At 36.9% G+C, this 72089-nt stretch overlaps 1 pseudogene; it reads right to left on the minus strand.

Moving 5' to 3' along the window:
* Positions 1-7194: 7194 nt before the first annotated feature.
* On the minus strand, positions 7195-42639 carry LOC128063914 (60S ribosomal protein L13a-like; annotated as a pseudogene).
* Between the last annotated feature and the right edge of the window lie 29450 nt (positions 42640-72089).

Here is a 72089-nt window from a genome sequence, read left to right on the forward strand (position 1 = left end):
TAAAGTTGCAGGATATAAAATAAACACACAGAAATCCCTTGCATTCCTATACACTAATAATGAGAAAAGAGAAAAAGAAATTAAGGAAACAATTCCATTCACCATTGCAGCGAAAAGAATAAAATACTTAGGAATATATCTACCTAAAGAAACAAAACACCTATATATAGAAAACTATAAAACACTGGTGAAAGAAATCAGAGGACACTAATAGATGCAGAAATATACCGTGTTCATGGAAGAATCAATGTAGTGAAAATGAGTATACTACCCAAAGCAATCTATAGATTCATACAACTCCTATCATGCTACCAATGATATTTTTCACAGAGCTAAAACAAATAATTTCACAATTTGTATGGAAATATAAAAGACCTCGAATAGCCAAAGTAATCTTGAAAAAGAAGAATGGAATGGAACTGGAGGAATCAACCTGCCTGACTTCGGGCTCTACTACAAAGCCACAGTCATCAAGACAGTATGGTGCTGGTACAAAGAAAGAAATACAGATCAACAGAACAAAATAGAAATCCCAGAGATAAATCCACACACCTACGGACACCTTATCTTTGACAAAGAAGGCAAGAAAATACAATGGAGAAAAGACAATCTCTTTAACAAGTGGTGCTGGGGAAACTGGTCAACCGCTTATAAAAGAATGAAACTAGAACACTTTCTAACACCATACACAAAAGTAAACTCAAAATGGATTAAAAATCTAAACATAAGACCAGAAATTATAAAACTTCTAGAGGAGAACATAAAACACTCTCCCACATAAACCACAGCAGGATCCTCTATGACCCACCTCCCAGAATATTGGAAATAAAAGCAAAAATAAACAAAGGGGACCTAATTAAAATTAAAAGCTTCTGCACAACACAGGAAACTATAAGCAAGCTGAAAAGATAGCCTTCAGAATGGGAGAAAATAATAGCAAATGAAGCAACTGACAAAGAATTAATCTCAAAAATATACAAGCAACTCCTGCAGCTCAATTCCAGAAAAATAAATGACCCAATCAAAACATGGGCCAACGAACTAAACAGACATTTCTCCAAAGAAGACATACAGAAGACAAAGACATGAAAAGATGCTCAACATCACTCATTATCAGAGAAGTGCAAATGAGGTACCATTTTACACCAGTCAGAATGGCTGTGATCCAAAAGTCTACAAGCAATAAATGCTGGAGAGGGTGTGGAGAAAGGGAACCCTCTTACACTGTTGGTGGGAATGCTAACTAGTACAGCCACTGTGGAGAACAGTGTGGAGATTCCTTAAAAAACTGGAAATAGAACTGCCTTATGACCCAGCAATCCCACTGCTGGGCATACACACCGAGGAAACCAGAAGTGAAAGAGACACATGTACCCCAATGTTCATCGCAGCACTGTTTATAATAGCCAGGACATGGAAACAACCTAGATGTCCATCAGCAGACGAATGGATAAGAAAGCTGTGATACATATACACAATGGAGTATTACTCAGCCATTAAAAAGAATACATTTGAATCCGTTCTAATGAGGTGGATGAAACTGGAGCCGATTATACAGAGTGAAGTAAGCCAGAAAGAAAAATACCATTACAGTATACTAATGCATATATATGGAATTTAGAAAGATAGTAATGATAACCCTGTATGTGAGACATCAAAAGAGACACAGATGTATAGAACAGTCTTTTGGACCCTGTGGGAGAGGGCAAGGGTGGGATGATTTGGGAGAATGGCATTGAAATATGTATAATATCATATGTGAAACAAATTGCCAGTCTAGGCTCAATGCAGGATACAGGATGCTTGGGGCTGGTGCACTGGGATGACCCAGAGGGATGGGATGGGGAGGGAGGTGGGAGGGGAGTTCAGGATGGGGAACACATGTACACCATGGAGGATTCATGTTGATGTATGGCAAAACCAATACAGTATTGTAAAGTAATTAGCCTCCAATTAAAATAAATAAATTTATATTTTAAAGAAAACAAAATTGTACCTTGATCTTAATCCCCTTCATCTATTTTACCCAACCTCACTACATCTCCATCACTGAGTCTGTTTTTGCTTTGTTTTGTTTGTTCTTTCCTTTTTTTAGACTTTGCATGTAAGTGAAATCATGAAGCCTTTGTCTTTTTTGTCTAATTTCACCTAGCATAATACCAATCCCATAATACTAGGTCCATCCATCTTGTTACAGTTGGCCATCTTTCATTCATTTTTATGGTTGAGTAAAGCATCACTACGAACAAAGCTAGTGGAGGTGATGGAATTCCAGTTGAACTGTTTCAAATCCTGAAAGATGATGCTGTGGAAGTGCTGCACTCAATATGCCAGCAAATTTGGAAAACTCAGCAGTGGCCACAGGACTGGAAAAGGTCAGTTTTCATTCCAATCCCAAAGAAAGGAAATGCCAAAGAATGCTCAAACTACCACACAATTGCACTCATCTCACATGCTAGTAAAGTAATGCTCAAATTTCTCCAAGCCAGGCTTCAGCAATACGTGAACCGTGAACTTCCTGATGTTCAAGCTGGTTTTAGAAAAGGCAGAGGAACCAGAGATCAAATTGCCAACATCCTCTGGATCATGAAAAATGCAAGAGAGTTCCAGAAAAACATATATATCTGCTTTATTGACTATGCCAAAGCCTTTGACTGTGTGGATCACAATAAACTGTGCAAAATTCTGAGAGAGATTGGAATACCAGACCACCTGACCTGCCTCTTGAGAAATCTGTATGCAGGTCAGGAAGCAACGGTTAGAACTGGACATGGAACAACAAACTGGTTCCAAATAGGAAAAGGAGTACGTCAAGGCTGTATATTGTCACCCTGCTTATTTAACTTATATGCAGAGTACATCATGAGAAACGCTGGACTGGAAGAAACACAAGCTGGAATCAAGATTGCCAGGAGAAATATCAATAACCTCAGATATGCAGATGACACCACCCTTATGGCAGAAAGTGAAGAAGAACTAAAGAGCCTCTTGATGAAAGTGAAAGAGGAGAGTGAAAAAGTTGGCTTAAAGCTCAACATTCAGAAAATGAAGATCATGGCATCTGGTCCCATCACTTCATGGGAAATAGATGGGGAAAGAGTGGAAACAGTGTCAGACTTTATTTTGGGGGGCTCCAAAATCACTGCAGATGGTGACTGCAGCCATGAAATTAAAAGACGCTTACTCCTTGGAAAAAAAGTTATGACCAACCTAGATAATATATTCAATAGCAGAGACATTACTTTGCTGACTAAGGTCCATCTGGTCAAGGCTATGGTTTTTCCAGTAGTCATGTATGGATGTGAGAGTTGGACTCTGAAGAAGGCTGAGTGCCAAAGAATTGATGCTTTTGAACTGTGGTGTTGGAGAAGACTCTTGAGAGTCCATTGGGCTGCAAGGAGATCCAACCAGTCCATTCTGAAGGAGACCAGTCCTGGGTGTCCGTTGGAAGGACTGATGCTAAAGCTGAAACTCCAGTACTTTGGCCACCTCATGTGAAGAGTTGACTCATTGGAAAAGACTTTGATGCTGGGAGGGATTGGGGGCAGGAGGAGAAGGGGACAATAGAGGATGAGATGGCTGGATGGCGTCACTGACTCGATGAGCGTGAATCTGAGTGAACTCTGGGAGTTGGCGATGGACAGGGAGGCCTGGTGTGCTGCAATTCACAGGGTCGCAAAGAGTCGGACATGACTGAGTGACTGAACTGAACTGAACATGCCATTATAAATATACCACATCTTTTTTATCAGTTCATCTATTGATGGACACTTAGGTTGTTTTACTATAATATCTTGGCTATTGTGAATAATGCTGTGATAACAGAGGGCTGTATATATTTTTTCAGGTTATTGTTTTTGTTTTCTTTTGGAAAATATCAATCATGCTATTATTATTTGAGCACCTCCCTACTGTTTTCCATAGTGGCTGCACTACTATGTGCTGTGCCTCCTTAGGGTTTGTCACACAGGGCGTGTGGGTCTGACTAGACCACATCTTCACCCCTCCTATTCATCGCAATGTGGTTATTATTCATTATATCTTTAGTTCTAGCAAATGTGTTCTTCTAATCTTCAGGTCACTCTCAAGAGAGTGGAGTTGTAGTTTTGGTGTGTCCACTAAAGGAGGTAAACTTGGTCTTTCTGCTCTACTCTCTTGAGCCAGACTCCACATCTCTTCCTTTTAAAGTTCTTTGAAAATGCCTTTATCCATTCTGCAATAAAAATGATAAGGTATAATCTCTCTTTCCCCTCTCTCTGTAGCTTTTTTTTTAAAAAAAATAACAATAGCTATTTCTCCCTGGAACAATTTTTGTTTTGCAATAAATTTAAAGACATTTCCAAAGTCAGGGAAAAAATGAGGGGAGTGGGAGATTACAAAGTTATAAAATGCAAGTTGTCTTGTTAAAGCATAAAATGATTGCAGTAAATGCCACTCCAGGGGAATAGTGCCTTGCCACTGATTTTTGCTAATGGTAACACCTGACTGACTCCAAGGAGAATGTTGCTTCATGATCACTAGGGCGATACCATTATTCAAAACCTTAGTATGATTTTAACACTAAGGAAATAGTTTTATGGCCAATGATTCTAAGTTCTCTTGGGCAATGAACAACTCTTACAAGATTCAGGAGTATCAGGTAGAAGGATCTTCAGCCTTAAATTCAGGCTATGAATCTTGATTTTTTTTTGTTTTTTTTTTAAGAGCTTAAACAAGCAACTAAACTTTTCTGAGTACTTTGGGGTTTTGGAATTCTCTCTCAGTTACTGACCTAGATAACCTAATAATCATGTATTCATGAAACAATTATTTATTATTTAATTTGTTAATTCATTCAGGAAATATCTGTGTCATGGCTTCCATTATATTAATAAATGTATGGAAGCTCTATGAAAGTTTTACTACTGACTACAAGCTTTAGTTTAGCTGATTGGTCATAACATTTGTTTCAACATATTGACATATAAGTCTTCATTTTCACCCTAGTTGGATTATATACTCTAGGGCTACTGTATGAAGACATTTTGTCCTTTGCCAAGATTATAAATGTATATTTCATTAGAATACTGAGAGTCTGTCTAACAGTTCATAATTTTTTTTTTCATAGCATATTTTCATGTTACTGATTCTGTGATATTAGCACTTTAGTAAAAATTGTGTCACAGTTTCTAATGAAAGCCTCTTATGTTATCTCTCTGACATACTGATATCCATTAATTTTCCAACACTTTCTCTGATATACAAAGTGTAAAGTGCTGAGCAGAGTGCTGGGAGAGCATCGTGGTGTATCTGACATTAGCTCTCATTCTTTCATTCACCAAAGAAGTACTGAGACATGGGTATAGTTTATTCTGATCCTGGATATATAAAGATTAAATAAGTCAAGATCTATATATTCTAGAATCTTGTACTTTAAAAAGGTAAGATGAAATATTAGGCAACTACCACTAATACAAGAGATAACATTGAGTTTCTATCAAAAGGGCAGCTCAAATAGTAACAGAAATTCTTTCAAAATAAAAACCAGTTGCTTCTAAAATTGATATATTTATTTGGCATCCCTCACAGACATTAGTCAAATGTTTCCTACCTAAATAATTAAATGCTTTTATATTCAAAATAAAACACAATATTAATTTGCCCATCTAAATAGGGAACTATCCTGGAATATGTACTGCTGTGCACTGTTGGTTTTGTTTTTGTTTTTCCTTTTAATTTGGATACAACACGGTATGTGGGATCTTAGTTTTTGACCAGGGATGGAACTCTTCCTGTTTGAAGTGGTAGTACAAAGTCTTAACCACTAGACCACCAGGTAAGTCCCATATCCTGGAATATCTAATAATGATATATTCTAATCTAAACTACAAATATTATGTATCAGTTTACAAACTCAGAGAAATAGGTGTAATCACTGTCAATTTAGGACAAATATAGCTTCTTTGCTCATTTGCTACAGTATAACAACCTCAAAATTAATTTAGGTTTCTTTTTATTTTATCAGGGTTAGCACATACTATATAAGGATTGAAATTAAAAAGAGATTGTAATAGAGGAGACTTTATTATTATTTGCTTGGCATTGAAGAAATTTGCAAACCTATCTCCAGTGCACTCCAAATTTATCTGCAAATTCTAGACTCTTATTTATTTTAAATACTGTATTGAAAAATAATTGCTAACATTTGTTGAAGGCTCACATGAAGAGCTCTCTTCTAGGTTTTTCTGATTGTCTGTCTTATTTAATTCTGAGGATCATCACAGGCATTTTTCACAGACAAGAACTCTGAGTCATAAGAAGGTTAAGCTGCCTCTGTGAACCAGAGCCTGGCTAAATTTCACAGTCTGAGATACTTCTTCCCTGGTAGATGAGCCACAAGATAAGTAGTTGTGGAGGAGCTACAAGTCTAAAGTCTTAACCAACAGTAAGCTGTTGTGCATGTGAAACTACTTTGCAGTCAAATCAGCATATTTCACAGTCACTTCTTTTTTGCTTTCTCTGCAGAATCCACACATGGGTCTGCTTAATGTTAAGGTACGCATGGAAATCTGGTTGAATTGCAACTGAAGTGGTACTTTTTCTCCTGCTCAGTATTACTGCTGAAGGAAGAAGTAACTTTCTGTGGACTATAATGCACAATTTTTAATACTGTATTATACTTGTATGCTTCAGAGTTCTTAAGAAATTGACAATGTTCATCTCATCTTTGTCTTGGTACTAGGATAGTGTGTGCAGTAGACTCTAATACAACGGAACTATTAACAGAATGAAACTTGAAGTAAAATATGCCCAAACAACCATTCCTCCTTAATTGAGCCATATAATATATTATATATCAGTCTAGTTTAAAGCAAAAGTGCAACTATCAAATAGGTTATTTTTAGAGAAACCTTAAGATAAAGGTAGCATGTGACCATATTCAATATTTCTTAGGAATTTGATTGGTAGAAAAATGACTTCATTTGTAGAAATTTTTATGTTTTTATTTATTAAAATTTGATGCCCAGTAATTTCATATTAGTGCTCAATACTGTTCTGAGGTTGGGAAAAGTACCAAATCATTGTTTGGAATCTTAATGGAGTATCTGGATACTAAAAAAGTTTCAAATGTATGAGAGCACAATAATGGACATTCCTCTAAATCCATTTTATATATATATATATTTGAGGAATAAATGATCAATTTTATTGGGGTCAGACTAGAAAACTGTGGGTCTTGAGAACCTCTGTGAATTTGTCAGTTTTCTTCTCTATATTCTTTTCAGCCTGCTTCCATAGCCTCATAAGCTGCTTTTTCTGATAATGGATTGTGGCCTTCTCCTTTCTCTTCTCCTCCAGGATGACTGTTACCACCTGGTACTTCCAACCAACCTCATGAGCTGGGCAGCGTAGGTAGGCAAACTTCTGTGTAGGCTTTAGACACAAAACCTTGAGGTCAGCAGCAACCATCATTTGCTTTTTCTTGTCATAGGGTGGCGGGATCCTAGCAAACATCTTGAGGTGGTCCAGGGCATCCTGGCCTTGCTTGGTCTTGTGGAGCAACATGTCCCCCACGGCTGGGACTCAGAAGTGGTAGGGGCCACGAGAGGTGTTAGTGTTCATTACTTGTGGAGGAAGGCCAGATACTTCAACTTATTTCTGTAGAAACTGCCAAAATGTTGATGCCCTCACAGCACACAAACACAGCCTTCTCACTGATCTGGAAGAACCACGACGGCCGCCAGGTGGTTCAGGAGGCGATCTCAGCCATCTAGCACCAGGACCTGCCCTGCTGCTGTCTTTAGCAGTTGCGTAGGCTGAAACCATTTTTTTAAGTGATTGAAAATATTCTAAAATTGGGGTATGATAAGTTGTAAGAATGTGTTCTGCATGTGACTATCTCCAGCACAAAAGCTGAAATTGTGTGGGTCCAAATAAATTAACTAATATTCAAACTTCATGTATTCCTTTCTGTTTTAAAATGCCACACCTAAACTGTTATCCAAAGCCAAAAAAGACAGTAGTCAAATGAACTGAGAGGAATTATCTGCTTATTTAACTGTTTACACATATAATTTCATGTGTGGAAAAGCTATTTTTGAAAATGTATAGCCATCTTTAACGTTTTTTTTTCATTCGATGGTTACTCATAACTAGCTGAGACTTTCATGAGAATTTCACTTTAGCAATTATGTTTGTGAGGAAATATATTCACCAGGAAAAATGTTATGTTGTTAAAAAACAGTTATTGATAGAGTAGTGCATGCATGTTAAGTCTCTTCAGCCGTGTCTGACTCTGTGCGGCCCTATGGACTGTTGTCCTCCAGGCTCCTCTGTCCATGGGATCACCATGCAGGAACACTGAAGTGGGTTGTTATGCACTCCTCCAGGAGATCTTCCCGACCCAGGCATTGAACCCACATCTCTTATGTCTCCTGCATTGGCAGGAGGGTTATTTACGACTAGCACCACCTGGGAAAGCCCATCCATAGAGCAGATAGGAAGTCAAGTAAGTTGTCAGGTACTGAACAAATTCCCACTCAAACCTGACAGTCTCTAACTCCCTGAACTTGGGTAAAGAAGAAAGGGATTGTAAACCTTGAGTAGATACTAAGATCGAGCACACAGGAATATGCATTATATGATTGAATTCTATATGCTAGACAGCCCCTGTCTCCTCTTAGAAACCTCCCATGCAGAATAATATATTCTATTGTGTCTCTCCTCTTGCATCATTGCCGTCTCAGATATTTGCCCAGTTTATTAGCATGAAAACTGGGATTCAGTCACTTAATTTATCTTACTGCCTTTTTTGTTTAGTCTTGGCTCTGCGTTAGCTCTTGCTCCCGCTAGGTTATTTAACAGGGGAACATGGACTAATCATCAGCATAAGTGATTGCCTTACATAGCCAGGAGATAAAAAGGTTTTAGTCAATACTGATTATTAATTATTTGCAGTTGTCATTTAGCCAGAGTAATTCACTGGGCTTTCAATCCCCCTCTTCTAAATATGCATGTGTCAGTGTAAGTATACTTTGAAACACATACTAGAACTAACATTATCTATGATAAATATACCCTTCCAGTTTTCAGCAAATATTTTTGGGAAGGGAGCATTGATAAAACAGGATGAGTTGATCATACTGGTTATTATTTGTGCAAGTCCCCCATCTGGTTTGATCAGTTTTCATCTCTCTCCTCACATATCTCTCTTCTTCTATTGACAATGATTCTAAAATTTTAAATGTATATTTGTTAAAATTGTGTGAATATATTTTAAATTTACATTAACAGCATTTAAAAGCTTTTTGCTGATTAATATGGTATTAAGATCTATCCTTGATGCTGCTTTGTGAAACTCTAGTACACTTCTCTCTGCAGCATTTTTGTTTAAACAGCTACTCAGTTCAGTTCAGTTCAGCTCAGTCGTGTCCGACTCTTTGCGACCCCATGAACTGCAGCACACCAGGCCTCCCTGTCCATCACCAACACCCAGAGTCCATCCAAACCCATGTCCATTGTGTTGGTGATGCCATCCAACCATCTCACCCTGTGTCATCCCCTTCTCCTCCTGCCCTCAACCTTCCCCAGCATCAGGGCCTTTTCAAATGACTCAAATATTCACATCAGGTGGCCAAAATCGTGGAGTTTCAGCTTCAACATCAACCCTTCCAATGAACACACAGGACTGATCTCCTTTAGGATGGACTGGTTGGATCTCCGTGCAGCCCAATGGACTCTCGGGAGTCTTCTCCAACACCACAGTTCAAAGCATCAATTCTTTGGTGCTCAGCTTTCTTTGTAGTCCAACTCTCACATCCATACATGACCACTGGAAAAACCATAGACTTGACTAGATGGACCTTTATTTGCAAAGTAATGTCTCTGCTTTTGATTATGCTATCTAGGTTGGTCATAACTTTCCTTCCAAGGAGTAAGCGTCTTTTAATTTCATGGCTGCAGTCACCATATGCAGTGATTTTGGAGCCCAAAAAAATAAAGTCTGACACTGTTTCCACTGTTTCCCCATCTACTTCCCATGAAGTGATGGGACCAGATGCCATGATCTTCATTTTCTGAATGTTGAGCTTTAAGCCAAATTTTTCACTCTCCTCTTTCACTTTCATCAAGAGACTCTTTAGTTCTTCTTCACTCTCTGTCATAAGGGTGGTGTCATCTGCATATCTTGAGGTTATTGATAATTGTCCTGGCAATCTTGATTCCAGCTTGTGCTTCCTCCAGCTCAGCATTTCTCATGATGTACTGTGCATATAAGTTAAATAAGCAGGGTGATAATATACAGCCTAAACGTACTACTTTTCCTACTGGGAACCAGTCTGTTTTTCAATGCCCAGTTCTAACTGTTGCTTCCTGACGTACATACAGGTTTCTCAAGAGGCAGGTCAGGTGGTCTGGTATTCCATCTCTTTCAGAATTTTGCACAGTTTATTGTGATCCACACAGTCAAAGGCTTTGGCATAGTCAATAAAGCAAAAACAGATGTTTTCCTGGAACTCTCTTGCTTTTTTGACGATCCAGTGGATGTTGTAAATTTGATCTCTGGTTCCTCTGCCTTTTCTAAAACCAGCTTGAACATCTGGAAATTTACAGTTCATGTATTGCTGAAGCCTGGCTTGCAGAATTTTAAGCATTACTTTACTAGCATGTGAGATGAGTGCAATTGTGCAGTAGTTTGAGCATTCTTTGGCATTGCCTTTCTTTGGGATTGGAATGAAAACTGACCTTTTCCAGTCCTGTGGCCACTACTGAGTTTTCCAAACTTGCTGGCATATTGAGTGTAGCACTTTCACAGTGTCATCTTTCAGGTTTTGAAATAGCTCAACTTGAATTCCATCACTTCCACTAGCTTTGTTCGTAGTGATGCTTCCTAAGGCCCACTTGACTTCACATTCCAGGATGTCTGGCTCTAGGTGAGTGATCACACCATCGTGATTATCTTGGTCGTGAAGATCTTTTTTGTACAGTTCTTCTGTGTATTCTTGCCACCTCTTCTTAATATCTTCTGCTTCTGTTAGGCCCCTACCATTTCTGTCCTTTATTGAGCCCATCTTTGCATGAAATGTTCCCTTGGTATCTTTAATTTTCTTGAAGAGATCTCTGGTCTTTCCCATTCTATTGTTTTCCTCTATTTCTTTGCACTGATTGCTGAGGAAGGCTTTCTTATCTCTCCTTGATATTCTTTGAAATTCTTCATTCAAAGAGGTATATATTTCCTTTTTTCTTTGCTTTTTGCTTCCCTTCTTTTCACAGCTATTTGTAAGACCTTCTCAAACAGCCAGTTTGCTTTTTTGCATTTCATTTCCATGGGGATGGTCTTGATTCCTGTCTCCTGTACAATGTCATGAACTTCCGTCCATAGTTCATCAGGCACTCTGTCTATCAGATCTAGTGTCTTAAATCTATTTCTCATTTCCAGTGTATAGTCCTAAGGCTCAAGTGGTTTTTAACTCTGTTACAAATATTTTAACATCTATGTGCTAGCTATCCAACTTTGGAGAAATTCTTATTTGAAGTTTTGGAGTACTGAAAACTGTTAAGCCTTTGTAATATCTTGATTCCCAGGTCGCTCAGTAGTAAAGAATCCGCCTGCAATGCAAGAGACATGGGTTCAGTCCTTGAGTTGGGAAAATCCCCTGGAGAAGGAAATGGCAACCCACTCCAGTATTTTTGCCCGGGAAATCTCATGGACAGAGGAGCTTGAGGGCTACAGTCCGTGGGGTAGCAAAAGAGTTGGACACAACTTAGTAACTAAACAACAACACTATTTTGATTCAGTCAAGATTGAGAACTAACAGTAGTTAGTTACAATTATACATAAATCCTTGTATCTTAATCCATGGTTTTTTATGTTACAGTGCCTTAACAATCCAATTGAACCAGCTTTCTTTAATATTATTAGCATCCACCAAATGCTTATTTTCTAAACATTAAACTTGGTCATACTTTCTACCCAACCTTATATTAGTTACTCTTTTCTCACCTTGAAACTTTACCTCATTTGCTTCTTTTCTCTTCTTGCCTCCTCAGTGCCTGAGACATAGACTTGGATGCAAGCATTTTTTTTTCCCCAATGTTATCTCAGAAAGGAGGGAATAGAGAGACTGAGAATGATCAGTTGAAGGAAGAAAGTGATTAAAGAATGCATCCTTGAACAGTTTATCATCATGAAAAATGCGACCTTATCCTATTATTGACCCTGTATGAAACCATGTAAAATGTCCCACCTAATCACTTCTTTAGAGGATCAGAATATGAGGCAATTATCCAATAACTCCTGTAGCTTACTGGTTATGGGTTACCTCTAGAGATGTTAGGTAAGTTTCCCTCTTCACACACTGTCAGGCTGTGCCTGTGCCATTAGACAAGCAGTTGTCTGACATTGAAGAAAACATAAAAGTCTCCATTGAGTCTCTTGAGATGAGATACTGGGAGTTTTAAAATGCTGTCCCTCATAGCTGTGGTGGAACTAGATAAGCTAAGGAATGTGTTGTGAAACTCAAGAAGTATCTGCCTTCAACAGGTTTCTCTTCTTCCTATCCTACTCTGCTTTTTCTTTTCTTCCTGCCTAAATAAAAAAATATGATCCAGGTAAATGTGTAGATCAAATAATGGGCAAGATCCAATTACCTGCCACTAATGGGATCATGGTATAATAGGAAAGGCAGAGCAAACCATTTTAATCTGAACTGGTAGTCGAGAATATATGCAAACAGGATCACTGAAAACATTGCATCTGTGTAACCTTGGGAGAATCACAGCGCCTTGAAAGGACTTGCCTCTGAGATGTAACTTCAGTAGTGCTTACGAGAAAACCTATGTCAAAAAACTAGTTGTTTCATCATGCATGCATACATTCTTTTCTTTTTATATGCCTGAAAAAAAATTCCACTCTTGACCTTATGGCTCTATATGTTTCTGCATTCTCATTCTGTAAAATTTAACTTTTTTAAATTTATGTAATTATTTGATTAATGTTTGGCTCCCATAATAGACTAGGACCACTAGAAAAGAGATTGTATCTGTCTTCACTTACCTTTCTTGAATTTCAAGCCCTGACCTAGTGCCTGACACACAGATACATAAACAAAGAAAGCAAAGTTAAAATGAAAGAACCAAGAATTCTATGGTTCAGTCTTCCTTTTACTGTAAATTTGCTCTGTGACCTTCGGAAGGTCACTTGGTATTATAGGTATCAGTGTTCACATTTGGTCACTAGACTTAGTGATCCTCTAACTCAGTCTTCTATGACTCAAATAATGTGAAGGAAAATTTGGCATTTCAATAAATTGATGATAGCCATTCTTTACTGATGCATCTATCTTAGAAAAGAAGTGACCATCTTATGTTTACATGGCAATAGTAAACATAGTAAACATATGTGACCATAACTCACCTCTACATAATTTCAAATCTCTTTCGCTCCTACCCTCCACATATACTATACTTCTATACAGTAAGTCCTCTACATATACACCTTCAAGTTGTGAACTTTCAAAGATGCATACATGCATTCCATCAGCATCAAGTTGCCCTGTCTCTTATTGCTAACAATCCTTAGCTCTACAATCACCCACCTCCTCTCTCTCCTCCAGGCATTAACTCTTTTTGCCGTTCACTTGATGCCAGCACCTGTATGCCAGCTGATGTACTTTGCTACTGTACTTTTCAAGGTATTGTACTGTAAGATTAAAAATATTCTCTTTATTTTTGTGTTTATTTATGTATTATTTGTGTGAAAACTATTTTCAACCTATTATTTACTAGTTTAAATGGTACACTATAGTACTTTATAGCCAATTGTGTTAGCTGGGTACCTGGGCTAACTTTGTTGGACTTACGAACAAATCAGACTTACAAATGTGCTCTTAGAATGGTACTCATTTGTATGTGGGGGATTTAATGTATATATGCGTGCTCAGTGGCTTCAGTCATATCCAACTGTTTGTGACCCTATGGCCAATAGCCTGCCAGGCTCCTCTGTCCATGAGATTGTCCAGGCAAGACTAATGAAGGGTTGCCATGCCCTCCTCCAGAGGATCTTCCCTATGCCAGGATCAAACATGCGTCTCCTGCAACTTCTGCATTGCTGGCAGATCCTCTAACACTGAGAAACTTTTTTTTTTTTTTGAAGGTCAGAACATTTGTGTGAATATGAGCACACTTCCATTAAAAAAAAAAAAGGTATCAGTCTTAGAGTCCCAAGCCTCCACCAAGTGGATACCTAATCAGAATATATTTAGAGCCAGTGTATCTTTTGTTCTTTATATTAAAAAAAAAAAAGATGTTGGATTGCCATGTTAAATATAAATCAGTAATGCCAGAGTTGAGATATAATGTCTGGTCAACTCCTCTTTGTTTGGCTGAGCCATGGAGCCCCAGATCCATGTCAGCATCCTCTAGGAAAGTTAGAGAAGAAACAGACTTTCTGATAAATTCACTTCCAAACATAGACTATCAATGGGATGCTTTTAAAAGCTAAATCCTCAGCAGTAGAAAGTGACAAGATACTTATCAGAAGAGCCTTCCTTCATGAATTCAGGCCTCTGGCTCCTCTATTGTATATCCATTCACATAGAAAAAGAGGCCACACATCCTCAGTGAATGTATATTAGCATATAGAGAAGGAAGGACATATCCATACAGGGTGTGAATTCACAACTAAAGAAGAAAGAACACTCTGACAAAAAACATCTAGTGAGCTAAACATATGGCTTCAAACTTTCTGAGTTGTCAGCAGAATGTCCCATAGTGAAAATTATGTCAGCCTTTCCCCCTAGAAATCACTCCATAAAAATTTAACTCTGTACCATTTCAAATTCATCTGAGGAAAAGAGAGATAAAGTACCCTTAAATCAAAGAGATTTATGTATTCCAATAAAACTGCAAGATTTTGTTTTGATAGGAATAATGCAAGAACCAACAAATTAAATGCTCTTGAGGAATGATTATGACTATAGGAGTTATTTTGTTTTTATCAGGATTGAATAGCTGTAACTTGTCTCTTACAGTTGTACAGATTGCTGTGGTATTGATAAGTGGCTTATGAGAAATGGTGTTGAATTGGAGAAAAGTTTAATTTACTTTTAATTTCATAAATCTGACTTTACATCTTGAGTTGTAGTTATTTATTATTTACCAGCCATGATACAAAGTAACCTGCCACCAGGGACAGGGACATCAATAATGCCCCTTACGAAGATCACTGTCATTGGAAGGAATGGCATACATTCCACTCGGATGTCAGTGATGAGTAAATTTGAAAATTGCCTCTGACTTCTCAGGGAGTTTCAGCTTTTACACACTTATGCTTCCTGAGGGTCTTTCTCTGCACTTGGCATTCACTAAAGTGCCACAGAGGCAGAATGGACTGATCAAGTGATCTGGAGGCCAGTCAAGATAAATTAGATGCTTAATTTATATACCAGGCATTGCAGACAGACTAATTACAAAGAGACAGTTTGATAAAGTAATGTAAGACTCTGCACATATTAGTCAGAGCTTGCTTCCATGAAATTATTGCTGATATATTTGCTCTGCGCTTTGAGATTTTGTATGCACAATTGTGCAGTGAGCACTATGAAACACATTCTATAAATATATTAAAACTGTGCTATCTGCCAAACTTTTCTAATTTTATGCTGCCCACAAGAGAGGATTTTCCTTTGCTTTGTAACTTTTTTCTTAATATTCACTGAGATGGATGTGAAATAGTTGAGCAAGATGTCTAAAGATATAGTAGCTGAGGAAGATGATGAGAATAAAATCATAATACTATAGAATCAATCACTAAAAAGTGGGGAAATAGGCCTCTTGAAAAATAATGCTAGAATTAAAGTTCTTGTCTCATGTCTTAAAAATTCAGAGACTATACTAGATTTTGGGTTCCCCACAAGGCTCAGTGGTAAGGAATCGCCAGACAATGCATAAGATGCATATTTAATCCCTGGGCCACAAAGATTCCCTGGAGAAGGAAATGGCAACCCACTCCAGTATTCTTGCGTGGGAAATTCCATGAACAAAGGAGCCCAGTGGGCTGCAGTCCATGGCTTTGCAGAGTCAGATATGACTTAGGGTCTAAACAACAACAACACTAGTGTTTAGAGAAACAGAGTGCAAAACAACAGTTATAGAGAAGAAGTTTTGGGAGGCTACTGGTGTTATATTGCAAAAACACAGGAATAAAGAAGACTGTATTCCAGACCTTTCTGTATGTGTACAGTGGCTAATAGAGGCAACCAATAGTTCATGTTCTTGGAAAAACTTTAAGCATTGTAATTGAAATGTAAGCTTAAATTAGTTGCCTCAGGGGAGATGAGAAATTGAGGTCACGACACGAATGAGTGACTTCACTTTCACTTTTTACTTTCATGCATTGGAGAAAGAGATGGCAGCCCACTCCAGTGTTCTTGCCTGGAGAATCCCAGGGATGGGGGAGCCTGGTGCCCTGCCATCTGTGGGGTTGCACAGAGTCGGACATGACTGAAGTGACTTATCAGCAACTTAAATACTGGTGATAGCAAACAGCCTCTTCCAACAGCACAAGAGAAGACTCTACACATGGACATCACCAGATGGTCAACACTGATATCAAACTAATTATATTCCTTGCAGCCAAAGATGGAGAAGCTCTATACAGTCAGCAAAAACAAGATTAGGAGGTGACTGTGACTCAGATCATGAACTCCTTATTGCTAAATTCAATTTCTTAAATTGAAGAAAGTAGGGAAAACCATTAGACCATTCAGATATGACCTAAATCAAATCCCTTAGGATTATACAGTGGAAGTGATAAACAGATTTAAAGGACTAGATCTGATAGAGTGCCTGATGAACTATGGACAGAGGTTCATGTGCAGGAGACAAGGTCAAGACCATTCCCAAGGAAAAAAAGTGCAAAAAAGCAAACTGGCTGTCTGAGAAGTCCTTAAAATAGCTGTGAAAAGAATAGAAGCAAAAGGCAAAGGAGAAAAGGAAAGATATACCCATCTGAATGCAGAGTTCCAAAGAATAACAAGAAGAGATAAGAAAGCCTTCCTCAGTGATCAGTGCAAAGAAATAGAGGAAAACAATAGAATGGGAAAGACCAGAGATCTCTTCAAGAAAATTAGAGACACCAAGGGAACATTTCATGCAAAGATGGGTTCAATAACAAACAGAAAAGATATGGAACTAACAGAAGCAGAAGATATTAAGAAGAGGTGGCAAGAATACACAGAAGAACTGTACAAAAAAGATCTTCATCACCCAGATAATCACAATGGTGTGATCACTCACCTAGAGCCAGACATCCTGGAATGTGAAGTCAAGTGGGCCTTAGGAAGCATCACTATGAACAAAGCTAGTGGAGGTGATGGAATCCCAGTTGAGCTATTTCAAATCCCAAACGATGATGCTGTGAAGTGCTGCACTCAATATGCCAGCAAGTTTAGAAAACTCAGCAGAGGCCACAGGATTAGAAAAGATCAGATTTCATCCGGTCCCAAAGAAAGGCAATGCCAGAGAATGCTCAGGCTACCACACAATTGCACTCATCTCACACACTAGTAAACTAATGCTCAAAATTCTCCAAGCCAGGCTTCAGCAGTATGTGACCCATGAAATTCCAGATGATCAAGCTGATTTTAGAAAAGGTAGAGGAACCAGAGATCAAATTGCCAACATCAACTGGATCATCAAAAAAGCAAGAGATTTCCAGAAAAAAACATCTATTTCTGCTTTATTGACTGTACCAAAGCCTTTGACTGTGTGGATCACAATAAACTGTTGAAAATTCTGAGAGTGATGGGAATATCAGACCACTTGACCTGCCTCTTGAGAAACCTGTATGCAGATCAGGAAACAACAGTTAGAGCTGGACATGGAACAACAAACTGGTTCCAAATAGGAAAAGGAGTACATCAAGGCTGTATATTGTCACCCTGCTTATTTAATTTATATGCAGAGTACATCATAAGAAATGCTGGACTGGAAGAAACACAAGCTGGAATCCAGATTGCCAGGAGAAATATCAATAACCTCAGATATGCAGATGACACCACCCTATGGCAGAAAGCAAAGAAAAACTAAAGAGCCTCTTGAAGAAAGTGAAAGAGGAGAGTGAAAAAGTTGGCTTAAAGCTCAACATTCAGAAAACGAAGATCATGGCATCTGGTCCCATCACTTCATGGGAAATAGATGGGGAAACAGTGGAAACAGTGACAGATTTTTTTTTTTTTTTTCCTCCAAAATCACTGCAGATGGTGACTGCAGCCATGAAATTAAAAGATGCTTACTCCTTGGAAGAAAAGTTATGACCAACCTAGATAGCATATTAAAAAGCAGAGACCTTACTTTTCCAACAAAGGTCCGTCTAGTCAAGGCTGTGTTTTTTCCAGTAGTCATGTATGAATGTGAGAGTTGGACTATAAAGAATGCTGAGAACTGAAGCACTGATGCTTTTAAACTGTGGTGTTGGAGAAGACTCTTGAGAGTCCCTTGGACTGCAAGGAGATCCAACCAGTCTATCCTAAAGGAGATTAGTTCTGAGTATTCATTGGAAGGACTGATGTTGAAGCTGAAACTCCAATACTTTAGCCACCTGATGTGAAAAGCTGACTCATTTGAAAAGACTCTGATGCTGGGAAAGATTGAAGATGGGAGAAGAAGGGGACGACAGAGGATGAGATAGTTGGATGGCATGACTGACTCAATGAACATGAGTTTTAGTGCACTCCAGGAGTTGGTGATGGACAGGGAGGCCTGGCATGATGCAGTTCATGGGGTCCCAAAGAGTCAGACACGATTGAGTGACTAAACTGAACAGAACTGATCTTAAATACCGACTTTAAAAAATGCCACTGTAAAATCAATGGTGTGAGACATGGTATACTTGGGGGAGAGAAGAGTATCAGGTTGTTAAAGAGAAGTTCAAAGGTCTACACAGAGAACAGAAAGAGATTTTGTAATTACAGGTGGTTACATAATGTTTTTAAAAATTCCCTGGTATGGGATGGTACCATCAGAATCACAGTGGGTATTAGTGTTAACATTGTGAACTGAACAAAATCTCTTGATTTATCTCTAGAGAAAAATATTTAAAATGAACCAACAAAACATGTCCAGAAGGTCATTGTAGTCAATGCACTAGGGACAGAATTTCTCAATTAGATACCCACTGCCTATAGCCAAGAGGAAAGTAAACCTAAATGAAGTTACTCAGATTGTCTCGTAGGTTTTGCTGCACATGTTGTGGCTACTTCAAGTGAATGGTACCTGACATCTAGTATCTAAGTCATTGTATACATATGCTCCTTAGGTTTTAAAAGATACTTCCATGCCTGCCTGAACCTCTTAGAGTAAGAACCTTATTCTTTTTTAACTTTGAGTTGAAGGCTGCCTTGAGGCTCCATAGAAGTTTTGAAGTTAAACGTCTCAAAGCAGTTTTCTCTAGAATTTCAGAAGACAATTCAAATTAACAGTGTCCAATTTCTCAGGGTGGAGAATGCATTAAATCCCTGAACATTCAAATTAAGCTCTGAAAACTTCCTGTTCACTCTATGATTTGCCTTTATAAGGTTCTGGAGTATCTGATATCTCCTCCTTGCTGTGTAAACTGATCAAGAAAATAATTATGTCCACAAACAAGTGATTTTATGTCCCTGGACCCTGTGACATTTGCATACCAATGAAGTTTCCTTGATAATGTGTCATGTGTTCAAGTCTCTCCTTCCTCCAGGACTTGTATCAGCATAAACCCTCTTTGAAAACAACAACAAAGTCCTACATTTAAATTCCTTTCTGGGTCAGAGGCCACTGATTACAAGTACCTGCTGGGAGGTATATAGTCTTCTCAATAAAAATAAAAGATCAGTAGGGTTAAGAGTCAGACATTCCTGGTTCAAATCCCAGTACTGTATTTTGAACAATATAATTGTAGACATATTATTTTTTAAATGTCAGATTTTCATTTTCTTAAATCATTTCCTTTTTTGGTAAAATGGCAATGATAATTCTTACATCATCGGACTATAAGGGAAACTAAATGACATAGTATATGCAAAATATTTAATAATATGTTTGATACATAATTAGAATTCAGCAAGTTTACAGATTCTATATACTTCTCACCAAAACTATTTTTTCCAGGAACATATATGGTTTATATTTAAAATAAAATAGAGAGTGGGTTCTCTACCATCTCAAATGTACAATGTTCTTGTTTACACAAGAGTTTTCCATTTCTGTTTATCAGAACAGCTAGAGATGGTATTCCTGAGATATTTTACCTTGCATTTGACACAATCTTTAACTTAATAATATCATCTTTGTCTTTATGTCCAAGACATTCTCTCCATCCATGTAAAACTCAGGTAGGACACATAAACTTCCCTTCCCTTGCTTCTTTATCTAAAGAAGGTGGTAGCAAGATTTGTCCCTCAATACTACTATTCTATGACTTTTAGTTACTAAACTTAAAAATGCCTTCGTTTTTCAAATAAAAATTAACTTTAATATGCTGTTTTGTCTACTAAAGTATTTTTATCCTTAATGTGTTTCCAAGTTGACTCTCTAGCCTAATGACATAGAAATGACTAATTCCTCTGGAATAAGAAAGCAATCAGTAGATTAAATACTCCTCTGCCTGTATTCCAAACTCAAAATTGCTTGTTGGATGTAAGAATTGAATGATGGTATGATTACAATCTACAGTACATTTATTCATTCATTCAAAATTTATGAGTGCCTATTATGGGCCAGATACTATGGTGATGCTAATAAATATGTATATATAATATATATGTACACACATATATACATGTGTAGTATATATATAATTATATGTGTATATATATATATATCTTTATAGTTCATAAAGTGCTTTTGATTATCTCATTTAATATTTATAATAATTCAATGGGGAAGGGGAATGATCCCCAATTTTAAGATAAAGAAGCTAATTATAGGAGAGGTCAAGTAATTTTCCTAGCATTCTATAATTAAGTAATAGACAGAAATTGAATGTAATCTGTTAACATTTTATGTTATTTCTGATTAAATTACACTTATTTTAGGACCTTTGTTTGTTTATATGTTTGTCGAATAAACTACATAGTCAGAAAAACCTAGCTCAGTGCATGTATATTTCCACAAGTAAACTTTAAGATAAATAATCTGCTATTTTCTCTGTCAGCCTTAGACACACTGTACTTCTGGCTGGTGAGCTAATGCATAGTAAATCCATGTGGTATGCACAATTGGAGGTCCTATGGAAATACTTGTTTCTTTTTAGCTAATATGTAATGAGTTTAGATTGTCTGACTAATGAAGCATAGAATGCACTATTTCTCTCTAAATGGTGCTATTTCAACACTCAGCCTGGAACTTTATCAGAAATGCAAATTTAGACACAGAGCTGTCTATGCATCTGCTTGGTTGCATAGCCTCTGTGAATGTTTTTTCATTCTTTCTTTTGGCAAACCTGAAGATTTGAGAACCAAAAAAAATGGTCAAGATCACATATTAATAAATGATGGACTGAGACTCAAATTTATTTCTTCTTGGTTTCTTAATCATCACTCCTCTCCCATATAGTGATCTCATTGATTATCATCTCATTACAGAGAAGAGGGAACTTTCTTCATCTCTGATGCCTCAGTGCCAGGTGTACAGTCAGCGCCTAATAAATAGGTGTTGACTTGTCTGTATGAATGGACTTTTCTTTCTAGCATCATATACTGGTATACTATTACATTTCCTGGAGCCAGAGCTTATGAACTGGATGAGTTTGTGATGGTTGTCATGTCATGCTACACTGGATGGACTTTAAAAGCCTGTTTATAGCAGACTAATCCAGTGAGTGATCGTTCTATGCTTAAAACTGTCTCACTGAACTCATAGCATCTGATGCAGCCTATTCCATTTTCTGGTGTACCTGCACCCACATGCATACACACATGCCTAAAGGGTGTTGTTTTTAATATTATGAATTGAAATCTGTCCCTTAAAATTTAACTCCTTTTTCCTAAATCTTATGTTGGAAGAAACATGCAGTTTAATCATTACAATATCTCTCTCTCTCCTATATTGAAGTATTTTCAAGTTGTAATCCTTTAAATACAGGGCCAGAGAGGTACTTTTTTTTTTTTTCTAAAAATATTTTCCTTTTACCCTCATGAGCACAAGTAACATCAAGACCAAGGACTAATCTACTGTACACTGTCTCCCATGAAATTTAAATTTAAATGGAAAAAAAAAGGATGATTAACTAAAGACATGAATAATGAAATAATGCATTATATAATTGCTAATAAACATTGGTAAATATTTAAAGGTACAGTTACCTATGATTTTTTTCAGCCAAAAGAATATTACAATGGATACAATTTTCTGTACTTAGAAATTTATTACAACACTATTCATTATAGAACTTATCTTTTAAAATTCAAAAGATTTTCTCTATGAATATATTCTATTATATATTAAGTTCAAATATTTAGTTTATTTTATATATATATATATATATATATATATATATATATATATATATATATAATTGATGTATGGGCATCCTCAGTGACTCAGCAGTAAAGAATCTGCCTTCTGCCTGCAGTGAGGAGACACGGGTTCGATTCCTCGTTTGGGAAGATTCCCTCAAGGAGGGCAAAACAACTCACTCCAGTATTCTTGCCTGGAGCTGTGTTTGAAAGTGAAAGTGAAAGTCACTCAGTCCTATCTGGCTCTTTGGTGACCCCATGGACTATACAGTCCATGGAGTTCTCTAGGCCACAATACTGGACTGGGTAGCCTTTCCCTTCTCCAGGGAATCTTCCCAACCCAGGAATTGAACCAAGTTCTTACTCACTGCAGGCAGATTCTTTACCAGCTGAGCCATAAGGGAAGCCCAAGAATACTGGAGTGGGTAGCCCATCCCTCTCCAGTGGAACTTGCTAGTTTTAGCAGACATTTTGTCCTGTCCAAAAAGATCCATAGAGACATATGTTCCATACCAAAAGGTCCTTGGTTGTTTGTCCTATCCAAAACTACTTGGCATGGACCAAATGTGCTCATGTACTTTTTGGATAGGGCCCAATTTCAACTACCTTTTGGTGTGAACTGAATTTTTTATTGATCAGGTATCTTATGGACCAAACGTCTGGATATTTTGGCCACGACCAAATGTCCTTCAAAGTAAAGCCATACCAAACTTATTGGTCATCCCTTGAATGAAGCAAGCCAAGTATACCTTATTTAGTTTTGACTTTTCTTAGTTTTTTTTTTTTTCTTAGAGTCATTACAAACTAAAAATTTCACGCATCAGCTCTTATACCTACCAGTTTATTTTCTAATTTACTAGTTGGTATGAATCTGTTGAGAACATTTTAACACTTTTGAGATCTTTGAGCATATGCTCTGTAAAATTGTAATATTATTACCTCTCTGATTAATTCTGTGTTATTTTCACACAGAATATTTTCTTTAGTCTAAATGCAAGTATATTATGAATTAAAATTATTAACTATTATTATTAGGATTAATCATTTTCATCATAGCTTGAGTAATGGATGAGTCTGATTCTCTACTGGAAACAAAAAGATTGAGAAGAGGTTTTTTAAATTACTTTTTTTTAAAGTACATTTCATTTGTGAGATCAGTATATTGTTTCTACTTTCAAATAAGTGAACACAGAGAGGATAGCAAATTTTATTAAGGCTATATAGATTATATATAAATGACACCACCAAAATTTGAATATGAACTTCACTGTATTAAAATCCATCCTATCAATCATTACTCTGTACTTCCGCTCTCAAATCTCTTTGGAAGTGAGGCCAAGAGTCTCACATTGCCCTGCACAGGCTTATCCTCTCTTATGTGGGCTCCACACATCATATTTCTTTCTTCTTCCACAGCCTGTTCCCAAGCAAATAGGGAAGCATTCTCCCATGCTCCATCTGGAGACTCAAACTCACTCTACATTTTTGTTCTCTCTTTTTCACTCATTTTTATATTGTCTGTCCCACGTTTACCACTATGGCTCATATACATTAGCTGTTGAGAAACATACAGATAGGATAAACATATTCTTCAGATATATTTTTATTATCTGTTGATCTTCAAATTATCTATTTTTAATGAATTCTGAAGATATTTTAAATTATGACCTGAAACCTGTGAGAACAGCTCCTCAGTTCTGAATGACTGAAAGAAAAATAAAAACAAAACAGCACCCTATTTCTCTCTCTGTTGCTTTATTTCTATCTCTGCATGCCCATATATCTATATTGTGCCATCAAACTTATAGAGTTCAAAAGCAACACTGGCTCCCAGTGAATGTTCCCATAGCAATATTAGCAAAGTTTCATTGCTGCTGGCTCAGTGCTTATTTGAATGGGCCAGCAGGACCATTTCCTCTTATGTTACAGATTTCAGTGCACAGCAGAGAACAACTAAGGCTGCATGGGCACTTATCTGAGTGCCTCTTCACAGAGGTTACCTAAGGAAACAAGAAATTGGGAACCAGATACATGTACCTTTTACAGCTTCAAAGGAAGACCTTTATGCTTATTGGAAGAATTTTTATTTTTAATTGCCAAGGACAAGAATCTGGCAGAATCAAATTTAAAAAGGAAAATTAAATACTGTCAACAATCAGGACTTTCTAAGGCGGCACCACATCAGAACATTGTCAGTGCCAGTTCTGTGCCAGGGGAAGAATTACCAGAACACATCACTAAATGTTCCCTGGAGAACCACAGAAGTTGTTAAGGCAGGCAGGCAGGCAGACCTGGATGTATATCTGGGTTTTGCCTTTTAGTGCTGTTTTAGTCTGGACTCTACTGAAAGCAGACACTGAGAGAGGATTTGAGAAAAGGAGATTCCAGGAAGTACCAGTAGGGGAGTGAGCAAAAGACACTGGGAAGCATAAAGATTCAACTAAGCATGCATTATACAATAGATTAGAGTTATGTGCAAATGTAACTCATTTCATTTTCATGGGGAAACCAAGAGACAGTGAGGATCATGCTTTACTGTTCTCCACCAGAAGGGCAAAGAAGCTAGATTTATGCTTCCAACGTCCATCTATTATTGTCTGAATCATATTCCTGAGACTATTAACTCCCTGGCACTTCTGGTCTAACCAATGAACAGATGAGCAAAAGCTCAAAGGTGGGGAGTTGCATTGGGATCACATAAGCATCTACTGGAACCATGTCGTGTAAATATGGGTGAGGTTCCTACAGTGCCTGCTCTACTAGGTTGGTGACATAACTTCTCTTTCATCTGTATAAAAAAGGGCACAATTGTCAGAATTTCACAGTATTTTCAAAGGTGAGTTGGCATTGCATGAGTAAGATGCTTAACACAGTATCTAATGTAAAAGGGCACAAACGGAAAAACATGCCTGTTTCACTTTTAAAAGATAGTTGACAAAAGATATGTTTAAATCTATTTAGGAAACTCTGAAAAAGTTTAAAGGCAGTCAGTTCCCTGAACCACATGATTTAACTTTGTGCAAAATAATATTTGAAGTGATTTTATCTAGGGAAAGAAGTGCTCTATTTGCAGGTGGGTTTAGGTATAGGGGTGAATTATGAGTCCACTTACTAAGTAGTAAATGTGTATTAACTCTTGGGAAAGAAAAGGTCAAGTAGAAGGAGAGAGGAAGTGAATTAATTACAAAGCATCTTGCTAAGTAATTGTAAGAACTTAAGAAAAGGCTAAAGGAATTATGCTGCCAGACGCTGAATGTGGCCATGTCTGTGTTGAGCAAGTAGGCCAATTTACTTAACCAAGGGAAGAAATAAAGGATACAAAAAAAGAAGAGAGAGCCAGAAACAATGAAATCATTAGCTGTCTCTTAGTGCATTTATCTAGCAGAATTATTTGTTCCTTGTAGAGATGCTCTCTGTAGGCGCCTATGTGTGTACTGCTTATGTTTAAGTTATCAACAATATGTTAAAAAGAACTCTTCCTTGGATTCCATGGCTGTGTACCTTTCATGTATAGCAAAGAAACAAAATACACATTATAAAAGCAAACCCCAATCCAAAATAAAATAACTTTAAGTGGACTAGAGTATTTTGTTTGATATAACTAGGTAAATTAAATGTTCTTCTAGCACTATTTCCCGGCTACTGTCCATGGGATAGCAAAGAGTTGGACCTGACTGAGTGAGTAACACACACACAGATACACACAGGACTATTTCAAACTCAAAGTTTAATGTGAGGCTCATCTGAGGTTTGAAATTTGGTAGCATAGTTTTCCATGTGAAACATACAAAAATATGCAGAGACCTGAGTTCAAATTATGGCTGTGTCCTTTAACACACATTAGACAGTAACATAACCTCTGTAAGCCTCTTTTCCAGGATTACATGGTACGAGTCATAAATATTACCTTGGATGAAAGATGCCTTTGCCATTCCACTTGACACAATCCAGCTCTTCCTGGTGCTTATAGTATCATAACTCAGAGATAATTCATTTGATCAATGTACGTGTAGGATTTTTCATAGTTCAACGCATGACATATGACATAGTTTTCATACATGGGCTATGCTCAACAAATTACTATGTGATACAAATTTATAGATTTATAAATTGTATACTACCAGCTATATTATGTATATAGTCATTTATTTGCAATATTTATCAATAAACCATTATATATAGGACTCTGTTCAGGGACCACAGAAAAAATGCAGTTAAGATGTAGCCATAGTCCAAAAGTTGATTTTTTTATTAAGAAATATGTTTATAAAATGAACTATATAATGAATTATAACAGGAAGAATGCAGTTGGAAATGTTTGAAGGAAAAATATAAAGAATTAATGACTGTGATATCTAGAGGTGACTCTATTGGTATCAGTAGCATATATCAAGATGAAAACCAGAATCTGGAGCCACAGTCTTTGCATTTGAACTCCAGTTCTGCCAGTTATTATCATTATTACTTTGGGCAAGTCAGTTAACTTCTATAAGCTTAAAGTTTCTTCATGTTTAAAAAGAGATTCTTATGTGGAGTACATTTTTCTTTAATACAAGGCAAGCAATTAGTACAGTGTATGAAATGTGGCAAAGGCTAATTAAGTGTTTACCTTTACTGAAAGTGAAAGTGAAGTTGCTCAGTCATGTCTGACTGTTTGCCACCCCGTGGACTGTAGCCTACCAGGCTCCTCCGTCCATGGTATTCTCCAGGCAAGAATACTGGAGTGGGTTGCCATTTCCTTCTCCAGGGGATCTTCCCAACCCAGGGATCAAACCCAGGTCTCCCGCATTGGAGGCAGATGCTTTAACCCCTGAACCACCAGGGAAGCCCTAATTATTATTATTTACTAAATTTTGGATTAAGTGCTTTAACACCACCACCTAATCCTATAAGTATAATCCTATGAAGGAAGGCTGTTGTCATCTCCACTTTATGGATGAGTATACTTTGTTTAAGACATTATTTTAACTTGTCTAATTTTAGACAGATAATATATAGCTTCAGAGGGTGAGATGGTTGGATGGCATCTCTAATGCAATGAACATGAACTTGGGCAAACTTTTGGAGGAGGTGACGAACAAGGGAGGCCTGGTGTGCTGTAATTCAGGGGAGTCACAAAGAGTCAGACGTGAATAATTGGGCGACTGACCAACAACAACAATATATAGTTGAGACAAGTTTTCTTTTATGTGATCCCATTTCAAGCTTCTAACCATATTGCTCTTTGAAAAAGTAAGCAAAGCAAGGAGTAAAGCCAGAATAATGTTTTTGCTGGAAATTCAGACTTGGACAAATAAAATACATGGTGGTGAAAAAAGGGTTAATAATCTTATAACTGTATCTGAAAAACAGTAGATGGGGCTCATAATCCATTTAGAAGATCTTTAAATGTTTGGATGGTTGATAATGTAATCAAAGTTACATTAATAGTTAAGTTTTATGCATTATTTAAGAAAGTTAGAAAAAAATAACCCCGCTTTTTAAAATAACTTATTACTTTCCCCTATGTAATACTGAAATACATACTTAAAGTACATACATACTTATGAAATACATACATAAGCCAAGTATCTCTCCCCCTGTTTTTTTTTTTTAATCAGCTCAAGAATATGAATAATTTAAGTTCCTGAAATCAAGGGAGGACTCAGGATCTGACAAGCAGTGGGATCTGACAAGCAGTGTCTGAATTCTAAGCAATCTCCTGTGAAAGTTCAGAAAAGCAAATTGGCTGATTCCAGTTAGGTAGAACTAGAAAGATGATCATTGAAGATCAGTTTTACCTTGAGGCTATGAAAGAATGCACAAACTACCATTCTTCTATAACGAGTGCTTCATTGAAAGTAGATTTAAAATACCTTTGCCCAGTATCTTTTATTTTACTTCCTTCAAATCTCTTTATTCTATTGGTGGCCATCCACTCAGTTACCTGTTCCAGAAATAAGATATTAAACATATTCAGCAGTAAGCAGTAAAAATATTCAGACTAGCCCATCTTATAGAAAATACATAATCAGTGACTAAAGATGGGTTAATGGGACCTCTTGAATCTTGAATTGGAATTTGCCTTATATACAGCAATTAACATGTTTGAAAACTAGAATTAATAAATAATCATAGAAAGTTCAGCTTCAATCACCATTACAAATGTTTGTATTTATTTTTTGCAGAACAATTGACATCTAATTAGCATGTTAAGAGCTGCTTGTGTTTAGATATTAATCAGACATCTTTTAAAAATGTTAGAGTTGTTTATTTAGGTAAGCTTGGTATAAGCATAATTGTAATTAACTTATACCACTTCAGGACTTACCTCTCATGTAACTGCTGGAGCCATAACCATAAAAGTCTTGTTTATTCATTTATTCATTCATTTAATAAAATGGTGTATCAGAAACTAATTACTTCTTAAAATACAGGAAAATTATTCCAGCCCCTCTGGAAGGATGTTTGTCCATATCTTTATTACTTCAGAATTTGAAAAGAAAAAGTTTGGTGGGAGAGGTTTTGTAAACAAAACTGGCCATGCCTATAAAGCTTCTTCCAACTTTTAATACTCCTATAATACTTTGAACACAGTTTATTAGCTTTTAATACAATGCGTTGTAATACTTTAAATAAGTTGACTCTTTCCATTACACTGTGAAATTTCAAACAATTATATTGAAATCTATTCCGGTTTGTATCCCCATTTCATAACATGATACCTGGAAAATAATAGGCATCAATAAAATCTATTAAAAAGAGTGAATTACCTACTGGTATGATCTATTGTTAAGAATGTGTATTTTAAGTCTCTTGGAAAATCCAAACTTTAGCATTAGACAGACCTGGAATGAGAAACATGGCACAGCTCTGCTCTAACACACAGGGGAACTTTATGCAACATCAGACTCTCATCTCTGAAACAGGAATTACAGAATGGTGGTAAGTATAGGCTGGAGAAGGGCATGGCAACCCACTCCAGTATTCATGCCTGGAGAATCCCATGGACAGAGAACCCTGGTAGTCTTTACTCCATAGGGTCGCATAGGGTTGGATATGACTGAAGTGACTTAGCATGCAGTGAGTATAGAATAGTAGTATCAGTTCAGTTCAGTTCAGTTCAGTCGCTCAGTCATGTCTGACTCTTTGCAACCCCGTGAATCGCAGCACCCCAGGCCTCCCTGTCCATCACTAACTCTTGGAGTTCACTCAGACTTACGTCCATTGAGTCCGTGATGCCATCCAGCCATCTCATCCTCTGTCGTCCCCTTCTCCTCCTGCACCTAATCCCTCCCAGCATCAGAGTCTTTTCCAATGAGTCAACTCTTCACATGAGGTGGCCAAAGTACTGGAGTTTCAGCTTTAGCATCAGTCCTTCCAAAGAAATCCCAGGGTTGATCTCCTTCAGGATGGACTGGCTGGATCTCCTCACAGTCCAAGGGACTCTCAAGAGTCTTCTCCAACACCACAGTTCAAAAGCATCAATTCTTCGGCACTGAACCTTCTTGACAGTCCAACTCTCCCATCCATACATGACTACTGGAAAAACCATAGCCTTGACCAGATGGACCTTAGTCGGCAAAGTAATGTCTCTGCTTTTGAATATGCTATCTAGGTTGCTCATAACTTTTCCCCCAAGGAGTAAGCGTCTTTTAATTTCATGGCTGCAATCATCATCTGCAGTGATTTTGAAGCACCCCCAAAATAAACTCTGACACTGTTTCCACTGTTTCCCCATCTATTTCCCATGAAGTGATGTGACCGGATGCCATGATCTTCGTTTTCTGAATGTTGAGCTTTAAGCCAACTTTTTCCCTCTCCTCTTTCACTTTCATCAAGAGGCTTTTTAGTTCCTCTTCACTTTCTGCCATAAGGGTGGTGTCATCTACATATCTGAGGTTATTGATATTTCTCCTGGCAATCTTGATTCCAGCTTGTGTTTCTTCCAGTCCAGCATTTCTCATGATGTACTCTGCATAGAAGGTAAATAAGCAGGGTGACAATATACAGCCTTGAAGTACTCCTTTTCCTATTTGGAACCAGTCTGTTGTTCCATGTCCAGTTCTAACTGTTGCTTCTTGACCTGCATACAGATTTCTCAAGAGGCAGGTCAGATGGTGTGGTATTCCCATCTCTTTCAGAATTTTCCACAGTTTTTTTGTGATCCACACAGTCAAAGGCTTTGGCATAGTCAATAAAGCAGAAATAGATGTTTTTCTGGAACTCTCTTGCTTTTTCCATGAATCAGCGGATGTTGGCAATTTGATCTCTGGTTCCTCTGCCTTTTCTAAAACCAGCTTGAACATCAGGAAGTTCATGGTTCACATATTGCTGAAGCCTGGCTTGGAGAATTTTGAGCATTACTTTACTAGCATGTGAGATGAGTGCAATTGTGTGGTAGTTTGAGCATTCTTTGGCATTGCCTTTCTTTGGGATTAGAATGAAAACTGACCTTTTCCAGTCCTGTGGCCACTGCTGAGTTTTCCAAATTTGTTGGCATATTGAGTGCAGCATTTTGACAGCATCATCGTTTGGGATTTGAAATAGCTCAACTGGAATTCCATCACCTCCACTAGCTTTGTTTGTAGTGATGATTTCTAAGGCCCACTTGACTTCACATTCCAGGATGCCTGGCTCTAGATAGCATGTGGCAAATATAAAGACAAATATATGGCATGAAGTGAGTACTTGGGAGGTGGAATATTCTATTATGTGTGTGTTTTTTTGTTAAATGTAGATACAAGATAAACTTTGAAAATGAGATTGCATTTACAGAAAATCCACAGAAGTCCCAAGAGTTGTCTCCATGCAATAGCATTTGTCCAAAATCTGCTAGAAGGAAATATTAAGGAGGAGTTATTCTTAAGTTCATTTGGAATCTTCCAGTTACGTGGCTTTGGAGAGCAGTTTCACTGACTCTGCAGAAGCTTTTTGGCTCTGTTCGCACGTTGGTTAGAGAAGTTATTTGAATTTCAGTAGCTGTGTCCTATTCCTTGTGTCTCAGGGGTATAGTTTTGTTTTCTCTGACTCAGAACCAGTGTTTGGAAGTAGGTAAAAATAGTCTGGAAGGCAATAATTTTTCTATCAAATGGAAGAAAGTGGGGCTAAGCCAACTCCTGAACTAAAGTCAGAAAGCAAGAAAGTGCAGTATTTCTCTTGTTGCTTAGACTGGGGAAATGGCCTCTACTCTGGCTAAAAAGGGAAACAGCAATCTAAGAGTTAAATATTCCTATGAGGCTTTACTCCAGTGCAGCATAACACAGATACCGCCTTTGATAACATGTTGACAGAAGGGTCAGTCTGCCTGCTTAGATTACCACCAGTGACTGGGACCTCATTGTCTCATTTTCCAGTGCCTTTTCTATGTTCGGTTTGGTTGGTTGGTTGTCTGTTTTTGTTTCTGTTTTCAACAGCTACTTCTAATATTGTCTTCCAATAATGCCTGCCTCCTGATATTCATACCTTTATGTGATCCTTTCCCCTTAAGTCTAGGCTAGAGCTTATGACTTGCTCTTAAAGAAAAAAAAACACCACAAAAACAAGGGGATATGACTTCTAAGACTAGGTTATAAAAAGAATTTGGCTTCTATCTTCCTCAACTGCCCTTGCTTTCTTATTTGCTCATCCTAATGGGAGCCAGTTGCCACACTGTGAGTTTTTCTATGGAAAAGCAGACATGGCAAGAAAATGGGAGATGTATTCAGCCAACAGCCAGAGAAAAACTGAAGCTCTCATTCCAGAAACCCGAAAGGAACTAGTTTGCTCAAAAAAAATATTTTAAACTAAAAAAAAAAATTAACAAGTCAAATTTGTGAGTGTAAGAGAATAGGGCTTGGAGGAAAATTGAGAGCATTTAGTTTTATTTTAGGGGAAAAAATATATCTAATCAATAATATAGGTTTCCAACACTTAAAACATTAGAGAAAAAAAAAAAAGTGAATCCAAAGCAAATAGAAGAGTTAATAAGTATAAAATAAAAAATCAGTGAAATAAAATTGAAAATAGAATTAATGACAGTAAGATTTGATTATTTTTTAAAAAAAGAATTTTATAAATATCTATCAGACTGATATAAAAGAGAGAAGAAATAAATTATAAATATTAGGCACGATTCTAAATTTTTTTGAACTATACCCAAGAGTCAGACTGCTAGATTATGGTGGTTCTACTTTTCATTTTTTAGGAACTTCCGCACTGTTCTCCATGGCAGCAGCACCATTTTGCATTCGCATCAACAGTGTATAGGGTTTTCAATTTCTCTCTATCCTCCCCAACATTTGCTATTTTATTTTTCAATAATAGACATTCTAACTGCTATGAGGTCATATTTCATGGTTTTGATTTGTTTTGTCTGATGATCAGTGATTTTTGAGCACCTGTTAATATACTTGTTGGCCTTTTGTATGTCTTTAGAGAAATATCTATTCAAGCACTTTGCCAATTTTTTAAAATTGGGTTATTTGCATGTGCACGTGTGCACGTTTGTGTGTTTGTGTGTTTGTGTGTATGTTTGCTTGAATTGTGAAAGTCCCTTAAATATTTTGGAAATTAACTATTGTCAATATGTGGTTTGCAAATATTTGTTTTCCCTCATTTTGTACATTGCTTTCTCACTCTGTTGATTGTTTCCATTGCTGTTCAGAAGCTTTTAAAATTGGTGTAGCCTCACTTGTCACGGGCTTCCAGGTGGCACAGTAATAAAGAATCTGCCTGACAGGGCAGGAGAAAGAAGAGGTGTGGGTTCGATCTCTGGGTCGTAAAGATCCTCTGGAGTAGGAAATGGCAATCTGGTCCGGTATTCTTGCTTGGAAAATTCCATGGACAGAGGATCCTGGCAGGCTGCAGTCCATGGGGTTGCAAAGAGTCAGACATAACTCAGTGACTGAGCACAAACACAGTCACACTTTCCTGGTTTTGTTTTTGTTTCCTACACTTTTGGTGTCATATTCATGAAATCATTGTCAAGATCAATGCCATGAATCTCATATTTTTCTTTTAGACATTTAAAATTTTTAGACTTTAAGTCTGTAATCAGTATTGAGCTAATTTTTATCATGGAATTAAGGATTCAGTTTCATCCTTTTACATGTGAAAATCTAGTTCTCTAAACATCAAATGTTGTAGAGACTATTCTTTCCCTACAGTAGGTTATTCTTGGTACCCTTGCCAAAGGTCAGTGTGCATAGTCCTGGCTTTTATATTCTGTTCTATTGGTCTATATTTATGTTTTTAAGCTAGTATCATATAGTTTTATTTAACAGATATATATTAATATATATATCATATTTATATGTGAAATCAGGAAGTGTGATGTTTCAGCTTTGTTCTTTCTTAAGATCACTTTTAGCTATTCTGGGTCTTCTGTTGTTCAATATCAATTTTAGAATTATATTCTATTGCTGTAAAAATTACTATTTTGATTTGGATGGGAATTTAAATCAAGATCTTGAAGTATTATCTGCAGTGCCACGTGTATTTCAGCTTTATTCACACTAAACATGATGTGGAAGCAACCTAGATGCCTATTGACCAATGAATAGATAAAGAATATGTGGTGTGTCTGTGTGTGTGTGTGTGTGATATGTGTATGTGTGTGTGTGTATACACCCACACCCACACATAAGGGAATGCTATTCAGCCTTAAAAAAAGGATATTCTACCATTTATGATGACATGGATGACCTAAAAGATAATATATTTAGCAAAATAAGTTAGTCATACAAGGACAAGTAGTCCATGATTTCCATTACATGAGGTGTATAAAGCAGTCAAACTTATATAAGCAGAAAATAGGATGGGGGTTCCCAGGGCATGGAGGAAGAAGAAAACGGAAAGTTGTCATTCATTGCATGTAAAACTTCAGTTATGCAAAGTGAATCAGTTCTAGAGATCTGCTGTACAACAATGTGCCTATAGTAATACAGTGCCATGCACTTAAAAACTTAAGAGGGTAGATTTCACTTTGAGTATTCTTACCACAAAACAAAATAAAAACGAAATAACCAAAGGGACACAAGGAATATTTTGGAGATGTTGGATATATTTATCACCTTGGTTGTGGGATGGAATTAATATGAGTTTATGCATACATTTGAACATATCAAAATATATATATTATATATATGCAATTTCTTATATATCAATTATACCTCAGTAAAACTGTAAAAATATTAAAAATGAAAGAAAGGATATCAGGATGGACCCCATAGACATTGTAGAATTTTAAAAGAATAAACAAACAATCTACACACAGACTTAATAATTTGCATGTGATACACCATTTCCTGAAATACCACAAACTATTTAATTTGACTAGATCTATTATCATTTTAAAACTTGAAGCAGTATTTAAAATGTCTGTTTCATTTTCAGAGGTTTTGTAGAGGCATTTGAAATGGTTCCCTTTGTCCATTACCTGGTGTCCAGACTGAAAGCTAGCTAGTGGTCTATCCTGTAGGGCAGATTTTAAAAATCTAATGAATGCTTTATAGATTAAGGCCATGCAAGAACAGCTCATGGGTGATGCCAGGAGTTCATAAACAATTATATGCTATTCCTTGTCCTAAATCCTTTCCTCTTCACAATATTCTCTATGCTTCATGGTTCCCAAGGGTTCTCTTTTGTGTCCTTCAGTCTTATTTTGCCATATCCTTCCTGCAAATGCACCTGCATTTAGGAACAACTGGCAAGAGTTAAGAAGTAGGTAAGAAATATATATCAGGAGGTTCATCCCACCTCTTGAAATCTAGAGTTCCTCTTCTGGAGAGCTTTAGGTACCTGTGCACTGTCTTGGGCAGAAAAATAAATATATATAAAAAATAAAAATTATAGCAAACGGAAGATTTCTTCCATTCTCTATGATTGCTAGGAGATGCCTTTCTGATCTTCACATGAGAACTGGAGGGCTTCCTTTTCATCCTTCTCTGCCTTGTCTAAGGCTCACTTTCTGATTTGGGACTGCTTTGACCACAGGCTGAGAGACATCAGAGAGGGGAAGAAAAAAGATACTCTCGTTGTTTGCTTTTAATTCTTCTCTTCTTCCCCAATCTGCTTGCTTCTTTTTAGATTTTAGAGTCTTCAAATAAATTCTATTTTTGTCCAGGTTTTACGTCTATATCCAGTAGAGGAAAGAAAAATGTTTTTTCCCTAAAATTTAAATAATCTCAAAATTCAAGTATTTTCTAATATTGTTTTATATTCTGTTTCCATTAAAATAGGAAAAAAATACTTCTAGCATATCACTACCCCAAAATATGTTGATATTTCTCCAAACATATTTAGTTTTTATTTTATTTTTTAAATATAAATTTATTTATTTTTATTGGAGGTTAATTACTTTACAATATTGTATTAGTTTTGCCATACATCAACATGAATCCACCACAGGTATACACGTGTTCCCCATCCTGAACTCCCCTCCCTCCTCCCTCCCTATACCATCCCTCTAGGTCGTCCCAGTGCACCAGCCCCAAGCATCCAGGATCATGCATCGAACCTAGACTGGTGATTCGTTTCATATATGATACTACACATGTTTCAATGCCATTCTCCCAAATCATCCCACCCTCTCCCTCTCCCACAGAGTCCAAAAGACTGTTCTATACATCTGTGTCTCTTTTGCTGTCTCACATACAGGGTTATCGTTACCATCTTTCTAAATTCCATATATATGTGTTAGTATACTGTATTGGTGTTTTTCTCTCTGGCTTACTTCACTCTGTATAATAGGCTCCAGTTTCATCCACCTCGTTAGAACTGATTCAAATGTATTATTTTAATATCTGAGTAATACTCCATTACGGAGAAGGCAATGGCAACCCACTCCAGTACTCTTGCCTAGAAAATCCCATGGACGGAGGAGCCTGCAAGGCTGCAGTCCATGGGATCGCTGAGGGTCAGACACGACTGAGTGACTTCACTTTCACTTTTCACTTTCTTTCATTGGAGAAGGAAATGGCAACCCACTCCAGTGTTCTTGCCTGGAGAATCCCAGGGACAGGGGAGCCTGGTAAGAGGCGCTCTATGGGGTCGCACAGAGTCGAACACGACTGAAGTGGTTTAGCAGAATACTCCATTGTGTATATGTACCACAGCTTTATTATCAATTCATCTGCTGATGGACATCTAGGTTGTGCAAATCAAAACCACAATGAGGTACCATTTCACGCCAGTCAGGGCTGCGATCCAAAAGTCTACAAGCAATAAATGCTGGAGAGGGTGTGGAGAAAAGGGAACCCTCTTACACTCTTGGTGGGAATGCAAACTAGTACAGCCACTATGGAGAACAATGTGGAGATTCCTTAAAAAACTGGAAACAGAACTGCCTTATGACCCAGCAATCCCACTGCTGGGCATACACACTGAGGAAACCAGAGTTGAAAGAGACATATTTAGTTTTTAAAAGAATATTCTACTTCTAAATAAAATGTATGCTATAAATCTGGTATGTACTAGGATGGCACAACTTAAACGTAGTATAAATATTCTCACAACATGAAAGTGCATCATATTGTCTGATAAATACCACAATAGGTTTCACCCACTATTTCCTTGTAGGAAATGCACAGGTAAAACTGGAAAAAAATATGTCACTAAACCTTTGATGAATGTTTGTTATTTGGAGATTTACAATAGAGGATTCTTGATTCAGAAGAGGTCTGGCTCACCCACTGAACTGCAGTTTCTGTCTGTATTGTGGCACCAAGCTCTAACTCAACAATAACATTCACCAGATGGGGGATAAAAAAGAAAAGTCATCAAAATCAATATGAGGCTATTTTTATAGAAAACTGTACTTCATAAATAGCACTCCCTTAATCTTACAAATTCAGAAATAAGAAGTTTCTTCATTCTAGAGTTTGTCAAATCTTTTCTTGTCAAATCTCCTACATTTTCTTTTATCCTCCTTCCACAAATTTAAAATTCAATTTGTTAAAGGTTTGTGAAGATCAGTACAACTATTTAAGGATAGTAGACCCAAAACTCATGCTTTAAAAGTCCAATACATCAAGAGATAAGACATATTTCTATATCCTTTCTTCAGTCACATATGAACCATTAGGTATAAAATTATATCTAGGCATAAAATTACAACCATTAAGTATAAAATAACACTTAGTGAATGGTGCTTACTCTATAACAGACCCTGATTTGTGGCCTTAATCTCTAAAACAAATATTTTCCATCCAAGATAATGATTAAAATCAAGAAGTGTTCAACATTATATGATAAAGTCAGATAAGTTGCTTTGCTTAATTTAGTTTGGTTTTTTGGGGACATTCCCTGCAGTGGTAATGATATATATAAAGAAAATGAAATGAGTACATGCACATACATACACATATACATACAGTGTCAAAATACTAGTAATGATTAATGGTAGTTAAAATGTAGGTAGAAAGAGAAATAATCATGAAGGACCCTTTTTAGAGTTTTCACTACACTACTGGGATTAATTTCATCATTTTAAGTATGTGTGTGTGTTTGTGTATGAGGTAAAATATGTGTACCTTCTTATTTTAGAAAGTGGAAAGCATTAATTGGATGGGAAGATGCAACAGATAGCCTGATCAGTTAGTAGATTATGACACTAATCCAGAAAAAAGGAAATCATATAGAATGACAAAGATCATGAGTAAAATTTCAAAGAATTCATGCTATTTAAATTAACTCTTCAGGTTTTCTATAATTTATTTTTATTTTGCTTTATTTTTTTCATTTATTTTAAAAAATGCATAGTAAAACTTAAGATTATGGGTCATAGAAGCTGTGAATTTTTTCCTACATTTATATTCATTTGGGGATTTTTTAAAAGCAGATTTTTATATAAAAATAGCAGAAAAGCTATGCTGGAGCAAGTGACTTTAACCCACTAAATTTCTGTTACTGCATTTCTCCAGAAAGGATAATAATATCCACCCATCTGGACCCCAGGAATGATGTCAGGGTTGTTTAGCTGGGATTAGAAGTTATATTTTTCTGGAATCTGCTTATCAGAGCAGAAAATGGTAAAAGGAAAATAATGTAAATATGAGTCTTAGAGACTTTCACGACTAACCCATGGAAATCAAGACAAGGACAATGTCCAAAATGGCAGAAGTGGAAAAAGTAAATGAAACTAGTTGCAAGTGGTTCAGTTAAGTGGAGTAGAAACAGGGACAACAACAAAATAGTCATTCCCCTGGAAACTGTTCTTATTGCTTGTTTCTGTTCCTAGAGTGGCAAGATACCAGGCTTGCCCATGATTGTTATCAGTAGGGCATTAGGGACCTGTATATTTTGGGTTAGTTTAAAGGCATAGATATTTTGGGGATATCATTCATTCTTCCTCATATCATTATGAAGAAAATGGTTATGAAGTTGATACAGCAAAGACAAGTTAATGTTGACTATTGATGTAATCACTGCTACTGCGATTATGTTAAGATAGAAGAAACTGTTTTGTAACTCTGAAAACCTTTAAGCAACCAAAGTGCTATTAGAATAAACAAATCCAATATATGCATTTAACTTTATTCATACCCACCTCTGGGATGTTTACTAGAGATTCTGTGGCATGCAACTGATCATTTTTAAAAGAATTTTTTCAACTTTCAACTCATGTATTGTTTCTTTGGCAAGACATATAAGATTTTATTAGATTCATTAGCTTTTCTGAAGAGTGTGGCTGGGGGAAATTGGCTGTAACAGCTATATCATAGAATTTGGTTCTGATTTCAGTTTTCTCAGAAATTTTTTTTAAGACCTCAGGTGTCAAACTTGCAGAAAGGAGGCCCTCAGTTAATATAAAAGTGTGATTTTGCTTTCCTTCCATCTTGTAGGGGCTAGGAATACAAGTGAAAAGAGACTTCAAAACTATTGTGATAAATCTGCCCCGTCCATTTAGTTTGCTAACGAAAATTTGACATAATCTCTGCTACTTAAAAAGTGTTCTGTAGTTTGACCTTTATCATTTTTAATGAAGAGTTGTCATGATTTTGATCCCAAAGTTAATTAGTAGCAAAGAATATGTTTGAACATAGGTTTTCTGTCCTTATATTGTTGCCTTCCTCCACCCTCCTTCCAATTAACTTATTTCAATGGAAAATACTCTGTCACTGATCATTAAAAACTAAGCCTATGTAATCATTTCCCAGGAAACAGTTGCCATCTATTTGTACTTCTGCTGCTCTGATCTCAGAAGCCAACAAGTCCAACACTCTCATGGTAGATAGACCATGACCAGATGACCTGCCCTCTCTGTAGCAAGTCAGTGTTTTTGTCTAGAACTTGGGACCTTGAGTTAGGAATATGAAACATGGAGACAGTTTAGAATTCATTTTAAAGTGATGGCAGCAGCTTTCATTTCTTGAGGTAAGGAGTAGGTGCAGAAATAGTGGTGAACTCTACAGTGGCTGTAGACCAAACTCTTTGGTTCTCTTGCTTCCCTTGTTTTTCAGTTGCTCAGTTGTGTCCAACTCTTTACAACCCCATGTACTGTAGAATGCCAGGCTTCTCCCAGAGTTTGCTCAAACTCGAGTCCATTGAGTCAGTAATGCCATCCAGCCATCTCATCCTCTGTCATCCCCTTCTCCTCCTGCCTTCAGTCTTCCACAGCATCACGATCTTTTCCAGTGAGTTGGCTCTTTGCATCAGGTGGCCAAAGTATTGCAGCTTTAGCATCAATCCTTGCTTCCATAGGAACAAGCTAATATCCTTCACTAAACTTAATTTCCTCTTGAGTCTTTTGTTGTCCACAAACAAAAACTTGATACAAATATTTAAGCTCTTGAGACAAAATAGCAGTATATGCTGCCAATAACTTTCACTTAGGAGGACACATATTTTCAGTACTTTGTTGGCACAGATATGATTAAGGTATCATCCTTATCATCAACTCCCAGAATACTGTCTTGATACAAAAGTTTTGAGTTTTATACACACACACTCTAGCTGAGATTAAAATGCCCATTATTAATTGATTTTAACACTGTATTGTCCAAAATTTTACTGTACATGGTGCAATAGCACAAGGCATAAAAGAAGCAGATTCCAAGAGAGCACTGTTTGCTTAAAAACTTAAAGAAGAAAATGTCACTTTCATAAAACGCATTATGGTGTAGAGATTTATTCTCAGTTACTCAAAATACCCAATAACATTACTATTTGATGGCAGACACCAGAGATTTTAATTATAGTACTTTAAAAAAACTAGTAACATCATCAACAGAATTGTAAACATAAAACTTTTCTGTAACTTTGTTCTCCCATAGCAAAAATAAGCAGAACTTTCTTCAATGTTATTAAAACCATTAACTTACAGGTATTTTAATCTCATACTGTGTGTCTAAGTAAAAAAGTAATGTATATTTGAACAAAAATCACTTAAAATAGATAATCTTTTAGGAACTAACTATAACACAGTTAGCATTTATTAGAACACTCTTTATTATGCAAGCCCTAAAGGGGCCACGGGAGGAAACTGACCACTGTATGCAGCAAGTTGTTACTTCTGCCCAGGATTGAAATCTCGACTGAGTGATAGACAGACCCAGAGAAAATTCAGAATCCAGGACAAAGGTAAAAGCAGATGCTAGGACATGACATAGAACAGATTCTAGTATGATGTCTAAGCTCACTCACTTCTATATATTGCAAACTTGTGTATTATTTTGCTGTTAACACCTAACCTTCCAGGTATTTATTTCCTCAATAGAAACTTGGGAATAAAATTGCAATTTCTAATATGCCATATGATGATTAAATTAGCTATTGAGCATCACATGTTTAACCAAATGCTTAACACATAGTAGATGTTTAGCAACTGTTGGCAGTTACCAGCATTAGCATTACTTTTATGTTTCATCTATAACTATTCTTTATTTTTCTTCCTCTGTTATTTATTATTGCAAGAAAATGACCAAAATTTAGAGCAGCTAAAATATAGTGAATATCTAAGTAAAGAGATGAACTATAATTGTATTTAAATATACCTGTTTGGAGCAATGAAAAATGTCATAACTGAATAGGAATTATTCAGTTCTCCAGTGTACAGAAATGAGTTCATGTGAGATAAATTTCTAGAACAGTCAATAGTTAACACAATCTGGATTAATGCCTATACTAATGAGATTGTTTTTACCAGAGGATAATAGTCCTGATTGAAAACTATATGAATAGTAGCAACCAAGAATAACCCTTTTGGATCAGATATTATAGTGCTATTGCAAATATTTTCTCTCAGCTAGCACAGCCTCCAGGAATGAATTAAAATGCAGTATTTTTAAAGAGAAAGTATTGCTGACATGCTAATTGGTATTAAGTAACATAGAGTCAGGGAAAGTTCCAATCTTTTCTTTTAGTAAAAATGAAATAAAAAAAGAAAAACCCAGAAAGAGGCGGGCCAGGCATATTGGCCTCAGCGTTTATTACATAAGATAACTCAAGTGATGAGGGGAAATTGGCCACTTACTGAAGACTTTAAATAAACAAGTAATGGTGGTCCCAGCTAGGCGGTAAAAGGTACTTGATAGATAATTGACTCTAAAAGGCAGATACAATAAATCTCTAGTAGGCAGAGGGATGGCAGACTCATCACAAATTCTTGTTTTGTTTTTTTTTTGTTTGTTTGTTTGTTTTGTTTGTTTGATTGCATTTTTTTTTAGTCCATCCAAAATACTTCTCTGTCTTCTTCTTTCTCACTGAATAGATCTTTGATGAAGCCCAACCCACTTGTCAGCAGAACTAAATACAAGAAGAAGAACTCTTAATATGTCACTTAGAGTGCAGTAGACTCTTGGCCCTTTTGCTAAGATCAAGGGTAATGTGGAGGCTTCCTTAGTGGCTCAGTGGTAAAGAATCTGTCTGCCAATGCAGGAAATGCAAGAGACACAGGTTTTATTCCTGGATTGGGAAGATCCCCTGGAAAAGGAAATGGCAACCTCCTCCAATATTCTTGTCTGAAATTTTCTGTGGACAGAAGAGCCTCGCAGGCTACAGTCTATGAGGTCACAGAGTTGAACATGACTAAACACACACACACAGACTCACACCCAGGTACTAAGAGCAAGGCTGAGTCCTCTCTAGTCCTGGCCAGGTGCAAGGATACCTACTGAAGGTCTAGGATCTCCTCAGTCAACCTCCACCAAAATCTAGAGGTTTCCTAAAAGAGAAGATCAACATCTCTTACCTCAGATTTTCCATCCATAGCGATACCAGCAAGCAGGATTCATGAGTCCAAAGACACTCACACATAATTGGAATATCTTTGTTGGCTACAAGTCCTGCAGAGAACCAGAAGGTAAGGAGATTGTTTAATGCCCATTTTCTACTTAAGATTTAATTTTCTTCCTGTACAGACTCATCCAAGGCTTCAGTGTATTACTTCTCTTTTGTGTTAGCAATAATGCCAAAACTATCTCTTCTCTATTTCCCAATTTATCATGCTTCAATCCAAAAATTTTGTTTGTTTGTATAGTATCTATAAAGCAGAATATATTCCATACATAGCTATATAACAAAACTCTTAGAATGTACATTTCCCAGAAACCAAATAATTTATCCCTTGTATAATAAATAAATTAAATTTACCTATAGAACAGTACCACCAATCATGCCCTGTTTATAAGTTTTCCACTTTCTTATTAAAAAAATAATAAACTTCATTTCTCTGTATCCTTCTCTGTTCTTCAGCATATCATTCATCAGGTATAAGGGTATTACAAACATAATTCTTTATATTTTTATATCAAACCTATGTACATGATGTTACAAATCCTTAGGATAGTTGTACACACACACACACATATACACACTCATCCCTGGGGACATTAGCAGAGAGGAGACGGATAAGAAGTGATTGATAGCTATAAAGGTGAAAAGTCCCCTGTAAGTCTAAAATTATTTTGTTCATTTTTATAAATGAGGAAACTGAGAATAAATGAAGTTAAATACATAAGTCTTCCAAGGTCTGGCTGTAACTAAAAGACAGTGCTGGGATTTGAACTTCTATTCTTCTGATTCTAAAATGTGTACTATTCCCCCTGCATTCTCATGAATATTTACAGTTGTGCCTCTGCTTGACGGGGCTAGAATCTAACATTAATTCACTCAATAGAAACTCAGGAAATAATGTCTCCTTAATTTTAATTGAGAAATATATCTTTTTATATTTTATACTAGTTATAGGTAATTTCATAGCAGTTTTTTCTCCACCTGTGAATTAAGGATCCAGGCTGATTTCAAATCCAATGATCTGTAATCTAATGTGTAATCAGGAAAAATGAATTGCTAGTCAATTTCAAATTAGTTCTTCAATACTAGTTAAATAAATCCCTTCATTTTTCTAAGACAGAATAATAACTAGAATTGCAGATGGCCTATGTTCCGTTATTAATATGAGGGACATAATCACCTACTAAAAATATAGTACATCAATGAATCTCCTTGGGAAATCAGAAAGAAATTGAGCATGTCCATTGCTGTCAGTCTGACCTTCAAGATATGACAAGATGCCAAATTACTTAAGATTTTCAGAAACTGCAGAGAAGTAAAGAAAGCGTTTCCAAAAAAAAAAAAAGTCTCCTTCCATAATTCAGAATCTGGCTTGTACAATGCTTTAAGTCTAGGACTTAATTTGCCTACCTATGGTGATGTTTGAGAAGCATATATCTATTACAAAATCTCCAGCCAAACTGGAGAGAAAGGATCCAGACTACTTGAGACACACAGTGAGTTCTGAGGAACAGAGTTCAGGAAGGAGGGAAAAAACTCAAATAATAGGTAGGCTTCGTAAAAAAGGATGGACTTTGAACAAATACATCTTCATGCTGAATTATTTATGTTCTCTGAATATTCCTCACATATGTTTATACACATATACTTATTTTTTTTAGCCTTAGTAGACAAATTTTTTGATGGCAAAGATAACAGACTGTGATGTCTCTCTTTACATGGTCAGATTCTGTCTTCTTCCAACAGTCATTAACTAAGCCATAGTGCAAATAACTTACTGCCGAGGCATCTGTATTTTTCCTAAGATACGTTGTTCTGAGGAATTACTTAGAACTGATTTATTCTAGTGAAGTATGATTTAAGTGTTAACATGTACCTCATATGTACACTCAGTTCTACTCCTGCTTTTATTTTTTTAATCTCTTCCATGGAGCTATACAAGCCTATAAACATGTTTGTTATTATTATTGTTAGTATTGTTCATGGAAATACTAGCCTACTAGAGCAACAAATTATTTCAGCTTTCTTATTTCCCTCCTCCTTTTATTTTTATTTTCTCACACATGATCCTGAGGTTGAATTTTACTTGTAATGAACTCTTTCTCTTATTTGACATAGATTCACCAGTATGAACATAAGATTTGGATTTTATATTTTCTTAAATTATTTTATAGATACAGAAATAGGCATAAAGATAGGTAGATGGGTAGATAGATAGATCAGTCAATCCTTTGGGCTCAGGTCCTTTCTTTGTTCCATGGCTGTAGACATCTCAGTACCTGCATCTGTAAAACAAGAATACACATCCTCATCTGATAGGGTTATCAGGAAGATTGTACAAAATAATGTACATAAATCACTTAACACGATTTTCTTTTTCTTTTTTGTCAGTAAGAAAGTAAGACCCAAAGAGGGAAAAGTTCTTGTTTAGATTATGAAACACTAATAAAACATTGAATGTTTCTTCCTGATCATTTCTACATTTTCTGTAAGAAGTTAATTTCAAATCTTTCATGAGAAGCATTTAGATAATTAGTCTAAGTAAACTCCTGTTTAATTAATGACAATGTCTCTAAATTTCCCTGTCCAAATGAGTGTACCATTGGTTTATCTTTTAAAAAATACTCATTTCATAAGAAAACATAGATCATAATGCTAAAATATGGCATGTGAAAAACCTTCCCTGGTGGCTCAGACAGTAAAGAATCCAGCTGCAATACAGGAGACCCGGGTTGGGAAGATCTCCTAGAGAAGAGAATGGCTACCCACTCCAGTATTCTGGCCTGGAGAATTCCATGGACTGTATAGTCCATGGGGTCGCAGAGAGTTGGCCACGACTGAGCAACTTGCACTTTCAACCATTTTTAGTTTGTTGTTCTGTAACAACTGTTTCACTTAGCATAATTTCTTTGAGGTTTGCCCATGTTAGAACATAGGACAGGATTTCATTCTTTTTTAAGGCGGGATAAAATTCCATTGTGTGTATATGCCATGTTTCTGTTCACTAGTCCACTGATGGACATTTGGGTTTTTTCCATCTCTTGCTTATAATAGTGCTGCCATGAACATGAGAATTGCAAGTATCTCCCCGAGACCCTGATCGCAATTCTTTCAGATACTGCACGGTTCCCTTTATATAAAGTATCTAAAGTAGTCAAATTCTTAGAAGAGAAAAGTAGAATGGCGGTTGCTGGGGAGTAGAGGGATGGAAAAATGGGGAGTTGCTGTTCAGTGTATGTACATTTTTAGTCCTGCAAGATGAAAATGTTCTAGACACTGGCTTTAGAACGATGTACATATAGTTGATATTGTACTATAAACTTAAACTTTTGTTAAAAAGGTAAAAAAATAATCTCATGGCCTACAGTCCACTTAAGTTGTTGTGAAAGCTATTTATGAGTCTAAAATTTTATTTTAAGTGGTATGATTTAGAAAAGATATAGGTATATATCCTATGTATCATGTAATTGATGCATTTTAAAAAGTTAAATCACATATTAGACATGAATAAACATTTATTTTTACCTCAACCTCTGTGTATGTGTATAGCCAACATTGACCTTTCCATCAGTCATTCTGGAGGTCAAAGGGAATGGGCCATAAGTGTCTTATCACTCAGTAGGAACTGTCAGTTGAATTATTTTGAAGTAAGTTTAAGAATATACTTAATAAGTTAAATAATCATTTTTCTGGCCTTTTTTGCAGCTTTTCTTTCTAGACATACGCTAAATAACTTTTCAATCATTGACAGAAATTCTAAGGAAGTGAAATTCATTTGTTGTGTTATATTAAGGGTAATTGAAGGAGTTTCAATGTCATCTGCTGGAACAGCAGCTGAATTCAGGGATGTTACATAACAGTCCCAGCATAACATGTATTGGATAACAAAGTCAGATATAGGCTGAGTATAATAAAAATAAGCGAGCTCATGTTGTAACCTCATATTGAATTCAGTCTTTGATTTGGATCTTAGAAGAATGTTTTATTCTCATTTGAGTAGTCATCATCCTTTACCTGTGTTTATGTTTTGTGTTATTAGATATGTGCCAAATTTACACTAAAACTGTTCATTATAGAGTATCCATGTACTGTAAATATTTAAAAATGTACACATAGAAGTTATAAATGTGAGTTAAAAATATTCTACATATAGCAACCACAAAGTCAGAAGGTCTCTAATACTAACTTTCTGTGTTAGTAAATTCATGTTTCTAGGTTTTGATTTCTTGCTTGTAAATGGAGGAGACTCAAGTAGACTGTTTTTAAGGTCTGCACTAGATCTAAGCTTTTCCAATAAGACATTACATTTTGTTGAGCCCCATGTGCCAAGCACTGGGCTAGATATACTGTGTGCATCATAATACCACAACAACCTTGTAAGAAAGATAGCATTATAGTGTCCCATATCAGAACACTAATAGGGCTTTTCTAAAAATCAACAACTGATGCATAATACACTGAGAAAATATAGTAAGGCCTATCTACAAAATCCAATTCTTTGTAAGTCAAAATTCTACTGACTACATGCACCAAGAGTTAGAAAATTCCACGATTTTGTGTCTCTCCTATCCTCTTATGGAATATAAAGTGTTTCACAGATATTAGAGATTATGAAATATCTATTTTAATCTTAAACTTAAAAAAATTGGAAATCACAAGTGAGAAGTTTCTTGGGCAAAATCTTTCTGGAAATCTCCCCAACATTCTTGCAGGCTTCTAGTTAATCCTAGTCATCATCATGAGAGCTATTTCCAGTTTCTCTAATTTTTAAAATCCCTTTCCAGCCAGAAATCCAGCCTAGAAGTGCTTGCAACTAGCCATCTGAGTTAGAGCACTCAACAGAGACCAACATTATATTCCCTGGCATTGTTACCTTTCCCTCCCTCACTTTTTCTCCTGCAATGAAAAATGATTCATATAAAGGAAACTGAAATAGTAAAAACAGAAAAGAAAATAATGAGAAAGACTGCTTAACAATTTTCCAGTTGTGGCTGGGGATGAGGAAATTGAAAACAAGCCAAGAATGCTTACTTTTCACCCATGCGTTAGAATTTGTTTTGGTTTCAGTACAAGAGAATTGCTTCCATGAAGGAGAGCCACAAGGAGACTATGAGATCACATTTTTCCCCCCCTTGATCAGAAGCAGAACTATTGTGAAGGGATCAGGCAGTCCCTGAAGAAGCCCCTGAAATAAACTGATTATAAGAATGATGAAATACATTGGCCCCCTCCTCACCCACTTGTTTGCTGCCTCTACCCTCAGTATCACGGTCAGTGCAAAAGGCTGAGTTCTATAGATGTATTCAGTAACAAAAGAACAAGATTGAGCCTTGATAATTCAGGAAAATGAAACTTTGAGGAGGTTAAGCTTGCCATTTCTGAAGCAGGCATTCCTTCCAGAATATACACGAGAGTCCTGGGGATGTCTGTTTGTACTCCTAACAGAGAAAGCACTTTGCTCTTACCAAGTAAGATTCTCCTTACTTTTTTCCATTCTTTGCCCTAATCTCAGGGTGAGAGTGGGAAAAGAAAAGAAAACACAAAATGTTCCTTACTTAGCATCATGGATATTCCTTTTGTGTGGTTGAATCATTATTGTACTGAAATAATGCCCACCCCACTACTTAGAGTAAGTAAAGGCTATCCTCGCCTTTCGCACTGCCATCAGTGTGACTGTGTTTATTGATTTGTTAAATTCAATTCTTGCAATAGCTGTTTCAAATATCACTGATTTTCCTTTAAAAAATATTTCCCCACAAAGTACACACTTTCAGACTCTCTGAGTTTTTCGTGGTTTAGATGTGAAGAAATTCTTTATGATATCTAAAAGTATGTTGCCAAAAAAACCCTGGGTAAAAGATGAATGTGTGCAAGAGGAGTTAGAATGAATTAGGAACATTTACCAAAATTACTTACTATGAACCTGTACAGTTCCAAACTCTTGCCAGGAGTCTATAAATATTATGTCCTTACTACTGGGAAAGAACTATTGCTGGTGCAGGGTTGGAGAATGCTAGAGGGCCAAGTTAGGTATCTAGTCATTCTTTGCTGGCACAGTAAGGACTTAAGATTTAGTAAAATAGCTAAGATAGAATAGAAGCTGATTGGAAGCACTTACACAAAGAATCCTGGGGATGAAAAAAAAAATTAACTATGTCATCTGTGAGAGATATAAGCATTAGGTGGTAATAATAGATAACGGGAAAATCAAATAAAAGTGTTAGGCATCTGGCTAAACACACTTGGTACATCCATGCAAGGGAATGCTGCTCAGCAATAAAAAGGAACCAACTACAGATAAATCCAACAAGTTTGATGGATTTCAAGAGTAAAAAATTACAGTCTTAAAGGGTTACATGTTGCATGATTACGTTAATGTAACTTTCTTGAAATGCCATAAATTACAGCAATGGGGAACAGTTCAATAATTATAATGGGTTAGGTAAAAAGGAGTGAGTGTGGCTATAAAGAGGGAGCACAGAAGTTTCTTAGTAGTGACAAGACAGTTCTATATTTCTATTCTGAACATCTATTCAGATGATAAAATCTCAAAGAACTATCAATATATACACTACACAGACATACCAAAGAAATCCCAAATTATATTTTATATCAAAGATTATCAATGGCTCATGAAGATAAATTTATTCTGAAGTCATACCAGAATGTAAAGTGTGCATACACACATACACACCCATATATGATAATAAGTGATTTTAGTGATTAAAGATTTTGGAATCACCAACAACTTCCTGAGGTCACATGTCTACAGGTAGAAGTATTTTTCCACTTATAAGTTGGAAACACATCCATTCGTTCATCCACACCTGCTTTGTCATTATATTAATCTTGATCCAAGGACCAAAGATTAAAGATATATTTCATTATTTCAAGGTGTTCAAAGCTCACTGAACAAATATAAGTATTATTAAATTAAAAAAACATACAGAATAGTAGTAGATGAATCATCTGTCTTCCACCCTTAAGAAGCTACGTCAGAGGTGGTGTATATAGCATGTAACTTTTATCTGTGTTCAGAAATAAAAAACTGAAGATAGGTTCTACTCAGTTATAGTAGGTATATGTCTTTATCAATGCTTTTGTTTTACCTTTATTTCTCTGGAACTGTGGATTCTCTGTTTTTTGCAGTCATTCAGTATCTCAGACTTCCCTGGTGGCTCAGACAGTAAAGCGTCTGTCTACAATGCGGGAGACCCGGGTTCGATCCCTGGGTTGGGAAGATCGTCTGGAGAAGGAAATGGCAATCCACTCCAGTACTATTGCCTAGAAAATCCCACGGACAGAGGAGCCTGGTAGGCTGCAGTCCGTGGGGTCGCACAGAGTCAAACACAAATGAGCCGCTTCACTTCAGTATCTCACCCCAGGTTATTCTGTCAGGGAAGAAATGCGAGAATGAGTGGATTGAAATATACAAGTCTAGTTCTAAAAGTGCTGATAACTAACTGTGTGACCTTAGGCAAGTTACTTCTCTTGGTCTTGTTATTTTCTTTATATAAATCTAGACAGATCAGGATGAGTAAATGTGAGGTTGTAATTAAATGTAAGCTTTATTGCCTAAAGAAAGTATTGAACAAAATTGGAAAGCTTTTTCCCACTTGGAATAAAATTTAAAACATCTACAGACCTTTGTTGATATTTGTATTTGTCATTTTTTTTAGAAAATCTTGGGACAAAATCCTCTTTTTTTGCTCTTTTCTGATGTGAATATTTTGTCATCAGTGCCTCCAGAATCCTTCATCCCTTGCCCACAGAACTACATGCATTTTCCAGTAATTCCTCATTTCCACCCCATGGCCACTTGTCTAGATGTTTCTCTCTGATATTCCTATAATTGGAAATATTATAAAACAATAATCGAGAACAAATCTGTTCTCAGTACAGAGAACTTTTCCATGTTAATTTATTTCAAACATAGCTTTAAAAAGTTTGGAAGTCTCTGGACTACAGTGAAAAAAATCTAGAGTGGGCTCAGAGAAAAAAAGCAGGCTTTATATTATGTGAACACATCTAATTCAAACTTCTCAGACTCTTTTCCCAAAATGAAAATTGAAATGCTTTTTTAAAAAAAAGAAAAAAAGCTGTGTTGGCTTTGTTATTCACAGACTATGTAAAGTTGGATATTTCTTTGGGCCTTTGTTTCCACAACAAGAAAAAGAATATTGGAAGTTTAAAAAGCCTGTTTTTTTAGCTTAAATTTTTATGCCAAAATTTATACATCTACAATTATGTATAAACAAAAACAGATAAGTACATGACTAAACCAGGGTTCTGGAGACAAAACTAAAATCACTGGGCATCTTTCTTCCAGTGTTCAGCCTATTCAAAAACACCTATATGAGTATGTGTGCGTTTATGCTCTCTTTTGTGCACACACACACATACATTTATACACTATCACGTTGTAGAGTTAAATTTTATATAAATATTTGAACTGATTATGATAAAATGACTTTGCTGTTGTACAGTTGCTCAGTCATGTCTGATTCCCTGCAACCCTATAAACTGCCACACACCAGGCTTCCCTATCCTTCACTGTCTCCTTGAGTTTCCTAAAACTCATGACCATTGAGTCAGTGATGCCATCCAACCATGACATCCTCTGTTGTCTTGTTCTCCTTTTGTCCTCAGTCTTTCCCAGCATCAGGGTCTTTTCCAGTGAGTCGGCTCTTCACATCAGGTGGCCAAAGTGTTGGAGCTTCAGCTCCAGCATCAGGCCTTCCAATGAATATTCAGGGTTGATTTCCTTGTGGATTGACTGGTTTGATCTCCATACTGTCCAAGGGACCCTTAAGTGTCTTCTCCAGCACCACAATTCAAAAACATCAATTTTTCAGCCCTCAGTCTTCCTACGGAGAAGGCAATGGCAACCCACTCCAGTAATCTTGCCTGGAAACTCCCACGGAAGGAGGAGCCTGGTAGGCTGCAGTCCATGGGTCGTGAAGAGTCGGACACAACTGAGTGACTTCACTTTCACTTTTCACCTTCATGCATTGGAGAAGGAAATGGCAACCCACTCCAGCATTCTTCCCTGGAGAATCCCAGAGTCAGACACAACTGAAGCGACTTAGCAGCAGAAGCAGCAACAGTCATCCTAATGGTCCAGCTCTCACATCCATACATGACTAGTGGAAAAAAACAGCTTTGACTATATGGACCGTTGTTGACAAAGTGATGTCTCTGCTTTTTAATACACTATATAGATTTGCCATACCTTTCCTTCCAAGGATCAAGTGTCTTTTAATTTCAAGGCTGCATTTACTGTCCACAGTGATTTTGAAGAACAAGAAAATAAAATCTGTTACTGTTTCTACTTTCTCCCCGTCTATTTGCCATGAAGTGATGGGATCAGATTCCATGATCTGTGTTTTTTGAATGTTGAGTTTTAAGCCAGCTTTTTCACTCTTGTTCACCCTCATCAAGAGGCTCTTTAATTCATCTTCACTTTCTTCCATTAAAGTGGTATCAATGGCATATCTGAAATTATTGATATCTCTCCTGGCAGTCTTGATTCCACCTTGTGATTCATCCAGGCCAGCATTTTGAGTAATGTTCCCTGCATATAAGTTAAATAAGTTGGATGACAGTATACAGCCTTGATGTACTCCTGTCTGAGTTTTGACCAAGTCTGCTGTTCCATGTCCATTTCTAACTGTTGCTTCTTGTCCTGCATATAGGTGTCTCAAAAGACAGGTAAGGTGGTCTGGTATTCCCATCTCTTTACGTACTTTCTACAGTTTGTTGTGATCCACACAAGTCAAAGGCTTTAGCATAGTCAAAGAAGCAGAAAGATTTTTTTTTTAATTCTCTTGGTTTTCTATGATCCAATGGATGTTGTCATTTTAATCTCTGTTTCCTCTGCCTTTTCTAAATACAGGTTGTACATCTGAAAGTTCTTGGTTCATGTACTGCTGAAGCCTAGTTTGAAGGATTTTGGGCATGATCTTGCTAGCATGTAAAACGAGTGTGCAATCGTGTGGTAGTTTGAACATTCTTTGCCATAACCACTCATTGGGATTGGAATGAAAATTGTCCTTTCTAGTCCTGTAGTCATTGCTGAGTTTTCCAGAATTGCTGGCATATTGAGTGCATTACTTTAGCAGCATCATCTTTTAGGATTTTAAATAACTCAGCTGGTATTCCATCACCTCCACTAGCTTTGTTCATATTAATGCTTCCTAAGGCCCACTTGACTTCACACTCCAGGATATCTGGCTCTAGGTGAATGAACACACCATTGTGGTTATCCCAGCCACTAAGAGTAAAGAGTTTTGAAGGTGCAAAAGCAAATACTTAAAATTATAGTTTCCATAAATGGTATTAATCTTACTAGATGTTGATACACTGCTTTATAATGCATTAATTTATATGTCCATTACAGGGTATATTTATTAATCTTAGCCAGTGATTAGGATTATAGTTTTTTATTGATATTAATTTATTTCAGGCTTACAGACATATATCCATAAGTCACTATTTTAACTTTCAGTGACTTAACTACTAAAAAGATAGTTAACTTTTCATTTACATGTTGAACTCTTCTACTTTTTGTTCTGTGAATTGTCTTCAATACTCTCGTTGCATTTTTCAATTTAGTCTATATTATGGATATATTCTCTCAAGTTCAGTTGATAAAGAATCCGCCTGCAATGCAGGAGACCCCAGTTCAATTCCTGGGTTGGCAAGATCTGCTGGAGAAGGGACAGGCTACCCACTCCAGTATTCTCAGGCTTCAGTTGTGGCTCAGCTGGTAAAGAAACCACCTGCAATGAGGGGGACCTGGGTTTGATCCCTGGGTTGGGAAGATCCCCTGGAGAAGGGAAAGGTTACCCACTCCAATATTCTGGCCCGGAGGAATCCATGGAGTTGCAAAGAGTTGAACATGACTGAGCAACTTTCACCTTCACATAAATACAGTAAATCTTGCATGCATGCTAAGTCCTTTCAGGTGTGTCTGACTCTTTGGAACTCCTTGGACTATAGCCCACTAGGCTCCTCTGTCCATGGGATTCTCCAGGTAAGAATAGTGGGGTGGGTTGCCATGCCCTCCTCCAGGGGATGATCCCCACCCAGGGATCAAAGCCCAGTCTCATGTGTTCTGCATTGCAGGTGGGTTCTTTTCCACTGGCCCCACTTGAGAAGCCCGTAGTGAATATTAGGTACTGCAGATACTTTTTTCCTAATCTATTGTTTCATCTATTCCTTTTTAAATAATATGCAAATCAATGATATCTTATTTCTATCTTGTCAAATAGGGCTTTATTTCTAGTTTTTATACATGGTTCTTAAAAGGAGCTACAGTGCTTTACATGACCTGATTCAGTTCTATCTCTTAATCCTTCTCCCTCATCCCACTACTCACTTTCTTATACCCACATACCTACCTTGCTTTTCCTTAAATGTCAAAGACACACTCTCACACTGGAACCTTTATAACAAACAACTTTCAACTTTGTCTAGGCTTCTTTTGCCCAAGGAACCAGCCTGAATAGGTAGTTCACCTTCCTCAAGTCTTCTCTCCAATGCCACATTTTCAGTCCTACCTTATGGTAGGCATTATTTAGTATTATAATCCAACCTACTGTCCATTCACCCACTCTGGCTTCATCATACACAACCTCTCTTTCATTGCTGTATGTTCTTTATTCCTTTTTTCTATAGCATGTGTTATTTCTACAAAATCAATGATATAATTATTTATTTTGCTTATTATTAATTGTCTGCTATTTATTAAACATGGAACTCTGTGTTTTGTACATTGATGAACTCAAACACTGAATATAAATAAGATTCAATAAATAGGTAGGAATGAAGGATGTATTCACTTTTTAGTTTTTAATGAGAGATCTCTTACATTATTTTAGTATTATATTATCACTATTTTTACATTTAGGTTTGGTCTCTGTCCTAAATGGTATTTATTTTCCTGCATAATATAGCAGACTGGTCCACTTAATAAAAGTGAATGAATAGAGGATCCACTAGATGGATGGTGGTTCTTTCAGCTTTATTTTTATTTATTTGTTTATTTATTTAAAGGGTTCAAGCTGTAAATTTTTTTTTTATTTTTATTTTTTACTTTATTTTACTTTACAATACTGTATTGGTTTTGCCATACATTGACATGAATCCACCACGGGTGTACATGCGATCCCAAACATGAACACTCCTCCCACCTCCCTCCCCACAACATCCCTCTGGGTCATCCCCGTGCACCAGCCCCAAGCATGCTGTATCCTGCATTGGACATAGACTGGTGATTTGATTCTTACATGATAGTATACATGTTTCAATGCCATTCTCCCAAATCATCCCACCCTCTCCCTCTCCCTCTGAGTCCAAAAGTCTGCTATACACATCTGTGTCTTTTTTGCTGTCTTGCACACAGAGTCATCATTGCCATCTTTCTAAATTCCATATATATGTGTTAGTATACTGTTTTGGTGTTTTTCTTTCTGGCTTACTTCACTCTGTATAATCGGCTCCAGTTTTATCCATCTCATCAGAACTGATTACAAATAACATACCTCTTTCCTCTGAATTAAAGTAGCATCTCTATTATACATTTAATTATGATGCATATTTAAAGCCAAGAATGGATCCTCATTTCTTTTTCCGTAACCCTTTTTTTTCCCCATCCAGTGTTATACTGATACAATAAGGTAATTTGGGAATATGATCACTATTAGAACTGCATCCCCTTTGTACTGACAATTTCCCCCCACCTTGCTTAATTTCCCACTTCTGACATACTTTTCAAGTTATAACCTATACTACAATTTTACTTATTGATTGTGTTTATTGATTATATTTTATTTATCCTTTCTAGAATACATGTTTAATGAGGTCAAGGGATTTATTTCTGTTGTTAACTTATTTATCCCTATGTTTCACAGAGGGCAAACACATGGATGTAAGTACCAAATAATATCTTTAAAATTAATAAATTTATTGTGCTTTTAAAAGTGCACTATTACAACAGAAAAAGACTATTGCAAATGTATCTTATCTTTATCAACATTATCAAATATTGCACTAATTCTAGTATTCTATTTTAAATTATTCTAATCTCTTCCTTTCAAGTGTTTTTTATCTTTTTTTAAAAATGTTCCTTCTTTTCTCACTTGTTGGAACCTCAATATATTGTTGAATAATAATGGGTATAGTGAATATTTCTGTATGTTGTCTGCATCAGGGCAGAGCAGCTGGTTAACACCCTGTAAATCTCTGTTGAATGAAATTTGCTGAAGGAAATCATTTATTATGTAATGCTAAATTAAAAGTAAAGCATAAAATATCGTTGGAACAAACCAGTCAAGAAGGTACAACCCATCTAATTCAAATTTTATGAAGTTCAAGAACAGGCAGAATTAATATATATGGTGATACATCAGAATACCAATTTCTCTGGAGAGGGTGTTGACTGGGATGGGCAGGAGTGTTCTGGATGTTGTGCTTCAAATGTCCTTGATCTAGTTATTGGAAACTCAGGCACATAGACTTGCCCGTGCTGCTATATTGCATGTTAAATCTTACTTTAAAACAAACCATAAACAATGTATAGAATGATTTATAAATCCTAAGTATGTGTGTAGGAGGGTGTTTACTTATTTAGAACTATATTAAACATATTAATATGTCAAACACATTAAAAGTGTTTGCTTTAGGATGCTGGGGCTGTGGAAGTTTTTGTATTTACGTCTTAGACTTTGCATAATTTTCATTCATGATTATATATATTTTAATAAACAAATGCAGGAATTTTGTTTTTGTTATCATTGGATTTCAGTATGCATGGGATCTTTTACAGTCTGTATTATACCAAAAATGAGTATAACCAATGACTAGTAAAGGAACTGTTACTCTGAGTCACAAGTTTTAAACAGCAATAGATAGTCCAGCTCATTCCATATATAGTAAATATTTTCTCTCCCATGGTACTACCCATACCTAGAATGGTTCCTGACACACCAGTAGGGTGTTCATTATATATTTGTTGAATGAGTGAATACATTTGAAGTGCAGTAAAATTCTCACAGTGAGCTTAAGTACCACTTGGAAGCAGATTTAAAGTGTCCCCTACCTGTGATAGAATTATGTTTGTATCTGCTAAGATAGGATGTGGATGAGTATTAGGACATTATTCGAAAGAAAAATCCTCTTTCTTGGCTCAAATGGCAAGTCATATAGCACCGCAGGAAAAAAGGGATAAAAAATTTAATGTCCGGAAGATTCACTTAGAATCCAGATTTCACCACATTCTCTTTGTGAAGTTTGCCTGGCTGCCCAAATATTCAGATACCAATTTTCTTCCTCTGCAAAACAGAAATGTTTCTGAAATTGATGGAGATAATAGTATTCAGCCTCTAGTAAACATTCACTACATGCAACCCCCTATGCTAAGAACATTACATAGGTTATCACATTTCTAGTATGTGAATTATCTAGATTACTAAGCATAGAACTCAGGAAAAATGCATTTCTCTTCTATGGTGATTGAATTTTTAAGACCCCTCCCATTAGCTTTCTATATATTTTATGTTACCTAATTTCTTTTCTTTAGGTTTTGTAAATTATTCTAAATTGTACTCTGTTGCCCTTTCTCTAAAGACTTTAAGGTTCCATTCCCTTCTTAAGTTACCAAAGTTCATTGGATCACCAAAGTTTATTGTAGACTCTGATGGCATGTAATCTTTTTTGGAATAATTATGGCATTGTCTCTGGTCAAGGATCATCTGAACACTTTAGGATATTTTGGGTGAAGTGGAAATTTCTTCTGATACAACAAATTCCATCTTTTTTTTTTTTTTTTAACAACCCATGCCTTTCAATCTTTAGACTTTGTTCTGTTCTTTAAATAGCATAATTCACTGACAAGATTGAGATAGGTGAATATCAAAATCCCCACGAATATATCACACATGTAACAAGTAAGGTGACAGTAGCTCTATTATATAAATTTAAACTTTGGAGGGAGTGCCGTATTAGATTTATGATTTCTTGAAACAGGAAAGGGAATGGAATTTGGAATACATTCACATGGAGAATAAGAATGGTTGAGTAAAGAAAAGTATATTGATTTCTGGACTTCCAGGGACCTATGCCAGCCTAGGAGCTGCCTTGGTTAAGAGTGCAGAGAAGCAGTGTTTGCAGAAGAGATTCCATGAAAGAGGAAGGAAATGTTCATGGAGGAGTCTTCCTGAAACATGCATTTGAGAAAGGTCACTGATTCTATCGGCAGGTGCAAGGTCTTGAATCATATTAACAGGGTCAAAACAAATAGGAAGTGAGGACCCATTAGTTTCACCTAAATTCATCTATGACGATATTTGTGCAGTGTCCACTACGTGCCAAACTCTATGCTAAGTCTTCCCAGGAGTTATTCCGTTTACTTATCAGAGCAGCCCCTGAATTAGGCATTGCAAACCCAGATGAAGCAATTGAGGCTAAGGAAGGTAAAGTGGAAGAAATGAGAGAAAAACATGTATAAAAATTTTCCTCATCTGGAACACAAATGAGAATGAGGAGTCAGTTTTAAAAAAAAGTACTAAGCTTTCTCTCTCCACCCTCTCCCAGCTTTTTTTAATGTCCTCGAAAGGCTGGGATTAGGAATCCTCCCACAGCTCATCTCTCTTGAGAGCTTTCCTAGTGTTGCTTCTGATTAAACTAACAGATTAGACCCAGTGGCATAAGGCACAGCTTCTCTCCTTTGAGAAAGAACAAATAAGAATGAAGTGTTAGATTGCAAAGCTAATTATATATTCTGTTCAAGTGTCAACCATCTGTTGCAGTTGTTAAAAAAGCAGGCATAAGTCAACTGTTGTGGTGAGATGTTTACCATTGTGAACAGACAGAAAGTTTATGACACTGGTAGAGATTCATTATTCTAGCATGTGCCTGGAGGCTGTGGTGGGATTCTACTATTACCTTGGGAAGCCCACCTAACAGTGAGGGTTCAGGTGGTAGCTCCAGGTAGCTGATGATCAAGTACTAGTCATAATCATTTCAGAACGGGAAAGCCTTCTTAAAGTACCAATACTCTGTTTACAAATGGAAAAACTGAGATACGGTGAGGGCAAGGTACTGCTCATTCTACACTTAAAATTTCAGCAGTTTCTTTCAGTGGAAATTTTATGTCTGCATGCAGGGTTCTCCCTCAGGTGTGGTAAGTCCCTGAAAGAAGGGACACTATTATCCCTGTATTAGGTGCACAGACTAGTACCCAACACATCACGGTGTCTGGGATATACTGTGAAAAGATAGTTGTAAAGTGAATGGAGGTTTTTCTAACAAGGCCAAAGCATAGATAATTTGCACATTCACCTGCCTCCTGGGTCATGCCATTCTTTACCTCATCAACTTCTTCACTGAATAAACAACTTTCTGCCAAACTGTGACTTTTGATAATTCTCTTTAATGAGAATAACTGGAATTAGACTCCTTGTTAGTCTCAGTTTACATTATGAAAGTCCACAATGGAGTATTACTCAGCCATTAAAAAGAATGCATTTGAATCAGTTCTAATGAGGTGGATGAAACTGGAGTCTATTATACAGAGTGAAGTAAGCCAGAAAGAAAAACACCAATACAGTATACTAATGCATATATATGGAATTTAGAAAGATGGTAATGATAACCCTGTATGCGAGACAGCAAAAGAGACAGAGAACAGTCTTCTGGACTCTGTGGGAGAGGGAGAGGATGGGAGGATTTGAGAGAATGGCATTGAAACATGTATAATATCATATATGAAACGAATCGCCAGTCCAGGTTCGATGCAGGGTACAGGGTGCTTGGAGCTGGTACACTGGAATGACCCGGAGGAATGGTATGGGGAGGGAAGTGGGAGGGGGGTTCAGGATGGGGAACACGTGTACACCCGTGGCAGATTCATGTTGATGTATGGCAAAACCAATACAATATTGTAAAGTAATTAGCCTCCAATTAAAATAAATAAATTTAAATTAAAAAAAAAAGAAAGTCAATTTAAATCCATCTATGAAGAATACTACCCAAATAAGGAAAACCATTTTCTTTTGGCATAGGCCATTCTATTTCTGAATGAATGAATAAACCCTTTTGATAGAAGTGATTTTTGGCCTTTTATATTATTGAGTGAATCTAGTCTCTTGGACCATCAAAGGGAGAATATTACAGGTATCATGGGCAGGTTTGCCCCTAGCCAAGGTTCACTGGCATCTGCAATTATGCTATTGGAGTGGGAGTTAGTCTTTGACACCACTGTCTTGGGATCATCCGCTGGGGACAGAGACTTAGAGTCAGCCTGTCACATTGCAGAGAGTTGGTTATCATTCAGTGATTTTAAGTGTGCCTTTTTATGACTCTGTAATTTGTTTCTAGATTTGCCATCACTAGCACCACATCCCTGGACAACTTCCTTCTCTTTTTGTCGATCTTCCATCTTCCAGTGTTGATAAGAGATTTAATCTCTTTGTGATTCAAAATTGCAAATTCCCTTAACCTGTTCTTTATAAGACTTAGTATGTGGATCACGGGACTGTTTCCTATGGAAACATTTCAATTGTCAGTGACTCTATTAAAATGAAGTGTTCAGATTTAGCCAATGGAATTTGTGAGAAATATTTAATGGTACTAATAGCACTCCCTGAATGCATTCTCAGGGAACCAGATGAATGATAAGTAATGATTTCAGATTAATTACTGTACCAGGTAACTCTCCACAATTTTAACTCAGGATTTCATTTGGATACTAACTTTTACAGCCCTCTCCATGTCTTTTCAAAGATAAGAATGAAATGGTGAAACAGGCCCACATTTTAATCTAAGGCCTGGCTGATGAATCATAGTAAAGCTTTTACTCTCATAGGCCTTTGAGGTTGGAATACTGATTTTTTTTTCCCCCTCCCAACACGAGAGGGGCAACTCTAAGGCATTTCAGCAATACCACCTTTTTGGGGTCTGGGGTGCAAGATTCCTCAGAGCAGCTTAAAAAATAAAAAGTAGGTACCTTCTTAGAGCCAAGAGGGAAAATAAATGAAAATAAATTATTGCAAGAAAAGTAAGTGATTTTCATAACATTATGCTTAGTTTTAACATCAGAGCTGCTATGTAAAAAATATAGCCACAAATGCCTCAACCTCCCAACTATTTTTATTCTGTGTTCTTACTGTTCTTATAAAGTGAGCACCACATCCACCCAGGGCATTTCCTCATACAAATATTCCTCAAATGGCCACCTCAGACTCACTCCTCAAACCCACCCAGGAAGATGCTGCCATAAGTCACTTTGCTTTAATGTTTAGAAGAGTAAAACTTTCAATTTATATTAGTTAATTCTAAAGGAGATCAACCCTGGGATTTCTTTGGAAGGAATGATGCTAAAGCTGAAACTCCAGTACTTTGGCTACCTCATGCTAAGAGTTGACTCATTAGAAAAGACTTTGATGCTGGGAGGGATTGGGAGAGGGAGAAGAAGGGGACGACTGAGGATGAGATGGCTGGATGGCATCACTAACACGATGAACACGAGTCTGAGTGAACTCTGGGAGTTGGTGATGGACAGGGAGGCCTGGCATGCTGCGATTCATGGGATCGCAAAGAGTCGGACACGACTGAGTGACTGAACTGAACTAGGTATTTATTTGTTCATTGTCTTACTTTCCCCTAGTGAGTGTTGTTGCTACAGCAGAAAGGCCTGCAATATATATATTTAATGGGAGTAAGAAAATAGGACTGGGGGAAATATTATTAAGAGTAGAAGTTTGAAATCCTGGTGAATACTGAAACCGAATGCTGGTCATAAGGGTTTATATGATATCCACTTTCTCACTTCCTTCACCTCATCTGGAAGTGAAAGTGTTAGTCACTTAGTTGCGTCCTCCTCTACAACCCCATGGAATGTAGTCTGTCAGGCTTCTCTATCTGTGGAATCCTCCAGGCAAGAATAGAGTGGATAGCCATTCTCTAGTCCTGTGGATCTTCCTGACCCTGGGATTGAACCTGTATCTCTCATGTCTCCTTCACTGGCAGGCAGATTAACCATCTCCTCTTAGGCCTGTTTTATTTTGCTTTGGAAGCCAATTGTTTTTGTTATTTAAAAAAGAACAATATCATTATTTATCTTGGACATTTTCAGCAAGATGTTTATTTTCAATGTTTTGGATTTCTTTAGGGCTCTATTTACTGAAGTTAAGATGTAATGTTACTGCTGATGTTAAGAAGATAGTTTGTACTCTAGGAAAAAATACATGAAATGATTCAAATATAAGATACAGAAAGTTAACGAGGATGGTAGAACGTAAGTAGCTGAAATCCATGTAGCTCAAATTTTCCTATTTCTCTCAGCAGGAGTTTTTGTTGATAGAAATATGTTGCAATGCAAAAGAGAGGACTCAAAATATTATCACATAGTCCAGACTGCTCCAAATGTGTCCCACTCAATCCAGAAGAATATGGCACTCTAATTGCCCTATCTAAGGCAGTGTGTCCCAGGGTTAGTGTTGTTGAAAACAGTAAATTCAAAGAGCTCTAGATGAGAAGTGTCTGCACTGAGGGATATCTTCAGAGGGGAGCCAGGAGGGTATTGAGATGATTGACATGAAAAGGAAGCAGAAACACCAAGTTTTCAACCAAACAGTTCAGTTCAATTCAGTTCAGTTCAGTCTCTCAGTCGTGTCCAACTCTTTGCGACTCCATGGACTGCAACAGGTCAGGCCTCCGTGTCCATCAGAAACTCCGGGTGTTTACTCAAACTCATGTCCATAGAGCCATTGATGCCATCCAATGATCTCATCTTCTGTCATCCTCTTCTCCTCCCACCTTCAAACTTTCCCAGCATCAAGGTTTTTTTCAAATGAGTCAGCTCTTCCCATCAGGTGGCCAAAGTATTGGAGTTTCAGCTTCAGCATCAGTCCTTGCATTGAATATTCAGGACTGATTTCCTTTAGGATGGACTGGTTGGATCTCCTTGCAGTCCAAGGAACTCTCAAGAGTCTTCTCCAACACCATAGTTCAAAAGCATCAATTCTTTGGTGCTCAGCTTTCTTTATAGTCCAACTCTCACATCCATACATGACTACTGGAAAAACCATAGCTTTGGCTAGATGGACCTTTGTTGGCAAAGTAATGTTACTGCTTTTTAATATGCTGTCTATGTTGGTCATAACTTTTCTTTCAAGGAGCAAGCATCTTTTAATTTCCTGGCTGCAATCACCATCTGCAGTGATTTTGAAGCCCAAAAAATAAAGTCTGTCACTGTTTCCACTGTTTCCCCATCTATTTGCCATGAAGTGATGGGACCAGATGCCATGATCTTAGTTTTCTGAATGCTGAGTTTTAAGCCAACTTTTTCACTTTCCTCTTTCACTTTCATCAAGAGGCTCTTTAGTTCTTCACTTTCTGCCATAAGGGTGGTGTCATGTGCATATCTGATGTTATTGATATTTCTCCTGGCAATCTTAATTCCAGCTTGTGCTTCAACCAGTACTTTCAAGAAATTGGTAGTAAACAAAGTGAAAAGATGAGGCAGAAGCTAATAGGATTCAGGGTTAAAAGGAAATACTTTTTTTGTGGTTTCTGGTGTTTTTAAAATAGAATATGCATACAAGTTATAAGTTCAGACATAAAAATGAAGAGCAGATGCCTGTATAACAGGAAAATAAGACAACTGACACACAAGATGATGAAGAGGATGAGAAGTTAATGGTTGGTTAGATGGATTCACTTTGGATCTGGTACACATCTCTTTTTTTCTGGGAAAGGTAGAATGTTGTTGAAAATTATTCCTTTCCTCCATTCCCAGATTATATGATTACTGAACCAACTGTGACATGAAATCATCTGCAAAGTTGGTTAAATGGTGAAATTCCATAGTTCTAAGTATCAACCTCTTTGGAGGAGGGACTCAATCATAACAGGAAACATTCATTTCTGTAGTGAGAATTTTTTAAAGATAGGCAAAATGCTTGAGGGCCACAAGCATGTATTAGAGAGAATTCTGGATAGATCTCTACAATAAAGAAGAACCATCACCTTAGTCATGGAGACTTAAATAGAATCCCAGACCTATGGAATGAGCCAGACATGTCCAAGATGAGGCTCCACACCATAAACATATTCCCCATTTAGCTGTTTTCTCTTAGAGGGAGAGTGCCAAACACATTTTTCTGATGGTGCCTAACTCAGGGCAAAGTGCAGAACTGACCAAAAGAAATTGGAATTAGGAATAAAATATAACACCAAGACTTCATATCCAATTTGAAACAAATGACACATTGGATTATTCTCTATGAACCCTGAACATCCCATAACTGAAGAAGGAATTCAGTGTTTTAAATACAAGGAGTGTTTACTCTTTATAACAGACTTGAGCCAGATGATTTTGGACTTAAACATGTAAAGCTGCATATTGGTTTGAAATATTGTAGCTTGTATTCTTTTAAACAGAAGTACTATATTAAAATATCTCATACTTCTGGTCTTTAACAGAGAAAGCTTAGAATTCTGCCTCTGTCATTAGCTGATTCTGGGCCCATGGGCAAATTTCATAACATTTCTGAGTGTCACTTTTATCATTTGTATAACAGGGATACTAGTGATGGCAATCTCACAGGGATTTCTTTGAGATTAAATGATATAAAGTGAATAAAAAGGGCTTGGGAATACATCTGTAGAAAACAGAATAGGTTTTTGCTTAAGGTGAAGTGAGGTGACGCTCATGATTCCAAAATTCCCTTGGGAAGTTGACTAAGATGTTTATTGGAAGAGAGGAAAAAGAGAAGGAAATGCCAAAAAAAAAAAAAAAAATCCTACCTTCCTTAAGGAGAGCTCAAAGGAAAAACATGTGCATATGTGTATGTGTGTGTATGTGTGTGTGTATACACATAGTCAATATAATCTTTAAAAATAACAAAATTCTAATGAATGATTTAAAAAAAGATCATCCAGAGATGAAGTTTCTCACGGTTAGAACTTGACTAGGTTAACATCTGGAGAAGGCAGTGGCAACCCACTCCAGTACTCTTGCCTGGCAAATCCCATGGATGGAGGAGCCAGGTAGGCTGCAGTCCATGGGGTCACTAGGAGTCGGACATGACTGAGCAATTTCACTTTCACTTTTCACTTTCATGCATTGGAGAAGGAAATGGCAACCCACTCCAGTGTTCTTGCCTGGAGAATCCCAGGGACGGGGGAGCCTGGTGGGCTGCCATCTTTGGGGTCGCACAGAGTCAGACCGACTGAAGTGACTTAGCAGCAGCAGCAGCAGGTTAACATTACAACTTTAGACAATGTAATAGTGGAGACTTTGAAACCAAACCATTGCTCAGTTATCCTAGAGGGAGGTGACAAGTGCAAGGCCAAGAAGGTGAGGGATCAGTATCACAGCTATTAAACAGCTTAATTGACCTGACTGTCATTGTATCAGGGAGTCAGCCTCATAGCAAGGGTCACAACAAATGATGAACTTCAGGAACTATGGTTCAAGGTAAAGAATATGGTTCTTGAAAAGTATGGCAAAAGCAAAACAGTTTAATGGGCATTGTTCTAAATCAGAAACCCATTTATTTCCCAGAGAAAAAGAAAAAATCAGATCTGAAGAAAAACTCAAAGTGAATAGAGTCTGGTAACCTAGGGGAAGATGCTGTAACCCTTAGGCTCTAAAGAAAAGAAAATAATTAACAGAACCCAGCAAAGGCAGTTTGGGGAGGTCTATATTACAAGGGCCATAGCTTTCAGTAGACAGGCACTATCAACCTTTGGCCACACAACAGGAAGTGAATCCTCTCTTGCTATTTTACAGAGTTCCTGATGGTGGCCTTTATTGGCTAAGTCCAAGTGATACCAGAGGACACAGAAAGTAACTGATGAGGTCCAGACATATCAGCCTCCTAGCACAGAGCAAGTAAAGGATGAGATGTAGATCAGGAGAGATAAACAGAAGTTTCCCAAGATGACAAGCAAGAAGAGGTGAAGGCATGTTTTAAATGCTGGCAATATGACTCTGGAAGCCTTCTCTTGACCATTACCCCATACAACCTCTTATATGAGTAGGCTGGGGTCAGAGAAAGACCCTCGAAGTCACACTAAGCAGTAGAGAATGTATCCTACAAGTAATATGGACCCTAAATGAGTTTTAGGTAGTGCAGTTATATTCTTATCTATTTAAGTATTGGTTGTCTGAATTTTGTTTTGGATTGCGAAAAAAGTACACTTAACTAGAGTGAAGGATGGAGACCAGTAGGACTGGGCAGTATTTCTGAGGAAGAGGAAGAAAGTGGTGTTTAAATCTTCTGTGCTAACTCAGCAGAGATTAAAACAAAACAAAACATTCTGGCTACAGGAATAAAGATAGCAGAAGAGGCTAATTTATTAAAATCTGTGGGACTTATTTGTTAAAATCTATAGATTACTTAGTTGTAGGCAGAAGGAGTGTGAAAAGCCTCCCAGATTGGTGTCACAGGTGGCAGGTAAGTGAATGGGGATTCTTCTTACTATTTATTGTTGGTTACTTGATTGATTATAGATTTTTTTTTGCTGCATATTTTATAAGCAGTGTGAGCTGTCTAATGGATTGTTATACAAAAAAGTTTAGAAGATAAGATAAGTGGGGCTGAAGATAATGAATTAAGGGTTACCACAGAAAAGATACTAGTAAAAATAATTGGGCTCTGTCTGTAAAATGAAAAGCTAAAACTGATTTCAAGTGAAATACCACAAGTAGAAGATCCTTAGAAAAACAGAGGGAAAAAGAATAATGATAATAGCAACAGTGGCAATAAAGAATTAATATTAGTAGCAAGTGACATATTACATGTATTTTATACAGGAAATTCTAAACTTTTTTCTAAATGTTAAATCTTGTAAGTTTTACCAAAGAAAATCTATGCAGTAAGCTACTATTAAGCTCTATTTTAATATTAATGGACGAAAAATAACAACAATTTAGGCTTGGGGATAAGGAGATTTTTTAAGATTACATAGCTAGTAACATGCTAAATTTAACTTCAAACTCGAATCTCTTTACTGAATCCATGAAACCTTACATTTATTGTCAGAAATGAGGAAAGAAAAAAAAAGTAAACTATGTCATGGAAATCACAACTAGTAATATTTGTAAGCAAAAGTTATTTCAAAAAGGCTTAAGAGTATCTGTGCTTCTGACAACTACCTTCTCTTCTTCTAGGAATGAGGGTGATGCATCTTCCCTTGTGTTACCAGCCCCATAGCACTGCGCTGTCCATTTTAACTTCTCTAGATCTGAGGTTCTGAACTTCAGGATGAATCAGCATCACCAGTAGGGCTTGTGAGACTTAAGATTGTGTGGCCTCATCCCCAGAGTTTTGGATTCACTTGCTCTAGGATAGAACCTGAGAATTTACATTCCTGACAGATTCTCATCTGATGCAAATAATAAAAATCTAGGGGCAGTACTTCAAGATCCATTGGTTTAAACCATGTCTCAGTTCAGTTCAGTTGCTCAGTTGGGTCGGACTCTTTGCAACCCCATGGACTGCAACACACCAGGCCTCCCTGTCCATCAACAACTCCTGGAGATTACTCAAACTCATATCCCTTGAGTCCGTGATGCCATCCAACCATCTCATTCTCTGTCATCCCCTTCTCCTCCTGCCCTCAATCTTTCCCAGCATCAGGGTCTTTTCAAATGAGTCAGGTCTTCCCATAGGTGGCCAAAGTATTGGAGTTTCAGCTTGAGCATCAGTCCTTCCAATGAGTGTTCAAGACTGATTTCCTTTAGGATGGACTGATTGGATCTCCTTGCAGCCCAAGGGACTCCCAAGAGTCTTCTCCAACACCACACTTCAAAAGCATCAATTCTTCAGCGCTCAGCTTTCCTTATAGTCTGAATCTCACATCAATACATGACTACTGGAAAAACCATAGCCTTGACTAGATGGACCTTTGGTGGCAAAGTAATGTCTCTTCTTTTTGCTTTAAACCATGTCTACAGCTTTATAAGTAGTATCAGTATTAAACACTCTAGAATTACCCAGTTTGACTGTCTGTGGGGGCACTGACTGAGTCAATATGCCAGTTAAATTCTCTGAAACTCATCCTTCTAATGTGTAATATAAGAAAAAGGGAAAATTGTTTCAATCAAATGATTTGTTGGAAAGATTAAATTAAAAAAAAAAGTGTACAATAGTTGTTAAGTACTAAGGATTCAATAGGTACCAGAGATTATTATCAAGTTGCAAAGTATGATCCTCTCTTGATATCATATGCATACCCTGCATTCCAGTGAAACCAAAGTAACTAAAATTTATCAACAACAATCTTTCTCACAGTTTTATGGATACCATGGCCAATGTAGGTGCTTTGGTCTGTAATACTCTCTGGTAGCTTTTTTCTTTTTATATTGGTAATTAAATGTTCAAGATTCCAGTGTATACTTGGAATAAATGTTTTCACTTTCTCTTCCTGATGCCATGATACTGTTAACGCTATCATAGTCCTTCTCACACTACAATGTTTGCCTCCCTATCTCCCTGACTAGACTGTCATCTCAGTAACCGCAGGTCCTTGTCTACTACCTGACACTGAATAAATACTCAGATTTGAGTCAAATGAATGAGTGAATTATGTCTAGGCTTTGTTTCCCAAGAAGTGACTACATAATTCAGTTTTCCTTAGGACTCTCAGAAAAAGAGAAACCTAAACCCAAAATGTCAGAAAATGTTAGAATTGTAGTAGCACTGTACACCTCTACAGTCACTGTTTCTCATTATCTTAGTAAGACATAACGCAAGGAAGCAGATGGTTTGGAAAGGCATAAAATAAACATGAGTAACACAAAACATGCCACTCAATAACGCTAATCACACCACATATTTTGGACAGTAGCGTCTTCTCCACTTGCTAATAAAACTATTGTGAAACATATGTTCTGGGAAAAGTGAAAATAGATAAGGAAAAGTTAGCAGAATTTCAACTCTGCCACTTGCTTTAAAGTACTTGTCTTTTTTTTTTCTACAAAATCACTGAGTGTACATGAAAACTTTCCATTTCAGTAGGCTCTCTCTCATATCTGCAGTCCTTCTATCATTTACTTAAAAACAAAAACAAAAACAAAAAAACAGCTCATGCTGTCTCTGAAACTCTACCATTTCATTTGCATATTATTTCATATTATACTGAGATTATTCAGATGGTTCCAGGGTGATTTTGTATAGCAGTGACAGTTTTACAAGAGAAATGTTTTGAAGTCAATATATAAGTATAAATAAACATAGCTTTATGCCTTTTCTAAAGGGTCATTTTGACTTGTAAAATTTTATAGTTTTGTGTGTTTAGTACTTAAGTCTTCAAACAGGTACATCAAATAAATCAGTGAAACTTTTAATCCTATGCAGAAAGTCCTATAATATAATGTATTTGAAATAAAATCAGCATGACTGTTTCTGTACCAGAGAACAAGGCACCAGGTCAGATTCACTAATTCATTGAAAAGCATCACTATATAATTTTATCTTTAATAAGTTTTCCACCTTGGTCACGTCTCCACTTTTGATTGACCCCAAAGTGCAAGATTTTGAATATCATTTCACTTTGTTGTTGCTGTTGTTTAGTTGCAAAGTGGTTTCTGACTTTTTTGTGACCCCATGGACTATAGCCCACCAGGCTCCACTGTCCTTGGAATTTTCCAGCAAAAATACTACTGTGGGTTGCTATTCCCTTCTCTAGGGGATCTTCCTGACCCAGGGATCAAACCTGTGTCTCCTGCATCGACAGGTGGATTCTTTACCATGAGCCACCTTATTTATTGTGCATGACACTAAATGAAAGAGTAAATGGATGAGTGAACTGCAACTCTTGTCTTATGACAGTAAAGATGGTAGTGAATGTTAGCACTAAAAATTTCACTGGGTCAAGAATCTATGGGAATATGTGTTGTAATAGATTAGGGTTAATCTTGCAGGCTATAGAGAAATATTAAGGCTAAATATTTAAACCAAACTTGACTTTTAATTAATTAATTATTTCTTTCAAGAGATATTTATTGAGCATCTACTGTGTTCAGTATTAATACAATAATAAACAAGTCCACTATGTCTCCTGTCCTCATGAAGCTTTTATTATAACAGGCATGTGTTGTTGTGTTCAGTTGCTCAGTCGTGTCCAACTGTTTGCAACCCTTTGGACTGTAGCCCATCAGGCTTCCCTGTCCATGGGATTCTCCAGGCAAGAATACTAGAGTGGGTTGCCATGCCCTCCTTGCGGGGATTTTCTCAACCCAGAGATCAAACCAAGGTCTTCCACATTGCAGGTGGAGTCTTTATTGTCTGAGCCACCAGGGAAGTCCATAATGGGCATGCTGATCATAAACAAACATAAAACAAAATAAATGTTTCAACTGAAACTTGTAATTGATACCATGAAGCAGGGGGTCAGGAGATTATACTGGGCAGCTGAATCTTGCCAGTGTCCTTTTTTATTTACTATTTGGTTTTACACAGAAAAAAACTTTACCAACCCCTTCTATGAATGAAACAAGTAGAGATTCAAAACAATGGAGAGTAGACCATCTCAGAGAGTGTTCCAGGAGTGAATGGCCTATTCAAGTAGGTGAAATTTAGCAGAGGTATGAAGGATGGGAAGAAGTCACCCATAAATAGATGAGGGCAAAGGGGCATCCTGAAATAGGCAATAGTGGGAGTGAAAACTAGAGGCTGGAAAAATCTAGGATGCTTGAAGACTTCAGAGATGACACCTTATGTAAGTAGAGGGAATGATCAAGGAAGGAGGAGTTGACACATGATGTTGGAGATAAAAACAGATTGATTTATCAATCTATCCACCCATCTATCTATCAAGATAAACCTCCGGTAGATGGGGAGAAAAATACCTCTGTTTAAAGACAAACCACCCAGCCCTTAGCCTACCAGTAAATACCTCTCAGATTTTGACTATGAATGTTGTTAACAGAAACAGCCAGTATATTGATGAAAAAGATAGGCTCTTCTCCAGCCATTGAAATAAAGCTGGCATGAAGAAGGTTATTTGTGAGGCAAAGCCAATTAAATCTGCATTTACGCTGATTTTGCAGCAATTCCAGAGCGGTTTTTTTTTTTTTTTTTTTTCCTTTTGAATGGCAGAGCTGGCAAAATGCTAACAAATTCAATGTACCATGTACCACATGAAGCCCAGAGAGTATTTCTAGAAAATGATGATGGTTTTCTAAACTAGTCAAAAAGGGGAGGGTTATTTTAGCCCTAATGCACTCCACTATATCAAGTTGTTTGCTTGAATTATTTATGTGTGTATTGCAGTTTTTAAACTGGGAGCATCAGAGACATTTATGCCAGTGAGAAGTTAAGGACCTTGTAGGTCATTCAAGGAGAATGTTAACTAGGGCAAGCGGCAGTAGCTGGAGAAATATGTCCAATCCACTTCACAAGTCACAGGGGCTTCACTGTCAGATGCACCTAGATATAAAGATGTATTTGGCTACTTTATAACTGTGTATACTGAGATAATTACAACCCCTACCTGGAGCTTCAGTTCCCAGATCTCTAAACTGGAGATCTACATTCTGATATAGTATATTATTATGAGGTTTAGTAATGTGCCTAAAGAATGGAATATATAGTAAGTATGTAATGAGTCCTAGCTATTGTTGTTGTGGTTATTCTTCTTTTACTCCAGGAAATCCCAATGCACAAAGTATGCTGGTTATTCTAGTGGTGAAGACACACATTGTATGCAATTAAAATCCACAGAAAAAAATAGACCAGTATTTCATAAATATCCTTGAATAGTTGTCTAAATATTGTTTCCCCAGCACCAACCCAAACCCCAGTGTATCAGAGTCTCCAAGGGAATGGCTGAAAGCTACGTGTCAAATAGACAACCAAATGATGATGCTGATCATGTGGAAAGCTAGAGTGATCAAGCATACACACAAACACAGCACAAGATAGGATGGACCCTTATCTTGAAAGAGATGTAGATAAAATACATTAGGAAAGTCAAGATAGGAGAAAGTTTCCTGAATAAAATTCTCACTTTGTGTCTTTGAGAACATATTTGTGAAAAAGGATGGTTGTTACATACAATTAAAATAAAATGTGTGGCGGGTGTGTATGTGTGTGTGTGTGTTTGCTGTGCTCAATCATGTTTGACTCTTTGTGACCCCATAGACTATAGCCACCAGCCGCCTCTATCCATGGAATTTTCCAGGCAAGAAAACTGCAGTAGGTTGCATTTCCTCTTCCACAGAATCTTTCCAACCCAGATATTGAACCTGCGTCTCTTGCATTAGCAAACCAATTCTTTACCACTGAGCCTCTAGGGAAGCCCAAAAAGAAAATGAATAAGGTTAAATGATTAAAACTAAGTCTGAACCAAGACATGAGTATTGAATCTGAGTAAGAAAGTATTTATGTTTAGGCAAGCTTCTTGATTTGC

Source organism: Budorcas taxicolor, chromosome 18, assembly GCF_023091745.1.
Source record: "Budorcas taxicolor isolate Tak-1 chromosome 18, Takin1.1, whole genome shotgun sequence".
Taxonomy (NCBI): domain Eukaryota; kingdom Metazoa; phylum Chordata; class Mammalia; order Artiodactyla; family Bovidae; genus Budorcas; species Budorcas taxicolor.